Raw genomic sequence first — 72,089 nt, forward strand, 5'->3', positions numbered from 1 at the left:
AACCACAGAACTCTCCAATCACATAACTCTCCTACAAAACTAACCCACCACATAACTCTCCTGTAGAACTCTCCAATGACAGAACTCTCCTACATAACAAACCCATCACAGAACTCTCCTATAGAACTCTCCCACCACATAACTCTCCAATAGAACTCTCCCACCACAGAACTCTCCTATAGAACACCACCACCACATAACTCTCCTATTGAAATCTCCCACCACAGAACTCTCCTACCACAGAACTCTCCTATAGAAGTTTCCCACCGCAGAACTCTCCTATAGAACTATCCCACCACAGAAGTCTCCTGTAGAACTCTCCAACCACAGAACTCTCCTACATAACTAACCCACCACATAATTATCCTGTAGAACTCTCCAATGACAGAACTTTCCTACATAACAAACCCACCACATAACTCTCCTACATAACAAACCCACCACATAACTCTCCTGTAGAACTCTCCAACCACAGAACTCTCCTACATAACAAACCCACCACAAAACTCTCCTGTAGAACTCTCCAATGACAGAACTCTCCTATTGAACTCTCCAACCACAGAACTCTCCAACCACAGAACTCTTCTACATAACTAAACCACCACATAAATCTCCTGTAGAACTCTCCAATGACAGAACTTTCCTACATAACAAATCCACCACACGACTCTCCTACATAACAAACCCACAACATAACTCTCCTATAGAACTCTCCCACCACATAACTCTCCTATAGAACTCTCCAATGACAGAACTCTACTGCATAACTAACCCACCACATAACTCTCCTGTAAAACTCTCTAATGACAGAACTCTCCAATCACATAACTCTCTTACAAAACTAACCCACCACATAACTCTCCTGTAGAACTCTTCAATGACATAACTCTCCTACATAACAAACCCACCACATAACTCTCCTACATAACAAACCCACAACATAACTCTCCTTTGAACTCTCCAATGTCAGAACTCTCCTACATAACAAACCCACCACATAACTCTCTTATAAAACTCTCCAACCACAGAACTCTCCTACAAAACAAACCCACCACATAACTCTCCTATAGAACTCTCCAACCACAGAACTGTCCTACATAACCAACCCACCACATTACTCTCCTATAGAACTCTCCCACCACAGAACTCTCCTGTAGAACTCTCCCACCACAGAACTCTCCTATTGAACTCTCCCACCACAGAACTCTCCTACCACATAACTCTCCTATAGAACACCACAACCACATAACTCTCCTATAGAACTCTCCCACCACAGAACTCTCCTATAGAACACCACCACCACAGAACTCTCCTATAGAACACCACCACCACATAACTCTCCTATAGAACACCACCACCACATAACTCTCCTATAGAACACCACCACCACATAACTCTCCTATTGAACTCTCCCACCACATAACTCTCCTGTAGAACTCTCCAACTACAGAACTCTCCTACATAATTAACCCACCATATAACTCTCCTGTAGAACTCTCCAACCACAGAACTCTCCAATCACATAACTCTCCTACAAAACTAACCCACCACATAACTCTCCTGTAGAACTCTCCAATGACAGAACTCTCCTACATAACAAACCCATCACAGAACTCTCCTATAGAACTCTCCCACCACATAACTCTCCAATAGAACTCTCCCACCACAGAACTCTCCTATAGAACACCACCACCACATAACTCTCCTATTGAAATCTCCCACCACAGAACTCTCCCACCACAGAACTCTCCTATAGAAGTTTCCCACCGCAGAACTCTCCTATAGAACTATCCCACCACAGAAGTCTCCTGTAGAACTCTCCAACCACAGAACTCTCCTACATAACTAACCCACCACATAATTATCCTGTAGAACTCTCCAATGACAGAACTTTCCTACATAACAAACCCACCACATAACTCTCCTACATAACAAACCCACCACATAACTCTCCTGTAGAACTCTCCAACCACAGAACTCTCCTACATAACAAACCCACCACAAAACTCTCCTGTAGAACTCTCCAATGACAGAACTCTCCTATTGAACTCTCCAACCACAGAACTCTCCAACCACAGAACTCTTCTACATAACTAAACCACCACATAAATCTCCTGTAGAACTCTCCAATGACAGAACTTTCCTACATAACAAATCCACCACACGACTCTCCTACATAACAAACCCACAACATAACTCTCCTATAGAACTCTCACACCACATAACTCTCCAATAGAACTCTCCAATGACACAACTCTCCTACATAACAAACTCACCACACGACTCTCCTACATAACAAACCCACCACATAACTCTCCTATAGAACTCTCCCACCACATAACTCTCCTATAGAACTCTCCAATGACAGAACTCTCCTACATAACTAACCCACCACATAACTCTCCTGTAGAACTCTCTAATGACAGAACTCTCCAATCACATAACTCTCCTACAAAACTAACCCACCACATAACTCTCCTGTAGAACTCTTCAATGACATAACTCTCCTACATAACAAACCCACCACATAACTCTCCTACATAACAAACCCACAACATAACTCTCCTTTAAACTCTCCAATGTCAGAACTCTCCTACATAACAAACCCACCACATAACTCTCTTATAAAACTCTCCAACCACAGAACTCTCCTACAAAACAAACCCACCACATAACTCTCCTATAGAACTATCCCACCACAGAACTCCCCCACCACATAACTCTCCTGTAGAACTCTCCAACTACAGAACTCTCCTACATAATTAACCCACCACATAACTCTCCTGTAGAATGCTCCAACCACAAAACTCTCCTACAAAACTAACCCACCACATAACTCTCCTGTAGAACTCTCCAATGACAGAACTCTCCTACATAACAAACCCAGCACATAACTCTCCTATTGAACTCTCCCACCACAGAACTCTCCTGTAGAACTCTCCCACCACAGAACTCTCCTATTGAACTCTCCCACCACAGAACTCTCCTATAAAACTCTCCCACCACAAAACTCTCCTATAGAACACCAGCACCACATAACTCTCCTATAGAACTTTCCCACCATATAACTCACCTATAGAACACCACCACCACATAACTCTCCAAAAGAACTCTCCTGCCACAGAACTCTCCTATTGAACTCTCCCACCACAGAACTATCCTATTGAACTCTCCCACCACAGAACTCTCCTATAGAACTCTCCCACCACATAACTCTCCTATAGAACACAACCACCACAGAACTCTCCTATAGAACACCACCACCACATAACTCTCCTATTGAACTCTCCCACCACAGAACTCTCCCACCACAGAACTCTCCTATAAAAGTCTCCCACCACAGAACTCTCCTATAGAACTATCCCACCACAGAAGTCTCCTGTAGAACTCTCCAACCACAGAACTCTCCTACATAACTAACCCACCACATAATTATCCTGTAGAACTCTCCAATGACAGAACTTTCCTACATAACAAACCCACCACATAACTCTCCTACATAACAAACCCACAACATAACTCTCCTTTGAACTCTCCAATGTCAGAACTCTCCTACATAACAAACCCACCACATAACTCTCTTATAAAACTCTCCAACCACAGAACTCTCCTACAAAACAAACCCACCACATAACTCTCCTATAGAACTCTCCAACCACAGAACTGTCCTACATAACCAACCCACCACATTACTCTCCTATAGAACTCTCCCACCACAGAACTCTCCTGTAGAACTCTCCCACCACAGAACTCTCCTATTGAACTCTCCCACCACAGAACTCTCCTACCACATAACTCTCCTATAGAACACCACAACCACATAACTCTCCTATAGAACTCTCCCACCACAGAACTCTCCTATAGAACACCACCACCACAGAACTCTCCTATAGAACACCACCACCACATAACTCTCCTATAGAACACCACCACCACATAACTCTCCTATAGAACACCACCACCACATAACTCTCCTATTGAACTCTCCCACCACAGAACTCTCCTATAGAAGTCTCCCACCACAGAACTCTCCTATAGAACTATCCCACCACAGAAGTCTCCTGTAGAACTCTCCAACCACAGAACTCTCCTACATAACTAACCCACCACATAACTCTCCTATAGAACTCTCCAACCACAGAACTCTCCTACATAACAAACCCACCACAGAACTCTCCTATAGAACTCTCCCACCACATAACTCTCCTATAGAACTCTCCCACCACATAACTCTCCTATAGAACTCTCCCACCAACTAACTCTCCTGTAGAACTCTCCAACTACAAAACTCTCCTACATAGTTATCCCACCACAGAACTCCCCTGTAGAACTCTCCTATAGAACTCTCCAACCACAGAACTCTCCAATCACATAACTCTCCTACAAAACTAACCCACCACATAACTCTCCTGTAGAACTCTCCAATGACAGAACTCTCCTACATAACAAACCCATCACAGAACTCTCCTATAGAACTCTCCCACCACATAACTCTCCAATAGAACTCTCCCACCACAGAACTCTCCTATAGAACACCACCACCACATAACTCTCCTATTGAAATCTCCCACCACAGAACTCTCCCACCACAGAACTCTCCTATAGAAGTTTCCCACCGCAGAACTCTCCTATAGAACTATCCCACCACAGAAGTCTCCTGTAGAACTCTCCAACCACAGAACTCTCCTACATAACTAACCCACCACATAATTATCCTGTAGAACTCTCCAATGACAGAACTTTCCTACATAACAAACCCACCACATAACTCTCCTACATAACAAACCCACCACATAACTCTCCTGTAGAACTCTCCAACCACAGAACTCTCCTACATAACAAACCCACCACAAAACTCTCCTGTAGAACTCTCCAATGACAGAACTCTCCTATTGAACTCTCCAACCACAGAACTCTCCAACCACAGAACTCTTCTACATAACTAAACCACCACATAAATCTCCTGTAGAACTCTCCAATGACAGAACTTTCCTACATAACAAATCCACCACACGACTCTCCTACATAACAAACCCACAACATAACTCTCCTATAGAACTCTCACACCACATAACTCTCCAATAGAACTCTCCAATGACACAACTCTCCTACATAACAAACTCACCACACGACTCTCCTACATAACAAACCCACCACATAACTCTCCTATAGAACTCTCCCACCACATAACTCTCCTATAGAACTCTCCAATGACAGAACTCTCCAATCACATAACTCTCCTACAAAACTAACCCACCACATAACTCTCCTGTAGAACTCTTCAATGACATAACTCTCCTACATAACAAACCCACCACATAACTCTCCTACATAACAAACCCACAACATAACTCTCCTTTGAACTCTCCAATGTCAGAACTCTCCTACATAACAAACCCACCACATAACTCTCTTATAAAACTCTCCAACCACAGAACTCTCCTACAAAACAAACCCACCACATAACTCTCCTATAGAACTCTCCAACCACAGAACTGTCCTACATAACCAACCCACCACATTACTCTCCTATAGAACTCTCCCACCACAGAACTCTCCTGTAGAACTCTCCCACCACAGAACTCTCCTACCACATAACTCTCCTATAGAACACCACAACCACATAACTCTCCTATAGAACTCTCCCACCACAGATCTCTCCTATAGAACACCACCACCACAGAACTCTCCTATAGAACACCACCACCACATAACTCTCCTATAGAACACCACCACCACATAACTCTCCTATAGAACACCACCACCACATAACTCTCCTATTGAACTCTCACACCACAGAACTCTCCTATAGAAGTCTCCCACCACAGAACTCTCCTATAGAACTATCCCACCACAGAAGTCTCCTGTAGAACTCTCCAACCACAGAACTCTCCTACATAACTAACCCACCACATAACTCTCCTAGAGAACTCTCCAACCACAGAACTCTCCTACATAACAAACCCACCACATAACTCTCCTATAGAACACCACAACCACATAACTCTCCTATAGAACTCTCCCACCACAGAACTCTCCTATAGAACAACACCACCACAGAACTCTCCTATAGAACACCACCACCACATAACTCTCCTATAGAACACCACCACCACATAACTCTCCTATAGAACACCACCACCACATAACTCTCCTATTGAACTCTCCCACCACAGAACTCTCCTATAGAAGTCTCCCACCACAGAACTCTCCTATAGAACTATCCCATCACAGAAGTCTCCTGTAGAACTCTCCAACCACAGAACTCTCCTACATAACTAACCCACCACATAACTCTCCTATAGAACTCTCCAACCACAGAACTCTCCTACATAACAAACCCACCACAGAACTCTCCTATAGAACTCTCCCACCACATAACTCTCCTATAGAACTCTCCCACCACAAAACTCTCCTATAGAACTCTCCCACCACGTAACTCTCCTGTAGAACTCTCCAACTACAAAACTCTCCTACATAGTTATCCCACCACAGAACTCCCCTGTAGAACTCTCCAACCAAATAACTATCCTACATAACAAACCCACCACAGAACTCTCCTGTAGAACTCTCCAATGACAGAACTCTCCTACATAACAAAGCCACCACACAACTCTCCTATAGAACTCTCCAACCACAGAACTCTCCTACATAACAAACCCAGCACATAACTCTCCTATAGAACTCTCCCGCCACAGAACTCTCCTGTAGAACTCTCGCATCACAGTTCTCTCCTATAGAACTCTCCCACCACATAACTCTCCTATAGAACACCACCACCACATAACTCTCCTATAGAACTCTCCCACCACATAACTCTCCTATTGAACTCTCCCACCACATAACTCTCCTATAGAACACCACCACCACATAACTCTCCTATAGAACACCACCACCACCACATAACTCTCCTATAGATGACCACCACCACAGAACTCTCCTATTGAACTCTCCCACAACAGAACTCTCCTATAGAACTCTCCAAAAACAGATCTCTCCTATAGAACTGTCCCACCACATAACTCTCCTGTAGAACTCTACAATGACAGAACTCTCCTACATAACAAACCCACCACAAAACTCTCCTATAGAACTCTCCAATGACACAACTCTCCTACATAACAAACCCACCACAGAACTCTCCTGAAGTACTCTCCAATGACAGAACTCTCCTACATAACAAAACCCACAACATAACTCTCCTATTGAACTCTCCCACCACAGAACTCTCCTATCACATAACTCTCCTATAGAACACCAACACCACATAACTCTCCTATAGAACTCTCCCACCACATAACTCTCCTATAGAACACCACCACCAAATAACTCTCCTATAGAACACCACCACCACATAACTCTTGAATAGAACTCTCCTGCCACAGAACTCTCCTGTAGAACTCTCCCACCACAGAACTCTCCTATTGAACTCTCCCACCACAGAACTCTCCTACCACAGAACTCTCCTACCACAGAACTCTCCTATAGAACACCACAACCACATAACTCTCCTATAGAACTTTCCCACCACAGAAATCTCCTGTAGAACTCTCCCACCATATAACTCTCCTGTAGAACTCTCCAACTACAGAACTCTCCTACATAATTAACCCACAACATAACTCTCCTGTAGAATTCTCCAACCAAAGAACTCTCCTACATAACTAACCCACCACATTGCTCTCCTGTAGAACTCTCCAACGACAGAACTCTCCTATTGAACTCTCCAACCACAGAACTCTCCAACCACAGAACTCTTCTACATAACTAAACCACCACATAAATCTCCTGTAGAACTCTCCAATGACAGAACTTTCCTACATAACAAATCCACCACACGACTCTCCTACATAACAAACCCACAACATAACTCTCCTATAGAACTCTCACACCACATAACTCTCCAATAGAACTCTCCAATGACACAACTCTCCTACATAACAAACTCACCACACGACTCTCCTACATAACAAACCCACCACATAACTCTCCTATAGAACTCTCCCACCACATAACTCTCCTATAGAACTCTCCAATGACAGAACTCTCCTACATAACTAACCCACCACATAACTCTCCTGTAGAACTCTCTAATGACAGAACTCTCCAATCACATAACTCTCCTACAAAACTAACCCACCACATAACTCTCCTGTAGAACTCTTCAATGACATAACTCTCCTACATAACAAACCCACCACATAACTCTCCTACATAACAAACCCACAACATAACTCTCCTTTGAACTCTCCAATGTCAGAACTCTCCTACATAACAAACCCACCACATAACTCTCTTATAAAACTCTCCAACCACAGAACTCTCCTACAAAACAAACCCACCACATAACTCTCCTATAGAACTCTCCAACCACAGAACTGTCCTACATAACCAACCCACCACATTACTCTCCTATAGAACTCTCCCACCACAGAACTCTCCTGTAGAACTCTCCCACCACAGAACTCTCCTACCACATAACTCTCCTATAGAACACCACAACCACATAACTCTCCTATAGAACTCTCCCACCACAGATCTCTCCTATAGAACACCACCACCACAGAACTCTCCTATAGAACACCACCACCACATAACTCTCCTATAGAACACCACCACCACATAACTCTCCTATAGAACACCACCACCACATAACTCTCCTATTGAACTCTCCCACCACAGAACTCTCCTATAGAAGTCTCCCACCACAGAACTCTCCTATAGAACTATCCCACCACAGAAGTCTCCTGTAGAACTCTCCAACCACAGAACTCTCCTACATAACTAACCCACCACATAACTCTCCTAGAGAACTCTCCAACCACAGAACTCTCCTACATAACAAACCCACCACATAACTCTCCTATAGAACACCACAACCACATAACTCTCCTATAGAACTCTCCCACCACAGAACTCTCCTATAGAACACCACCACCACAGAACTCTCCTATAGAACACCACCACCACATAACTCTCCTATAGAACACCACCACCACATAACTCTCCTATAGAACACCACCACCACATAACTCTCCTATTGAACTCTCCCACCACAGAACTCTCCTATAGAAGTCTCCCACCACAGAACTCTCCTATAGAACTATCCCATCACAGAAGTCTCCTGTAGAACTCTCCAACCACAGAACTCTCCTACATAACTAACCCACCACATAACTCTCCTATAGAACTCTCCAACCACAGAACTCTCCTACATAACAAACCCACCACAGAACTCTACTATAGAACTCTCCCACCACATAACTCTCCTATAGAACTCTCCCACCACAAAACTCTCCTATAGAACTCTCCCACCACGTAACTCTCCTATTGAACTCTCCAACCACAGAACTCTCCAACCACAGAACTCTCCTACATAACTAACCCACCACATAACTCTCCTATAGAACTGTCCCACCACATAATTCTCCTATAGAACTCTCCAATGACAGAACTCTCCTACATAACAAACCCACCACATAACTCTCCTACATAACAAACCCACCACATAACTCTCCTGTAGAACTCTCCAACCACAGAACTCTCCTACATAACTAACCCACCATAAAACTCTCCTGTAGAACTCTCCAATGACAGAACTCTCCTATTGAACTCTCCAACCACAGAACTCTCCAACCACAGAACTCTTCTACATAACTAAACCACCACATAAATCTCCTGTAGAACTCTCCAACCACAGAACTCTCCTACATAACAAACCCAGCACATAACTCTCCTATAGAACTCTCCCGCCACAGAACTCTCCTGTAGAACTCTCGCACCACAGTTCTCTCCTATAGAACTCTCCCACCACATAACTCTCCTATAGAACACCACCACCACATAACTCTCATATAGAACTCTCCCACCACATAACTCTCCTATAGAACTCTCCCACCACATAACTCTCCTATAGAACACCACCACCACATAACTCTCCTATAGAACACCACCACCACCACATAACTCTCCTATAGAAGACCACCACCACAGAACTCTCCTATAGAACACCACCACCACAGAACTCTCCTATAGAACACCACCACCACATAACTCTCCTATAGAACACCACCACCACATAACTCTCCTATTGAACTCTCCCACCACAGAACTCTCCTATAGAAGTCTCCCACCACAGAACTCTCCTATAGAACTATCCCATCACAGAAGTCTCCTGTAGAACTCTCCAACCACAGAACTCTCCTACATAACTAACCCACCACATAACTCTCCTATAGAACTCTCCAACCACAGAACTCTCCTACATAACAAACCCACCACAGAACTCTCCTATAGAACTCTCCCACCACATAACTCTCCTATAGAACTCTCCCACCACAAAACTCTCCTATAGAACTCTCCCACCACGTAACTCTCCTGTAGAACTCTCCAACTACAAAACTCTCCTACATAGTTATCCCACCACAGAACTCCCCTGTAGAACTCTCCAACCAAATAACTATCCTACATAACAAACCCACCACAGAACTCTCCTGTAGAACTCTCCAATGACAGAACTCTCCTACATAACAAAGCCACCACATAACTCTCCTATAGAACTCTCCAACCACAGAACTCTCCTACATAACAAACCCAGCACATAACTCTCCTATAGAACTCTCCCGCCACAGAACTCTCCTGTAGAACTCTCGCATCACAGTTCTCTCCTATAGAACTCTCCCACCACATAACTCTCCTATAGAACACCACCACCACATAACTCTCCTATAGAACTCTCCCACCACATAACTCTCCTATAGAACTCTCCCACCACATAACTCTCCTATAGAACACCACCACCACATAACTCTCCTATAGAAGACCACCACCACAGAACTCTCCTATTGAACTCTCCCACAACAGAACTCTCCTAGAGAACTCTCCAAAAACAGATATCTCCTATAGAACTGTCCCACCACATAACTCTCCTGTAGAACTCTACAATGACAGAACTCTCCTACATAACAAACCCACCACAAAACTCTCCTATAGAGCTCTCCAATGACACAACTCTCCTACATAACAAACCCACCACAGAACTCTCCTGAAGTACTCTCCAATGACAGAACTCTCCTACATAACAAAACCCACAACATAACTCTCCTATTGAACTCTCCCACCACAGAACTCTCCTATCACATAACTCTCCTATAGAACACCAACACCACATAACTCTCCTATAGAACACCACCACCACATAACTCTTGAATAGAACTCTCCTGCCACAGAACTCTCCTGTAGAACTCTCCCACCACAGAACTCTCCTACCACAGAACTCTCCTACCACAGAACTCTCCTATAGAACACCACAACCACATAACTCTCCTATAGAACTTTCCCACCACAGAAATCTCCTGTAGAACTCTCCCACCATATAACTCTCCTGTAGAACTCTCCAACTACAGAACTCTCCTACATAATTAACCCACAACATAACTCTCCTGTAGAACTCTCCAACCAAAGAACTCTCCTACATAACTAACCCACCACATTGCTCTCCTGTAGAACTCTCCAACGACAGAACTCTCCTATTGAACTCTCCAACCACAGAACTCTCCAACCACAGAACTCTCCTACATAACTAACCCACCACATAACTCTCCTATAGAACTGTCCCACCACATAATTCTCCTATAGAACTCTCCAATGACACAACTCTCCTACATAACAAACCCACCACATAACTCTCCTACATAACAAACCCACCACATAACTCTCCTGTAGAACTCTCCAACCACAGAACTCTCCTACATAACTAACCCACCATAAAACTCTCCTGTAGAACTCTCCAACGACAGAACTCTCCTATTGAACTCTCCAACCACAGAACTCTCCAACCACAGACTCTTCTACATAACTAAACCACCACATAAATCTCCTGTAGAACTCTCCAACCACAGAACTCTCCTACATAACAAACCCAGCACATAACTCTCCTATAGAACTCTCCCGCCACAGAACTCTCCTGTAGAACTCTCGCACCACAGTTCTCTCCTATAGAACTCTCCCACCACATAACTCTCCTATAGAACACCACCACCACATAACTCTCCTATAGAACTCTCCCACCACATAACTCTCCTATAGAACTCTCCCACCACATAACTCTCCTATAGAACACCACCACCACATAACTCTCCTATAGAACACCACCACCACCACATAACTCTCCTATAGAAGACCACCACCACAGAACTCTCCTATTGAACTCTCCCACAACAGAACTCTCCTATAGAACTCTCCAAAAACAGATCTCTCTTATAGAACTGTCCCACCACATAACTCTCCTGTAGAACTCTACAATGACAGAACTCTCCTACATAACAAACCCACCACAAAACTCTCCTATAGAACTCTCCAATGACACAACTCTCCTACATAAAAACCCACCACAGAACTCTCCTGAAGTACTCTCCAATGACAGAACTCTCCTACATAACAAAACCCACAACATAACTCTCCTATTGAACTCTCCCACCACAGAACTCTCCTATCACATAACTCTCCTATAGAACACCAACACCACATAACTCTCCTATAGAACTCTCCCACCACATAACTCTCCTATAGAACACCACCACCACATAACTCTCCTATAGAACACCACCACCACATAACTCTCCTATAGAACACCACCACCACATAACTCTTGAATAGAACTCTCCTGCCACAGAACTCTCCTGTAGAACTCTCCCACCACAGAACTCTCCTATTGAACTCTCCCACCACAGAACTCTCCCACCACAGAACTCTCCTACCACAGAACTCTCCTATAGAACACCACAACCACATAACTCTCCTATAGAACTCTCCCACCACAGAAATCTCCTGTAGAACTCTCCCACCATATAACTCTCCTATAGAACTCTCCAACTACAGAACTCTCCTACATAATTAACCCACAACATAACTCTCCTGTAGAACTCTCCAACCAAAGAACTCTCCTACATAACTAACCCACCACATAGCTCTCCTGTAGAACTCTCCAACGACAGAACTCTCCTATTGAACTCTCCAACCACAGAACTCTCCAACCACAGAACTCTCCTACATAACTAACCCACCACATAACTCTCCTATAGAACTGTCCCACCACATAATTCTCCTATAGAATTCTCCAATGACAGAACTCTCCTACATAAGAAACCCACCACATAACTCTCCTACATAACAAACCCACCACATAACTCTCCTGTAGAACTCTCCAACCACAGAACCCTCCTACATAACTAACCCACCATAAAACTCTCCTGTAGAACTCTCCAACGACAGAACCCTCCTATTGAATTCTCCAACCACAGAACTCTCCAACCACAGAACTCTTCTACATAACTAAACCACCACATAAATCTCCTGTAGAATTCTCCAATGACAGAACTTTCCTACATAACAAATCCACCACATAACTCTCCTATAGAACTCTCCAACCACAGAACTCTTAAATAGAACTCTCCAATGACACAACTCTCCTACATAACAAACCCACCACACGACTCTCCTACATAACAAACCCACCACATAACTCTCCTATAGAACTCTCCCACCACATAACTATCCTATAGAACTCTCCCACCACATAACTCTCCTATAGAACTCTCCAATGACAGAACTCTCCTACATAACTTACCCACCACATAACTCTCCTGTAGAACTCTCTAATGACAGAACTCTCCAATCACATAACTCTCCTACAAAACTAACCCACCACATAACTCTCCTGTAGAACTCTTCAATGACATAACTCTCCAACATAACAAACCCACCACATAACTCTCCTCCATAACAAACCCACCACATAATTCTCCTATAGAACTCTCCCACCACATAACTCTCCTATAGAACTCTCAAATGACAGAACTCTCCTACATAACAAACCCACCACATAACTCTCCTACATAACAAACCCACAACATAACTCTCCTTTGAACTCTCCAATGTCAGAACTCTCCTACATAACAAACCCACCACATAACTCTCCTATAGAACTCTACAACCACAGAAATGTCCTACATAACCAACCCACCACATTACTCTCCTATAGATCTCTCCCGCCACAGAACTCTCCTGTAGAACTCTCCCACCACAGAACTCTCCGGTAGAACTCTCCCACCACAGAACTCTCCTATTGAACTCTCCCACCACAGAACTCTCCTACCACATAACTCTCCTATAGAACACCACAACCACATAACTCTCCTATAGAACTTTCCCACCACATAACTCTCCTATAGAACTCTCCAATGACAGAACTCTCCTACATAACAAACCCACCACATAACTCTCCTACATAACAAACCCACCACATAACTCTCCTATAGAACTCTCCAATGACAGAACTCTCCTACATAACAAACCCACCACATAACTCTCCTATAGAACTCTCCCACCACAGAACTCTCCTGTAGAACTCTCCCACCACAGAACTCTCCTATTGAACTCTCCCACCACAGAACTCTCCTACCACATAACTCTCCTATAGAACACCACAACCACATAACTCTCCTATAGAACTCTCCCACCACAGAACTCTCCTATAGAACACCACCACCACAGAACTCTCCTATAGAACACCACCACCACATAACTCTCCTATAGAACTCTGCCACCACAGAACTCTCCTATAGAACACCACCACCACATAAAGTTTACATATACCTTAGCCAAATACATTTAAACTCAGTTTTTTTTACTCAATTTTTCACAATTTAATCCTAGTAAAAATCCCTGTCTTAGGTCAGTTAGGATGACCACTTTATTTTAAGAATGTGAAATGTCAGAATAATAGTAGAGAGTGATTTATTTCAGCTTTTATTTCTTTCATCACATTCCCAGTGGGTCAGAAGTTTACATACACTCAATTAGTATTTGGTGGCATTGACTTCCACAAGCTTCCCACAAAAAGTTGGGTTAATTTTGGCCCATTCCTCCTGACAGAGCTGGTGTAACTGAGTCAGGTTTGTAGGCCTCCATGCTCGCACACACTTTTTCAGTTCTGCCCACAAATTATCTATAGGTTTGAGGTCAGGGCTTTGTGATGGCCACCCTAATACCTTGACGTTGTTGTCCTTAAAGTCAATTCAACACATCAGGTATCCACTTCCTGTCAGAATCTGTCTCAGGGTTTTGCCTGCCAAATGAGTTCTGTTATACTCACAGACACCATTCAAACAGTTTTAGAAACTTTAGGGTGTTTTCTATCCATATATAATAAGTATATGCATATTCTAGTTACTGGGTAGGATTAGTAACCAGATTAAATCGGGTACATTTTTTTATCCAGCCGTGAAAATACTGCCCCCTATACCCTAACAGGTTAAGCCATTTTGCCACAACTTTGGAAGTATGCTTGGGGTCATTGTCCATTTGGAAGACCCATTTGCGACCAAGCTTTAACTTCCTGACTGATGTCTTGAGATGTTGCTTCAATATATCCACATACAGTGAGGGAAAAAAGTATTTGATCCCTTGCTGATTTTGTACGTTTGCCCACTGTGGTGGCTAATTTCTGCAGTACCCAATGAGGAGAGCTACAAACTTCACACCAGTCAGAGTTATACTTAAACTACATCTTTAATAATTAAGAGCTTTTGCAAAAGCCCTTTGACTTTCAATGATGCACTATCTCTAATGAACCATTGAAAAGTGACTACACAAAATTACAAAGATCTTTTATTGCCAAGATACACCCCTCTCAACCTACATGACGAACCACAGATCTTAGAAACAGTTCACAAAGGGACTTTATATTTGAGAAAGGCGTATCCCTTAGCCAGATAACATTCGCTATAAATTATCGTTCAGTTTGGTCCCCAAGACGAGGTTCTAATCTCGTTCCTGGTACTTACTTCATAGTACAAAAACACCAACTCATCCAATGGCATATATCAATTGTCAACTCTAGATACTCCCATCTCAAGTAAACCCCCTCTTGATCCCACTCCTGGACAAGCTCACTGAGGGGAGTGACTTGCGCCCAGACATTGTGGAGACAAGTAATTGGTTCCCCATTAATCACGCCATCCCTTCACATGGTTTAAGAATAGGTAAAGACACATTCACATATGAAGACAATGTTCAATCCTGTCCTCTTCCCTTTCTGATATTCTGCATAGCACCAGGGACATGTAAAAGACAAGCCTGACCTCTCCCCTCTCTGGGCCCCAAGTGACTGAGGCCCAGCTAAGGGAAAAGTGCAACTGCCAACATTCATTATCCAAAGGGATACATTCTAATGACAAGTATCTCACATAAGCATATTATGCAAATAAAACATATTCATTATCTATGTTAGCGAACTAATTCTGATTCATCCGCCACACCACTGACAAAGAAATTATCAGTCTATCATTTTAATGGTAGGTTTATTTGAACAGTGAGAGACAGAATAACAACAAAAAAATCCAGAAAAACGCATGTCAAAAATGTTATAAAATGATTTTAATGAGGGAAATAAGTATTTGACCCCTCTGCAAAACATGACTTAGTACTTGGTGGCAAAACCCTTGTTGGCAATCTCAGAGGTCAGACGTTTCTTGTAGTTGGCCACCAGGTTTGCACACATCTCAGGAGGGATTTTGCCCCACTCCTCTTTGCAGATCTTCTCCAAGGCATTAAGGTGTCGAGGCTGACATTTGACAACTCGAACCTTCAGCTCCCTCCACAGATTTTCTATGGGATTAAGGTCTGGAGACTGGCTAGGCCACTCCAGGACCTTAATCTGCTTCTTCTTGAGCCACTCCTTTGTTGCCTTGGCCGTGTGTTTTGGGTCATTGTCATGCTGGAATACCCATCCACGACCCATTTTCAATGCCCTGGCTGAGGGAAGGAGGTTCTCACCCAAGATTTGATGGTACATGGCCCCGTCCATCGTCCCATTGATGCGGTGAAGTTGTCCTGTCCCCTTAGCAGAAAAACACCCTAAAGCATAATGTTTCCACCTCCATGTTTGACAGTGGGGATGGTGTTCTTGGGGTCATAGGCAGCATTCCTCCTCCTCCAAACACAGCGAATTAAGTTGATGTGTAGTTCTGGGCTGATTCCTCACCGTTCTCATGATCATTGCAACTCCACGAGGTGAGATCTTGCATGGAGCCCCAGGCCGAGGGAGATTGACAGTTCTTTTGTGTTTCTTCCATTTGCGAATAATCGCACCAACTGTTGTCACCTTCTCACCAAGCTGCTTGGCCATGGTCTTGTAGCCCATTCCAGCCTTGTGTAGGTCTACAATCTTGTCCCTGACATCCTTGGAGAGCTCTTTGGTCTTGGCCATGGTGGAGAGTTTGGAATCTGATTGATTGATTGCTTCTGTGGACAGGGGTCTTTTATACAGGTAACAAACTGAGATTAGGAGCACTCACTTTAAGAGTGTGCTCTAATCTCAGCTTGTTACCTGTATAAAAGACACCTGGGAGCCAGAAATCTTTCTGATTGAGAGGGGGTCAATTACTTATTTCCCTCATTAAAATGCTAATCAATTTATAACATTTTTGACATGCGTTTTTCTGTATTTTTGTTGTTGTTAATCTGTCTCTCACTGTTCAAATAAACCTACCATTAAAATAATAGACTGATAATTTCTTTGTCAGTGGGCAAACGTACAAAATCAGCAGGGGATCAAATACTTTTTCCCTCACTGTAATTTTCTTTCCTCATGATGTCATCTATGTTGTGAAGTGCACCAGTCCCTCTTGCAGCAAAGCACCCCCACAACATGATGCTGCCACCCCCGTGCTTCACAGTTGGGATGGTGTTCTTCGGTCATTATTGCCAAACAGTTCTATTTTTGTTACATCAGACCAGAGGACATATCTCCAAAAAGTACGATCTTTGTCGCAATGTGCAGTTGCAAACAGTAATCTGTCTTTTTTATGGCGGTTTTGGAGTAGTGGCTTCTTCCTTGCTGAGCGGCCTTTCAGGTTATGTCGATATAGGACTAGTTTTACTGTGGATATAGATACTTCTGTACCTGTTTCCTCCAGCATCTTCACAGGGTCCTTTGCTGTTGTTCTGGGATCGATTTGCACTTTTCGCACCAAAGTACGTTCATCTCTGGAAGACAGAACGCATCTCCTTCCTGAGCGGTATGACGGCTGTTGGTCCCATGGTGTTTATACATCCGTACTATTGTTTGTACAGATGAACGTGGTACCTTCAAACGTTTGGAAATTGCTCCCAAAGATGAACCAGACTTGTGGAGGTCTACAATTTTTTTTCTGAGGTCTTGGCTGATTTCTTTTGATTTCCCCATGATGTCAAGAAAAGAGGCACTGAGTTTGAAGGTAGGCTTTGAAATACATCCACAGGTACACCTCCAATTGACTCAAATGATGTCAATTAGCCTATCAGAAGCTTCTAAAGCCATGACATCATTTTCTGGAATTTTCCAAGCTGTTTAAAGGCACAGTCAACTTAGTGTATGTAAACTTCTGACCCACTGGAATTGTGATACATGTGAATTATAAGTGAAATAATCTGTCTGTAAACTATTTTAGGAAAAATTACTTGTGTCATGCACAAAGTAGATGTCCTAACCGACTTGCCAAAACTATAGTGTGTTAACAAGACATTTGTGGAGTGGTTGAAAAACGAGTTTTGATGACTCCAACCTAAGTGTATGTAAACTTCCGACTTCAACTGTAACTCTCCTATAGAACTCTACCTAATGCAAGCCATGAATATAACTCTGACAGAATTATTCAATAGAAGTCTCCTATAGAACTCTACCACCACAGGACTTTCCTACAGAACTCTCCTATAGAACTCTACCAAATCCAACCCATGAATATAACGCTCCTATAGAATTATCCAATAGAAGTATCCTATAGAACCCACCACAAAACTCCCATATAACTCTCCCACCACATAACTCTCCTATAGAACTCTCCCACCACATAACTGAAACAGACAGTAACAGACATTCTGGATGGTAACAGACAATCAACAGAGTTACAGACATTCTGAATGGTAACAGACAGTCAACAGACATTCTGGGATGGTAACAGACAGCCAACAGAGTAACAGACATTCTTGATGGTAACAGACAGTCACAAACATTTTGGATGTTAACAGTCAGACATTCCTTTGTTTTTACACTGCTGCTACTCGCTGTGTATTACCTATGCAGTCACTTTACCCCTACCTACATGTACAAATTATCTCGACTAACCTGTACCCCTGTATATTATCTCTGTACCCCCTGTATATAGCCTCGTTATTGTCATTTTATTGTGTTACTTTTTATTATTTTTTGGTAAATATTTTCTTAACTTTATTTCTTGAACTGTATTGTTTGTTAAGGGGTTGTAAGTAAGCATTTCACAGTAAGTTCTACACCTGTTGTAATCGGTGCATGTGACAAATACAATCTGCATGGTAACAGACAGTAACAAACATTCTGGGCAGAGAAACAACAGACAGAGTCGTCAGGTCAGTTATTATGGAGTCTGTTTATTGTTGTGTCTGAAACTAGACAAGGCGTAGTGATAAGTAATATAAAAGGCATTGTGAGCCCAGCAGTTAGTTTAGGATCCTTCCACAGGCACAGGGTGTGGAGTGTTTGTGTGTGTCAGTACAGTCACTCTGGTCCGGTCTCAGTCTCTAGTTCCTCTGATACAGACGACTCGTTGAGCTCAGCAATCAATGAACCGTCTTCGTTTATAGTGACCAATGGGAGGTCCTTGTTGGGGTTGACCAACGGTGTCTCGTCGTTGCTCTCAGCCAACGGGGACTCGTGATTGGATGCAGAGTGTGTTGTTAGGGAGATGGAGTTGGCCCCTCCCTCTGGACTCATGTCCCAGTCCTGATCTGCAGGCTGAGGTAGACTGGCTAGGAGCTCCTACACACACACACACACAGTCAGAAACACACTATTCTGTTTCGAAATGATTGTGTGTATAAGTGAGATTGTGTGTCTGTCCAGGTTGTTGGTCCGTACAGCAGTCAGAAGATGATTGTGTGTGTGTGTGTGTGTGTGTGTGTGTGTGTGTGTGTGTGTGTGTGTGTGTGTACCTGTTATCTGTCCAGGTTGTTGGTCCGTACAGCGGTCAGAAGATGATTGTGTGTGTGTGTGTGTGTGTGTGTGTGTGTGTGTACCTGTTGTCTGTCCAGGTTGTTGGTCCGTACAGCAGTCAGAAGACTCTTGGTGAAGGTCTCCAACTCATAATATCTCTGATTCTGATTCTCTAGTTGGCTCTCCAGATACTGCACCTCCTCAAGCTGAAACACACACACACACACACACACACACATGGCATACTGGCCTATACACATCATGGTATGGCTGTGCGTGTGGGTGTGTGTGTGTTCCATCACCTTAAACTCCAGGAGGTTCTGCATGTTTTCCATATCAGATCCGACCATCTCAACACCACCATCATCATCATCATCAACCACCTCTATCTTCTGTTAGGAAACACAACCCTATACAATCAGTGGCTAAATCTGTCAGGAAACGCAACCATATACAATCAGTGGCTAAATCTGTCAGGAAACACAATGTGTATCTCACTAGTGTGATAACAGTGTATCTCACTAGTGTGATAACAGTGTATCTCACTAGTGTAATAACAGTGTATCTCACTAGTGTGATAACAGTGTATCTCACTAGTGTGATAACAGTGTATCTCACTAGTGTAATAACAGTGTATCTAGTGTATCTCTAGTGCAGTGGTTCTTAACCTTGTTGGAGGTACTGACCCCCACCAGTTTCATATGCGCATTCACCGAACCCTTCTTAATTGGAAAAATAAAATTCAAAACATAGGTATATATTTTACTGGTGCACAAAATGAACCGTGCATCAACATCAGTGTTCAAAGAACAAAACCATTAAAACATGATTTTCACACAAAAACAAAAACATAATAATGAATATTTACTGCAAATCAGTGTGACTTCTGCTGTTGCCTTTCAGAGACCAGTTCAGAAATGCGCGGCTTCACCTTGGCAAGTGCCACTCTCATGTCATTTTCGCAACAAAGTCTGTTCCTTTTCTTCGTTTTTATGTCCAGCATCCTCGAAAACGATTGCTCGCAAAGATATGTTGTAACAAACGGTATGAAAATCTCCAGAGCTTTCTTAGCAATAACAGGGTACGTTACCATTTGTTGACACCAAAACGTTGAGAGCGTTGTTGTTCTGAAGAGTTGCTGTTGAACCTGGCTCTGCTGAATTTCAATGATTTCATTGAGGTATTCATCATTGACATCTGTTGTCTCAACACTAAACGTGAACGGCTGTCTCACCCATGCTGGATATGACTCTCTTGTAGGGAAGTATCCGTCGAGAGACTGCAAGCTCATCTAAGTGCGTGGCAATTGCTTGCTTCAGTTCCGCGGGTACAGAAATGTCTCCGATTCCAGATACATCTTCGATCTTACTTACACAGTCGTCCAGCAGGGGAAAGTTTGCGAAGTTATCGTTCTCTGTTCGTCGTTTCCATAACGGTAGCTTTTTTTGAAAAGCCTTCAGGTTTTCTTCCGCTTCGATGATGTTGACTCCACCGCCCTGCATCTGTTGATTGAGATGATTGAGAGCTGCGAAGATATCAGCCATGTACGCTAAAATGAGAATGAACTCAGAATTCTTTAAGCAATCTGCATGACGATGTTGGTGCTCTTGCAAAAACAGGGCTAATTCCACACGCACGGCAAAAACACGGTTCAGCACCTGTCCCCGGGATAACCACCGAACGTTAGAATGGTACAGAAGTACCTCGAATTCAGAGCCCATTTCTTTACACAGCTCACTGAAGATGCGGTGCCTCAGAGCACTATTTCGCACATAGTTCACGCATTCCACTACAATTTTTAATACTTCTGCCAGTTTTGGAGGCAAGGTTTTTGTTGCCAACGCATGCCTGTGCAGAATACAATGCGTAACAATGATGTGTGGTGCATCGGCTTTCACTAGCGCACCAAAACCAGACTTTCTTCCCAGCATGACTGGAGCTCCGTCCGAACAAACTGCAGAAACCATATCCCACGAAAGATTGTTGTCTTTGAAGAAGTCATCCACAAGTTTCTTCACATCGGCTGCCTTAATTGTTGTCGTAAGAGGCTTACAAAATAAAAAATCTTCCTTTATCACGTCGTCTTTCACATAGCGCACAAATACAGCAAGCTGGCTTAGATTGGAAACGTCTGTGGTCTCGTCGAGTTGAAGGCTGAATTTTGCCGGGCTTGAAATCAGATCTGCAACTACTTGAGCCAAGATGTCTTTGCTCATGTCCTCTATTCTGTCGCTAATGGTGTCATTTGAAAGAGGAATTTGGGATAACTTAACTTCAGCCGCTTTTCCCAGCATGATATTCGCCATCTTCAACACAGCTGGTTTTATGAGTGTTTCACCAATGGTGTGTGGTTTGCCCTGCTTTGCGATCAGGTAAGCAACTTCGTACGATGCTGTGTGGATCGGTTTGTTGATGGGTACAAAGCCGAGAACAGGCAGAGTAGCCTTTTCATCGAATCTGGCTCTCTTCACCTTGAATTCAGCGAGCGTTGTGTTCTTGTATTGTCCATCTCCATGCAGCTTAAGGAAGTGTTCTCTTAGTTTTGCCGGTGCTAGACTAGAATTGCTCAACTTGGCATTGCAAATCATGCAGTTAGGACGCTGACTCTCATCACGTTCCGTTATACATGTGAATCCATATTGTACATATTCGTCCGACCACTTTCTTTTTTTGCTCGACATAGTTAGTATGAAGAGATTAAAATATTAAGAAAGAAATCACACGACGTACCATCACGACAGTCACAATTCGACTACTGAGCGCGCCAAATTCCCTGCAGCACAGATAGGCCAAGCGATGTTGCGTGATCACCTGCAGCCAATGATGGCCAAGCGGGGCGTGTCATCACGAATCATATGAGTCGGGTGTGTGTCTTGACCTCCGCCGAACCCCTGAGACTGACTCACCGAACCCCTGGGGTTCGATCGAACCCAGGTTAAGAACCACTGCTCTAGTGTAATAAAAGTTTCTCTAGTGTAATAACAGTTTCTCTAGTGTAATAACAGTGTATTGTACTAGTGTATGTAGTGTAATAACTGTAATGCATCTCCAGTGTAATAACAGTGTATCTCTAGTGTAATAACAGTGTATATCTAGTGTAATACCTGTAGTGTACTAGCATATCTAGTGTAATAACTGTAGTGTACTAGCGTATCTAGTGTAATAACTGTAGTGTACTAGCGTATCTAGTGTAATAACAGCAAAGTGTACTAGCGTAATAACAGTTTATATCTAGTGTAATAACAGTGTATCTCTAGTGTAATAACAGTTTATATCTAGTGTAGTAACAGTGTAGTGTACTAGCGTATCTAGTGTAATAACAGTGTAGTGTACTAGCGTATCTAGTGTAATAACTGTAGTGTACTAGTGTAATAACAGTGTAGTGTACTAGCATATCTAGTGTAGTAACAGTGTAGTGTACTAGCGTATCTAGTGTAGTAACAGTGTAGTGTACTAGCGTATCTAGTGTAGTAACAGTGTAGTGTACAAGCGTATCTAGTGTAGTAACAGTGTAGTGTACTAGCGTATCTAGTGTAGTAACTGTAGTGTACTAGTGTAATAACAGTGTAGTGTACTAGCGTATCTTGTGTAATAACAGTGTCGTGCACTAGCGTCTAGTGTAATAACAGTGTAGTGTACTAGCGTATCTAGTGTAATAACAGTGTAGTGTACTAGCGTATCTAGTGTAGTAACAGTGTAGTGTACTAGCGTATCTAGTGTAATAACAGTGTAGTGTACTAGCATATCTAGTGTAGTAAATCTAGTGTAATAATAGTTTATAACTAGTGTAGTAACAGTGTAGCGTATCTAGTGTAGTAACAGTGTAGTGTACTAGCGTATCTAGTGTAGTAACAGTGTAGTGTACTAGCGTATCTAGTGTAGTAACAGTGCAGTGTACTAGTGTATCTAGTGTAGTAACAGTGTAGTGTACAAGCGTATCTAGTGTAGTAACAGTGTAGTGTACTAGAGTATCTAGTGTAGTAACAGTGAAGTGTACTAGCGTATCTAGTGTAGTAACAGTGTATCTAGTGTAGTAACAGTGTATCTAGTGTATCTACTGTAGTAACAGTGTAGTGTATCTAGTGTAATAACTGTAGTGTATCTAGTGTAGTAACAGTGTAGTGTACTAGCGTATCTAGTGTAGTAACAGTGTAGTGTACTAGTGTAATAACTGTAGTGTATCTAGTGTAGTAACAGTGTAGTGTATCTACTGTAGTAACAGTGTAGTGTACTAGCGTAGTAACAGTGTAGTGTACTAGCGTATCTAGTGTAATAACTGTAGTGTACTAGTGTAATAACTGTAGTGTACTAGTGTAATAACTGTAGTGTATCAAGTGTAGTAACTGCGTAGTGTACTAGCATAATAACAGTGTAGTGCACTAGTGCCTCTAGTGTAGTAAATCTAGTGCAGTAACAGTGTAGTGTACTAGCGTAATAACAGTGTATCTAGTGTAATAACAGTGTAGTGTACTAGCGTCTCTAGTATAATAACTAGTGTACTAGCGTCTCGTGTAATAACTAGTGTACTAGCGTAATAACTAGTGTACTAGCGTAAAAACTGTGTATCTAGTGTAATAACAGTGTAGTGTACTAGCGTCTCTAGTGTAATAACTAGTATACTAGCATCTCTAGTGTAATAACAGTTTCTGTAGTGTAAAAACTGCAGTGTACTAGCGTAATAACTGTAGTGTACTAGCGTAATAACTGTATCTAGTGTAATAACTGTATCTAGTGTAATAACTGTAGTGTACTAGCGTATACTGCAGTACCACGTTGTGAACCATGGGAGCGCTGCTGCTGTCCTCTACTCCATTCTCTTCTTCTCTCTGGTACGAATCACTGGTCCCATCTAAAACAACAACACTGTCACACTGGACACTGCTACTGGGGGAGGTTGTGTGTGTGTGTGTGTGTGTGTGTACGCGAGCGCGTCTCACCCTCGGACAGACAGAAGGACGCTCCATCGTTCAGGTTGTCTCCCAACTCTGGCGTTCCAAGCCCCTCCCCATCGGAACTCAGCGCAGAGGGGGACTCCTCCCCTTCTTGTGATGTCAGGAACACGGCCGGCCCACCTTTAGGGGACGGGATCTCAATGCCCATCAGACGGTACTTCCTCCTCCGGTTCCCGATCCACGTCTGTCAAAAAAACACACAGCACAACATATAATATACTGTTAAGATCCAGGTCTGTCAAACAATTAATCAATTAATTGCAAAGTCCCTCCTTGCCATGCAAATTAATTGAATCTCAAAAAAACATTTCCACTGCATTTCAGCCCTGCCATAAAAGGACCAGCTGACATGTCAGTGATTCTCTTGTTAACACAGGTGTGAGTGTTGACAAGGATCACTCTGTCATGCTGATTGAGTTCGAATAACAGACTGGAAGCTTCAAAAGGAGGGTGGTGCTTGGAATCATTGTTCTTCCTCTGTCAACCATGGTTACCTGCAAGGAAACACGTGCTGTCATCATTGCTTTGCACAAAAAGGGCTTCACAGGCAAGGATATTGCTGCCAGTAAGATTGCACCTACATCAACCATTTATCGGATCATCAAGAACTTCAAGGAGAGCGGTTCAATTGTTGTGAAGAAGTCTTCAGGGCACCCAAGAAAGTCCAGCAAGCGCCAGGACCATCTCCTAAAGTTGATTCAGCTGTGGGATCGGGGCACCACCAGTACAGAGCTTGCTCAGGAATTGCAGCAGGCAGATGTGAGTACATCTGCACGCACAGTGAGGCGAAGACTTTTGGAGGATGGCCTGGTGTCAAGAAGGGCAGCAAAGAAGCCACTTCTCTACAGGAAAAACATCAGGGACAGACTGATATTCTGCAAAAGGTACAGGGATTGGACTGCTGAGAACTGGGGTGAAGTCATTTTCTCTGATGAATCCCCTTTCCGATTGTTTGGGGCACCCGGAAAAAAGCTTGTCCGGAGAAGACAAGGTGAGCGCTACCATCAGTCCTGTGTCATGCCAACAGTAAAGCATCCTGAGACCATTCATGTGTGGGTTTGCTTCTCAGCCAAGGGAGTGGGCTCACTCACGATTTTGCCTAAGAACACAGCCATGAATAAAGAATGGTACCAACACATCCTCCAAGAGCAACTTCTCCCAACCATCCAGGAAGTTTGGTGACGAAAATGCTTTTTCCAGCATGATGGAGCACCTTGCCATAAGGCAAAAGTGATAACTAAGTGGCTCGGGGAACAAAACATTGATGTTTTGGGTCCATGGCCAGGAAACTCCCCAGACCTTAATCCCATTGAGAACTTGTGGTCAAATCCTCAAGAGGCCGGTGGACAAACAAAAACCTACAAATTCTGACAAACTCCCAAGCATTGATTATGCAAGAATGGGCTGCCATCAGTCAGGATGTGGCCCAGAAGTTAATTGACAGCATGCCAGGGCGGATTGCAGAGGTCTTGAAAAAGAAGGGTCAACACTGCAAATATTTACTCTTTGCATCAACTGTCAATAAAAGCCTTTGACACTTATGAAATGCTTGTAATTATACTTCGGTATTCCATAGTAACATCTGACAAAAATATCTAAAGACACTGAAGCAGCAAACTTTGTGGAAATTAATATTTGCGTCATTCTCAAAACTTTTGGCCAGGACTGAACACTCAATTAGTATTTAGTAGCATTGCCTTTAAATTGTTTAACTTGGGTCAAACGTTTCGGGTAGCCTTCCACAAGCTTCCCACAATAAGTTGGGTGAATTTTGGCCCATTCCTCCTGACAGAGCTGGTGTAACTGAGTCAGGTTTGTAGGCCTCAATGCTGGCACACACTTTTTCAGTTCTGCCCACAAATCTTCTATAGGATTGAGGTCAGGGCTTTGTGATGGCCACTCCAATACCTTGACTTTGTTGTCCTTAAGCCATTTTGCCACAACTTTGAAAGAATGCTTGGGGTCATTGTCCATTTGGAAGACCCGTTTGAGACCAAGCTTTAACTTCCTGACTGATGTCTTGAGATGTTGCTTCAATATATCCACTTAAATCTTCTTTCCTCATGATGCCATCTATTTTGTGAAGTGCACCAGTCCCTCCTGCAGCAAAGCACCCCCACAACATGATGCTGCCCCCCCGTGCTTCACGGTTGGGATGGTGTTCTTTGGCTTGCAAGCCTCCCCCTTTTTCCTCCAAAAATAACGATGGTCATTATTGCCAAACAATTCTATTTTTGTTTCATCAGACCAGAGGACATTTCTCCAAAAAGTAAGATTTTTGTCCCCATGTGCAGTTGCAAACCGTAGTCTGGCTTTTTTATGGCGGTTTTGGATCAATGGCTTCTTCCTTGCTGAGCGGCCTTTCAGGTTATGTTGATATATAGCACTCGTTTTACTGTGGATATAGATACCTTTGTACCTGTTTCTTCCAGCATCATCACAAGGTCTTTTGCCGTTGTTCTGGGATTGATTTGCACTTTTCACACCAAAGTACGTTCATCTCTAAGAGACAGAACGCGTCTCCTTCCTGAGCGGTATGACGGCTGCGTGGTCACATGGTGTTTATACTTGCATACTATTGTTTGTACAGATGAACGTGGTACCTTCAAACGTTTGGAAATTGCTCCCAAGGATAAACCAGACTTGTGGAGGTCTACAATTATTTTTCTGAGGTCTTGGCTGATTTCTTTTGATTTTCCCATGATGTCAACAAAAGAGGCACTGAGTTTGAAGGTAGGCTTTGAAATACATCCACAGGTACACCTCCAATTGACTCAAATGATGTCAATTAGCCTATCAGAAGCTTCTAAAGCCATGACATCATTTTATGGAATTTTCCAAGCTGTTTAAAGGCACAGTCAACTTAGTGTATGTAAACTTCTGTACCACTGGAATTGTGATATATGTGAACTATAAGTGAAATCTGTCTGTAAACAATTTTTGGAAAAATTACTTGTGTCATGCACAAAGTAGATGTCCTAACCGACTTGCCAAAACTATAGTTTGTTAACAAGAAATTTGTGGAGTGGTTGAAAAACGAGTTTTAATGAATCCAACCTAAGTGGATGTAAACTTCCGACTTCAACTGTATGTCCAACGCTTCATCAGGGTATAATGACAAACACTGCGGGATGACTCATTTATATAGTGTCAAAAGACACACACACAGGTGTCTGTAATCATGGCCGGGTGTGGCCTGATATCATTGGTTAATTCTCATATATTAAAATAGCATACAAAAAAACTAATGGATAGCGTATGATCATAGATACAATTTGGCTACATAAGCCTATAAACATTTAAAAAAAGCAAAATCACAATAATCACAAGAATGGCTTCAGATCAAAGTCTACGTTGAGACCGAAGGGAGCAAGGGTCTTTAAATTAAAGATCCAGGCAGCCTCTCGTTTTAACAATAAATTGTCGAGGTCACCCCCGTCTGTCGAAACGTTGGACATAAATATTTTTGCATCTGAGCTCCTAGAGTGTGCGACTCTCCTTAATTATTCTAAGTGTTCCACTCCGCTAGCCAGCACCTCGCCTAAAAAGGTGTGCGTTTCTTTCGCCTCTACATCAAACTCATCACAACATATAATATACTGTTAAGATCCACGTCTGTCAATCAAACACAACTACTGTTAATACTGAGGGAGTGTGTGATTGGCTGATACAGATGAGAGGAAGCCTCTAATTGGTTGCTACCTTGACTATCTCAGTGTCTACGTTGAGCTGATTGGCTGCTGCGTTGATCTTCTCTCTGCAGACAGAACCCAGACTGGTCATCCCTCGGTCCCAGTACCGCTTCAACTGGCTCAGGTCCACATCACTGAACTGGGTCCTGTCCTGTAGCTACACACACACTATACATTATAGACACATGAAAGATAATGGAACAGTATAGATGGTCTGATGGTGACAGTGCTCTAATCTCCAAAAGACTGCTAGATGAAGACTTACAGTTCTCTTCCTGGAGTTACTGATGAGCCACGGAGCAGAGGGACTGACTGGAACCTAGACAGGGGAGGAGAAGAGGAGGAGACGAGAGGAGGAAGGAGGAAAAGAGAGGAGGAAGGAGGAGAGGGGAGGAGACGAGAAGAGGAAAGAGGAGGAGGGGGGAGGAGACGAGAAGAGGAAAGATGAGAAGAGATGAGGAGATGAGAAGAGGTAAAGAGAGGAGGAAGGAGGAGAGGGGAGGAGACGAGAAGAGGAAAGCGGAGGAGGGGGAGGAGACAAGAAGAGGAGAAGAGAGGAGGAGAGTTACTGATGAGCAATGGAGCTGAAAGGCTGACTGGAACCTAGACAGATAACAGCAGAGGACTGCATGTACAGAATAGTAGTAAACTGTTTCAGTAAAGTTATTCCTATCCCCTACCTGTATGCTGGGTCCTACAATAGGTGAGATCTGTAGTGTTGTAGTAACTGGGTAGAATTAGTAGTAGTATTAACCCCTACCTGTATGCTGGGTCCTACAATAGCTAAGATCTGTAGTGTTGTATTAACTGGGTAGTAGTAGTAGTAGTAGTAGTATTAACCCCTACCTGTATACTAGGGGAGGTCTGTAGTGTTGTAGTAACTGGGTAGTAGTAGTATTAACCCCTACCTGTATACTAGCAGAGGTCTGTAGTGTTGTTGTACTAACTGGGTAGCTGTCCCGAGGGTATGGACCAGGCCTGGAGCTGCTCAGGACCAGGGAGGGGGATGGGAGGATTCTCTCCCCAGATCCCTCTCCCCTGCTGGGGCTGTCCCTCACCCCCTGGCCTCTCTGGAGGTCCCCATGGGCCGTGGCAGCCATGTTGGATAACTCTTCCTCCCTCCGCCACTCATCCTCTTCATCACCCGTCTCCATGGCAATAGAGAGGCAACCAATAGCGTCTGAGGGGTGGGGAGTCTGTCTGTGTTTCTCCAGCCTGCTCCTATCAGAAGGCTGTCCTTGTCCTATTTCCTCCCCTTCCCCCCTCTCTGATAGGCTGAAAACCTGATGAATGCGGGGGGAGTGGTCTGAAGGGGGAGGGATGGGGTGAGGAGGGGGGGAGGGACGGGGCCTGGGGGGATGAGGTGGGAGAGTCTGGTGGTTGGAGCGAGGCCTGGGCTGGGGCTGGGATGGAGAGGGCCAGGGGCCAGACTGGAGAGAACCATACTGTCTAGCCCAGCTACGAGGTACCCCCCCTCGTACCCCAGCCCCTCGTGCTGCCTCCCCGGCCCTGGCCCCACTTGTGGGGAAACCCACCCTCTTGGACAGGCTGTTGATAGGGGGGCCGGGGGGTGAGGAGGAGGGGGGTGAGGAGAGGGAGGGGGAAGAGGAGAGGGAGGGGGTTTTATAGCGAGGAAGTGACAAGGTACCTAATCTGGAGTGGAGCTGGAGAGGGGAGGAGACAGAACTGTTACTCCTGTGTTGTGATTGGTTAAGCAGAGTTTGATGGACATGTGCAGGCAGCTCAGCGTCAGAAGGGAGGGGCTTAACAGTGGCCCGGGAACTAGAGGCGGAGCCTAGAGAGTAAATCCCAGTCAGGATGACATCATTGTTGTTGTTGACAGAGCTAAGCGGAGAGGAGGAAGAAGAGGAGGAGGAGGAAGGGAGGAGATGGGAGGAGCCTCTCTGGATGTTCCGAGCCGCCGCCATCTCCGCTGTAAGCATGGCGCCCGCAACTAAAGCCCCGCCGGCTAGCGTGTGATTGGACAGAGCTACCCCAGCCCCGCCGTGATTGGACAGAACTCCCCCAACCATGCTGTGATTCGATAAGGATAAGGAGTGGGATACGCCCGCATTCTGGTCATTCCTCGAGGCCAGCTTCCGTCTCTTGTTCCCCACCCAGGTCTGGAGAGAGACAGAGACATATTTAACACTACCACTGCTACAACATCACCCAGGTCTGGAGAGACAGACAGACACATAGTAGTAGTGTTGTTAACTACTACAACATCACCCAGGTCTGGAGAGAGACAGACATAGTTAACACCACTACTACTACAACAGTAACCCTAACCCAGACAGACACATGGTTAACTACTACTACAACAGTAACCCTAACCCAGACAGACACATAGTTAACTACTACTACAACAGTAACCCTAACCCAGACAGACACATAGTTAACTATTACTACAACAGTAACCCTAACCCAGACACACACATAGTTAACACCACTACAATAGTAACCCTAACCCAGACAGACACATAGTTAACTATTACTACAACAGTAACCCTAACCCAGACAGACACATAGTTAACACCACTATTACTAGAACAGCAACCCTAACCCAGACAGACACATAGTTAACACCACTACAACAGTAACCCTAACCCAGACAGACACATAGTTAACACCACTACAACAGTAACCCTAACCCAGACAGACACATAGTTAACTACTACAACATCAACCAGGTCTGGAGAGACAGCACGACTCTGATTATTAATAACATAGCTACTCGAGTTGAGGTTACCAAATTAGGGTTCACCTGATATGAAAATTGGGTCGTGGGAGAATTTGCCCCCAAAAAATATTTAAAAAAGATACATATATAAAGTACCAGTCAAAAGTTTGGACACACCTACTCATTCCAGGGTTTTTCTTTGTTTTTACTATTTTCTACATTGTAGAATAATAGTGAAGAAATCAAAACTATGAAATAACACATATGGAATCATGTAGTAACCAAAAAAGTGTTAGCAGTGTCGTTAACTATGCGTCTGTCTGTCTGTCTGTCTCTCCAGACCTGGGTGATGCTGTAGTAATGTTAACTATCTATCTGTCTGTGTCTGTCTGTCTGTCTGTCTGTCTGTCTCTCCAGACCTGGGTGATGCTGTAGTAATGTTAACTATCTGTCTGTGTGTCTGTCTGTCTGTCTGGACCTGGGTGATGTTGTAGTAGTGTTATCTGTCTGTCTGTCTGGACCTGGGTGATGTTGTAGTAGTGTTATCTATGTGTCTCTCTCCAGACCTGGGTGATGCTGTAGTAGTGTTAACTATGTGTCTCTCTCCAGACCTGGGTGATGTTGTTGTAGTAGTAGTAGTAGTAGTAGTAGTAGTAGTAGTAGTAGTGTCGTTAACCATGTGTCTGTCTGTTTCTCTCTCCAGACCTGGGTGATGTTGTTGTAGTAGTAGTAGTGTAGTTAACTATGTGTCTGTCTGTCTGTCTGTCTCTCTCTCTCCAGACCTGGGTGATGTAGGAGTGTTAACTATGTCTCTCTCCAGACCTGGGTGTTGTTGTTGTGGTAGTAGTGTCGTTAACAATGTGTCTGTCTGTCTGTCTCTCATTAACTATGTGTCTCGCTCCAGACCTGGGTGATGTTGTAGTAGTAGTAGTAGTAGTAGTGTCGTTAACTATGTGTCTGTCTCTCTCCAGAGCTGGGCGATGTTGTTGTAGTGGTAACTAATGGGTCTCTCTCCAGACCTGGGTGATGTAGTAGTATTAACTATGTGTCTCTCTCCAGACCTGGGTGATGCTGTAGTAGTAGTAGTGTCGTTAACAATGTGTCTGTCTGTCTGTCTCTCATTAACTATGTGTCTCTCTCCAGACCTGGGTGATGCTGTAGTAGTAGTAGTGTCGTTAACAATGTGTCTGTCTGTCTGTCTGTCTCTCATTAACTATGTGTCTGTCTCCAGACCTGGGTGATGTTGTTGTTGTAGTAGTGTCGTTAACTATGTGTCTGTCTGTCTGTCTGTCTGTCTGTCTGTCTGTCTGTCTGTCTGTCTCTCTCTCTCCAGACCTGGGTGATGTAGTAGTGTTAACTATGCGTCTCTCCAGACCTGGGTGATGTAGTAGTGTTCACTATGTGTCTCTCTCCAGACCTGGGTGATGTTGTAGTAGTGTTAACTATGTGTCTGTCTGTCTCTCTCCAGACCTGGGTTTTGTTGTTGTAGTAGTAGTAGTGTTAACTATGTGTCTCTCTCCAGACCTGGGTGATGTAGTAGTGTTAACTATGTGTCTCTCTCCAGACCTGGGTGATGTAGTAGTGTTAACTATGTGTCTCTCTCCAGACCTGGGTGATGTTGTTGTAGTAGTGTCGTTAACTATGTGTCTGTCTGTCTCTCTCCAGACCTGGGTGTTGTTGTAGTAGTAGTAGTAGTGTCATTAACTATGTGTCTCTCTCCAGACCTGGGTGATGCTGTAGTAGTAGTAGTGTCGTTAACAATGTGTCTGTCTGTCTGTCTGTCTCTCATTAACTATGTGTCTGTCTCCAGACCTGGGTGATGTTGTTGTTGTAGTAGTGTCGTTAACTATGTGTCTGTCTGTCTGTCTGTCTGTCTGTCTGTCTGTCTGTCTGTCTGTCTCTCTCCAGACCTGGGTGATGTAGTAATGTTAACTATGCGTCTCTCCAGACCTGGGTGATGTTGTAGTAGTGTTAACTATGTGTCTGTCTGTCTCTCTCCAGACCTGGGTTTTGTTGTTGTTGTAGTAGTAGTAGTAGTGTTAACTATGTGTCTCTCTCCAGACCTGGGTGATGTAGTAGTGTTAACTATGTGTCTCTCTCCAGACCTGGGTGATGTAGTAGTGTTAACTATGTGTCTCTCTCCAGACCTGGGTGATGTTGTTGTAGTAGTGTCGTTAACTATGTGTCTGTCTGTCTCTCTCCAGACCTGGGTGTTGTTGTTGTAGTAGTAGTAGTGTCATTAACTATGTGTCTGTCTCTCCAGACTGAGTGAGGGTAAATGGTAGGCATGTTCTCTGCTATCTACCCACTGGCCACACACTGGTTGAATCAACATCGTTTCCATGTCATTTCAACGAAATAAGGTTGAACCAACGTGGATTAGACGTTGAATTGAGGTGTGTGCCCAGTGGGTACTTTATGATTCATCTGGGTAGAGGGAGGGTCATGTGAAAATATATTTTGCTTGAGGAAAGTTATTTGGTATTTTATTAGGATCCCCATTAGCTGTTGCAAAAGCAGCAGGTACTCTTCCTGGGGTCCACACAAAACAAGAAACATGACATAATACAGAATATAAATAGACAAGAACAGCTCAAGGACAGAACTACATTCTTTTTTTAAAAGGCATACGTAGCCTACATATTAATAATACACGTAGCCTACATATCAATGCATACACACAAACTATCTAGGTCAAATAGGGGAGAGGCGTTGTGCCGCGAGGTGTTGCTTTATCTGTTTTTTGAAACCAGGTTTCCTGTTTATTTGAGCAATATGGGATGGAAGGAAGTTCCATGCAATAAGGGCTCTATATAATACTGTACATTTTCTTGAATTTGTTCTGGATTTGGGGACTATGAAAAGACCCTTGGTGACATGTCTGGAGGGATAAGTGTGTATGTCAGAGCGGTGTGTAAGTTGACTATGCAAACAAGTTGGGATTTCCAACACATTAATGTTTCTTATAAAAAGAAAAAGTGATGCAGTCAGTCTCTCCTCAACTCTTAGCCAAGAGAGACTGGCATACATAATATTTATATCAGCCCTCTGATTACAATGAAGAGCAGAACGTGCCGCTCTGTTCTGGGCCAGCTGCAGCTTAACTAGGTCTTTCCTTGCAGCACTGGACCACACGACTGGACAATAATCAAGATTAGACAAAACTAGAGCCTACAGAACTTGCTTTTTGGAGTGTGGTGTCAAAAAAGAAAAGCAACGCATCTCTTTATTACGGACAGACCTCTCCCCATCTTTACAACCATTAAATCTATATGTTTTGACCATGACAGTTTACAATCTAAGGTAACGCCAAGCAATTTAGTCTCCTCAACTTGTTCATGTTCAACAGCCACAACATTCATTACCAGATTCAGCTGAGGTCTAGAACTTAAGGAACGATTTGTACCAAATACAATGCTCTTAGTTTTAGATGTGTTCAGGACCAGTTTATTACTGGCCACCCATTCAAAAAAAGACTAAAATTAAGGGTTTCAGTGACTTCATTAGCTGTGGTTGCTGATGCGTATATGGTTGAATAATCAGCATACATGCTTTGTTTAATGCCAGTGGCAGGTCAGTGGTAAAAATAGAAAAGAGTAGAGGGCCTAGAGAGCTGCCCTGCGGTACACCAAACTTTACATGTTTGACATTAGAGAAGCATCCATTAATGAAAACCCTCTAAGCTCTATTAGATAGATAGCTCTGAATCAACGATATGGCAGAGGTTGAAAAGCCATAAGACATACGTTTTTTCAACAACAGGTTATGGTCAATAATATCAAAGGCTGCACTGAAATCTAACAGTACAGCTCCCACAATCTTATTATTATCAATTCCTTTCAACCAATCATCAGCCATTTGTGTCAGTGAAGTACATGTTGAGTGCACTTCTCTATAAGCATGCTGAAAGTCTGTTGTTCATTTGTTTACAGAGAAATAGCATTGTATTTGGTCCCAAAAAAATTCCAACAGTTTGCTAAGAGCTGGTAGCAAGCTTATAGGTCTGCTGTTAGAACCAGTAAAGGCCGGTTTATCACTCTTGGGCAGCGGAATTACTTTGGCTTCCATCCAGGCCTGAGGACAAAGACTTTCCTCTAGGCTCAGATGAAAAATATGACAGATAGGAGTGGCTATAGATTCAGCTACCATCCTTAGTAGCTTTCCATCTAAATTGACAATGCCAGGAGGTTTGTCATTATTGATCGATAACAATTTTTCCACCTCTCACACACTAACTTTACAAAATTCAAACTTGACCTGCTTTTCTTTCATTATTAGTTTTTTTTATGCATGAATACAATTGCTCACTGTTCGTTGTTGGCATTTCCTGCCTAAGTTTGCCCACTTTGCCAATGAAGTAATCATTCAAATAATTGGCAAATTCAAATGGTTTTGTGATGAATAAGCCATCTGATTGGATGAAAGATGGAGTGGAATTTGTCTTTCTGCCCATAATTTCATTTAAAGTATTCTAAAGTTTTTTCCCATCATTCTTTATATCATTGATCTTGGCTTCATAATACAGTCTCTTCTTTTTGTTGAGTTCAGTCACATCATTTCTCAATTTGCAGTAAGTCAGCCAGTCAGATGTGCAGCCAGACTTATTAGCCACTCCTTTTGCCCCATCTCTTTCCTCATCAATGGAGCCATAACAATTCTAACAGTCAGTTTCTTAACCTGTTTGGGCTAGGGGGCAGTATTGAGAATTTTGGAAAAAATATGTGCCCATTTTTAACTGCCTCCTACACCAACTCAGAAGCTAGAATATGCATATTATTGTTCAGGTTTGGATAGAAAACACTCAGAATTTTCTAAAACTGTTTGAATGGTGTCTGTGAGTATAACAGAACTCCTATGGCAGGCAAAAACCTGACAAGGTTTCAAGCAGGAAGTACCCTGTCTGACAAGGAGTCGTGCGTCTTGCATCTGTTTATTGAAAAGTAAGGATCTTAGCTGTAACGTGACAATTCCCAGGGCTCCGATAGGCTCTCAGAACCCGGGAAATACCTGAAGGTTGACGAGGGAGCCTCAGGCTGAAACACATTATCGGCTTTGGTAAGTGGCGGCTCAGAGGACCTTTGAATGAGGCGCGTGCACAATTCGCTCCTGAGGAGAAATTTAATTCGGCTGTTTAGGCTCAATGCATATTCCCGGTCGGAATATTATCGCTTTTCTACGAGATAAATGGCATAAAAATTGGTTTTAAACAGCGGTTGACATGCTTCGAAGTACGGTAATGGAATATTTAGACATTTTTTGTCACGCCAATGCGCCATGCGCGAGACCGTGATGAAGCATTCTGATAGTGTCTAGAACTCACGAACAAAACGTCGCTGTTTGGATATAACGATGGATTATTTGGGACCAAACCAAGATTTGTTATTGAAGTAGAAGTCCTGGCAGTGTATTCTGACGAAGAACAAGCAAGGTAAGAACATTTTTCTTATAGGAAATGTGATTTTGGTGGAGGCTGACCTAGGTGGGTGTCTAAATAGCTAGCCCTGTGATGCCGGGCTATGTACTTAGATTATTGCAAAATGTGCTTCATCCGAAAAGCTATTTTAAAATCGGACATATCGAGTGCATAGAGGAGTAATGCATCTATAATTCTTAAAATAATTGTTATGCTTTTTGTGAACGTTTATCGTGAGTAATTTAGCAAACTGTTAGTAAATTCCCCGGAAGTTTGCGGGGGTTATGCTAGTTCTGAACGTCACATGCTAATGTAAAAAGCTTTTTTTTATATATAAATATGAACTTGATTGAACATACATGCATGTATTGTATAACACAATGTCCTAGGTGTGTCATCTGATGAAGATCATAAAAGGTTAGTGCTGCATTTAGCTGTGGTTTGGGTTTATGTGACATGATATGCTAGCTTGAAAAATGGGTGTCTGATTATTTCTGGCTGGGCACTCTGCTGACATAATCTAATGTTTTGCTTTCGTTGTAAAGCCTTTTTGAAATCGGACAGTGGGGTTAGATTAACGAGATTCTTGTCTTTAAATAGCTGTAAAATAGTCATATGTTTAAGAAATTGAAGTAATAGTATTTCTAACGATTCAAAAATCGCGCCACTGGATTTCAGTGGCTGTTACGTAGGTGGGACGAGTTCGTCCCACATGCGCCAGAGAGGTTAACCTGTTAGGGCTAGGGGGCAGTATTTACACGGCCGGATAAAAAAACGTACCCGATTTAATCTGGTTACTACTCCTGCCCAGTAACTAGAATATGCATATAATTATTGGCTTTGGATAGAAAATACCCTAAAGTTTCTAAAACTGTTTGAATGGTGTCTGTGAGTATAACAGAACTCATATGGCAGGCAAAAACCTGAGAAGATTTCATGCAGGAAGTGGCCTGTCTGACAAGGAGTCGTTCTTCTTGTCTCTGTTTATTGAAGAGTGGGGATCTTAGCTGTAACGTGACACTTCCTACGGCTTCCATAGGCTCTCAGAGCCCGGGAAAAAGCTGAACGATGACGAGGCAGCCCCAGGCTGAAACACATTATCGCCTTTTCCAAGTGGCCGATAAGAGGACAAAGGAATTAGGCGCGTGCCCGAGTCGACCCCGTGCTGTATTTTCTTTCGGCTGTTTACCTAATTGCAGATTCCCGGTCGGAATATTATCGCTTTTTTACGAGAAAAATGGCATAAAAATTGATTTTAAACAGCGGTTGACATGCTTCGAAGTACGGTAATGAAATATTTAGAAATCTTTTGTCACGAAATGCGCCATGCGCGTGACCCTTATTTACCATTGGGATAGTGTCTTGAACGCACGAACAAAACGCTGCTGATGGAACATAACTATGGATTATTTGGGACCAAACCTACATTTGTTATTGAAGTAGAAGTCCTGGGAGTGCATTCTGACGAAGAACAGGAAAGGTAATCAAACTTTTCTAATAGTAAATCTGATTTTGGTGAGTGCTAAACTTGGTGGGTGTCTAAATAGCTATCCCTGTGATGCCGGGCTATCTACTTAGAATATTGCAAAATGTGCTTTCACCGAAAAGCTATTTTAAAATCGGACATATCGAGTGCAGAGGAGTTCTGTATCTATAATTCTTAAAATAATTGTTATGCTTTTTGTGAACGTTTATCGTGAGTAATTTAGTAAATTGTTAGTAAATTCATCGGAAGTTTGCGGGGGGTATGCTAGTTCTGAACGTCACATGCTAATGTAAAAAGCTGGTTTTTGATATAAATATTAACTTGATTGAACAAAACATGCATGTATTGTATAACATAATGTCCTAGGTGTGTCATCTGATGAAGATCATCAAAGGTTAGTGCTGCATTTAGCTGTCTTCTGGGTTTTTGTGACAATATATGCTAGCTTGAAAAATGGGTGTCTGATTATTTCTGGCTGGGTACTCTGCTGACATAATCTAATGTTTTGCTTTCGTTGTAAAGCCTTTTTGAAATCGGACAGTGTGGTTAGATTAACAAGAGTCTTGTCTTTAAATAGCTGTAAAATAGTCATATGTTTGAGAAATTGAAGTAATAGCATTTCTAAGGTATTTGAAAATCGCGCCACAGGATTCAACTGGCTGTTACGTAGGTGGGACGATTTGGTGCCACCTGCCCTAGAGAGGTTAACAGGTGAATGTTTATCAATAATCGAACAAAGCAATTTCATAAATTCATCAAGTGCAGGGTCCGGATGCTCCTCATTAATCACATCAGAGAAACACATATTTGAAACATCATCCACATAAGAGTGACAGCAAAATATTTTGTTTTATACACTATTTTAGGCCCAGCTGTTGGAACTTTAGCTTTCCTGGATATAGCCACTATATTGTGATCACAGCATCTAATGGGTACTACAGTATGTAGTGATCGATACATGTCGATGATCTCGTTCCTGTAGTGTTTGTAAACACCCTGGTAGGTTGATTAATAACCTGAACCAGATTACAGGCACTGGTTACAAGGAGAAGCTTCCTCTTGAGCAGCCAGCTTGATGAAAATCAGTCAATATTCAGTAGTGATAACTATGTGATGAATGGGTCTGTCTACAGACCCCCCCACCCCCATTTGTTTTTACACTGCTGCAACTCGCTGTTTATTATCTATGCATAGTCACTTTACCCCTACCTACATGTACAAATTACCTTGAATAACCTGTACCCCCGCACATTGACTCGGTACACCCTGTATATAGCCTCATTATTGTTATTTTATTGTTACTTTTTATTATTTGGTAAATATTTTCTTAACTATTTCTTGAACTGCATTGATGGTTAACCTCCCTGGGCAAGGTGGGATGCTTGCGAAATACAAATACCTCAAAAATGCTATAACTTCAATTTCTCAAACATATGACTATTTTAAAGACCAGACTCTCGATAATCTAACCACATTGTCTGATTTCAAAAAGGCTTTACAGCGAAAGCAAAACATTAGATTATGTCAGGAGAGTACCCTGCCAAAAATAATCACACACCATTTTCAAAGCAAGCATATATGTCACAAAAGCCAAAACCACAGCTAAATGCAGCACTAACCTTTGATGATCTTCATCAGATGACACTCCTGGGACATTATGTTATACAATACATGCATGTTTTGTTCAATCAAGTTCATATTTATATCAAAAAACAGCTTTTTACATTAGCATGTGATGTTCAGAACTAGCATACCCACCGAAAACTTCCAGTGAATTTACTTAATTTACTCACGATTAACGTTCACAAAATACATAACAATTATTTTAAGAATTATAGATACAGAACTCCTTTATGCAAACGCGGTGTCAGATTTTAAAATAGCTTTTCAGCAAAAGCACATTTTGCAATATTCTGAGTAGATAGCCCGGCCATCACGGCTAGCTAATTTGACACCCACCAAGTTTGGCCCTCACCAAACTCAGATTTACTATAAGAAAAATTGGATTACCTTTGCTGTTCTTTGTCAGAATGCACTCCCAGGACTTTTACTTCAACAACAAATGTTGTTTTGGTTCGAAATAATACATAGTTATATCTAAATACCTCCGTTTTGTTCATGCGTTCAGGTCAGTATCCGAAGGGTGACGCGCGAGCGCATTTCGTGACAAAAAATTTCAAAATATTCCATTACCGTACTTTGAAGCATGTCAAACGCTGTTTAAAATCAATTTTTATGCGATTTTTCTCGTAAAATAGCGCTAATATTCCAACCGGGCGACGTTGTATTCATCCAAAGAGAGAAAGAAAATATGGAGAATTCACATGAACGCGCATCTCCAGTGTCACTGTTCTCAGCCTGACCACTCACAAAATCTCCTGCTGTTTTTCGCCCAGAGACTGGAGAGACGTCATTCCACTTTCTGGCGCCTTCTGAGAGCCAATGGAAGCCTTAGAAAATGTCACGTTACAGCAGAGATGCTGTATTTTCAATAGAGATGCCACAGAAGGAGAACAAATTGTCAGACAGGGCACTTCCTGTATAGAATCTTCTCAGGTTTTGGCCTGCCATATGAGTTCTGTTATACTCACAGACACCATTCAAACAGTTTTAGAAACTTTAGAGTGTTTTCTATCCAAATCTACTAATAATATGCATATTCTCGTTTCTGGGCAAGAGTAGTAACCAGTTTAAATCGGGTACGTTTTTTATCCGGCCGTGCAAATACTGCCCCCTAGCCCCAACAGGTTAAAGGCTAAGTAAGCATTTCACGGTAAGGTCTACACCTGATGTATTCAGCATTTCACGGTAAGGTCTACACCTGATGTATTCAGCGAATGTGACAAATAAAGTTTGATTTGATGTTAGTTGTAGTAGTAGTGTTAACTATGTTTGTCTCTGCAGACCTGGGTGATGTTGTAGTAGTGTTAACTATGTTTCTGTCTGTCTCTGCAGCCAATTGACTGCCATAGCAAGATTTTTCAGATATCAAAATTGGGTTTTGGGCTGAAAAAGGTGTGGGAAACCTGCACTAGAGGATAACAGCTGATGGATAAATACCCTGCATTAGAGGATAACAGCTGACGGATAAATACCCTGCATTAGAAGATAACAGCTGATGGATAAATAATAATAGGAGTGAATAGATATAGAGAATAGATCGTACCTGCATCATGCTGAATGTATAGATAGAGAATAGATCGTACCTAGGGCCCTATAAAATCCACGATGCAGAGAACACAGAAAAAAAGTGGACTCGAAGTGGTTTAAGCATGGTTGTGGACTTAGAAAAATAACTACATTGGATGTTCTAAGTGTGATTGAGAGCAAAAACCTGAAAAAACTGGAGTAAACGGAATTTGTGAGAACAAAAAAACAACAACAGAACCAGGCAAAACATTTACCGATTTTCTATGTCCCTACATACCCGCACCACACTGAAGTCCAGCTTGGTCTCCTGAGCACACTGAAGGATCAGCTGGAAGCAGCTCTTGCTCTGATTGGTCATCCCGTTGTCATAGTAGCTCTCCAGGACTCGCTGCTGCTCCAGTGTGAACACAGACCGCAGGTTCATCTGACGGAGACACGGCATTGGTCAATAAACTAGCCAATAAAAACAACAGACAACATTGAGTTCACTAGCTCTTCCCTTCAATCACAAACGTGCTTCTAGTCTATACCCAGTCTGTATGTAGACCTATATAAACAGTGGGAAAAACATGCCTCTAGTCTATACCCAGTCTGTATGTAGACCTATATAAACCATGTACAAAACATGCATGTAGTCTATACTCAGTCTGTATGTAGACCTATATACATTGTGGACAAAACATTGACATAGACTGACCAGGTGAAAGCTATGATCCCTTATTGATGTCACTTCTTAAATCCACTTTAAATCAGTGTAGGAGAGGAGACAGGTTAAAGAAGGATTTTTAAGACTTGAGACATAGAACACCTTCCTAATACTGAGACACACACCGTTTGCCCTCAGAACTAGAGGTCGACCGATTATTCGGAATGGCCGATTTCAAGTTTTCATAACAATCGGTAATCGGTATTTTTGGCCACCGATTTGCAGAATTATTATTTATTTTTTTACACCTTTATTTAACTAGGAAAGTCAGATTAAGAACACATTCTTATTTTCAATGATGGCCTAGGAACGGGGTTAACTGCCTTGTTCAGGGGGGATTCGGGGATTTGTTTTTGCAACCTTCTGGTTACTAGTCCAACACTCTAACCACCTGCCTTACATTGCACTCCACGAGGAGCCTGCATGGCAGGCTGACTACCTGTTACGCGAGGGCAGCAAGAAGCCAAGGTAAGTTGCTAGCTAGCATTAAACTTATCTTATAAAAAACTATCAATCTTAAAATAATCACTAGTTTATCTAACGTGTCCTGCGTTGCATATAATCCATGCGGTGCCTGTTAATTTCTCATCGAATCACAGCCTACTTCGACAAACGGGTGATGATTTAACAAGCGCATTTGCGAAAAAAAGCACTGACGTTGCACCAATGTACCTAACCAAAAACATCAATGCCTTTCTTTAAAATCAATACACAAGTATATATTTTTAAACCTGCATATTTAGTTAATATTGCCTGCTAACATGAAATTGTGTCACTGCTCTTGCGTTCATTGCCTGGCTCGTTGCGAACTAATTTGCCAGAATTTTACCTAATTATGACATACCATTGAAGGTTGTGCAATGTAACAAGTATATTTAGACTTAGGGATGCCACCCGTTAGATAAAATACGGAACGGTTCCGTATTTCACTGAAAGAAAAAAACATTTTGTTTTCGAGATGATAGTTTCCGGATTCGACCATATTAATGACCTAAGGCTCGAATTTCTGTGTGTTTATTATATTATAATTAAGTCTATGATTTGATAGAGCAGTCTGACTGAGCGATGGTAGGCACCAGCAGGCTCGTAAGCATTCATTCAAACAGCACTTTCGTGCGTTGTGCCAGCAGCTCTTCGCAATGCATTGCACTGTTTATGACTTCAAGCCTGTCAACTCCCAAGATTAGGCTGGTGTAACCGATGTGAAATGGCTAGCTAGTTAGCGGGTGCGCGCTAATAGCGTTTCAAACGTCACTCGCTCTGAGACTTGGAGTAGTTGTTCCTCTTCCTCTACATGGGTAACGCTGCTTCGAGGGTGGCTGTTGTCGATGTGTTCCTGGTTCGAGCCCAGGTAGGAGCGAGGAGAGGACGGAAGCTATACTGTTACACTGGCAATACTAAAGTGCCTATAAGAACATCCAATAGTCAAAGGTATATGAAATACAAATCGTATAGAGAGAAATAGTCCTATAATTCCTATAATAACTACAACCTAAAACTTCTTACCTGGGAACATTGAAGACTCATGTTAAAAGGAACCACCAGCTTTCATATGTTCCCATGTTCTGAGCAAGGAACTTAAACGTTAGCTTTCTTACATGGCACATATTGCACTTTTACTTTCTTCTCCAACACTTTGTTTTTGCATTATTTAAACCAAATTGAACATGTTTCATTATTTTTCAAAAAGAAAGGAGGACCAAGGCACTCTTCATATAATTGATTAAAATGCCTTTATTAGTATGGCATGTTCAATAGAAACAATGTTTTTAAAAAACCGACGCGTTTCGGCTGCATGGCCTTCATCAGGGTGTACAAAGAAATAATACAATGTTCTCTGTTTAACAGCTTTTCCAATTAACCCTAATTAGAAGGGGGAGTGGTTAAAATTGATTGGACACACCTAGTAAGCAATAGTATACACACTTTAAAGTGAAATGCTGTAGCTATGTTATCATAAAAATGTAACTCCAAACTAGAAGTATCAGAACACTTAGAAAGGTAGTTCTAACCTTAAATATGTCTGGGCGAAGTGTCAAGAATAAGAAAGCAATACATTCCATAGTACACTAGAACACAGCAAAACATGAACAACAAGAATCTAAACATAGCTGAGGGCAATTGAGCAAAGATATCCACTAGATGACAGCAAATGTACCCATCACAACCCTACAGGAAGGGTGAGAAATCCATATCTTCATTCAAACCCGGGTATTTAGTGGCCTGTAGTTTGTAAATCCAAAAACTTTCCATTTGGTTTAACTGTTTAAGGCGGTCCCCTTTTCTAATAGAGGCCGGGATAGGTCCTGAAAGATGCAGGTATAAGGGCTGGATTACTTGACAGGGAGAACTTGTTGCGAAGGGGAGTGCCTCGTGATGCATCAGAGAGAGTGTATTTTGTTACAAAATACAGCACTGAAGCAGAGAACATTAAAAGAATCATTAAAAATAATTGGGGAATCATCCAAAGTGATACGCTACTAAGCCAAGTCTTTCCTGAGCCACCAGTCATAAGCTTTAAGAGATGTCCTACCCTAAAGGACAAATTAGTCCACAGTTATCTTCCAGGTGACTCTCAAAAAACTTGGCTTGGCCACAAACCCAAGGGCTCTTTTAAATGTAACCAGTGCAACCATTGCAGAAATATTGCACAGAAAAAGTATTTCGTTGATACAGCTTCCAAAATGGAGTATTACGTCAAGCATTTCATTAACTGCAAAACCACTCATGTCATCTATAGATTGGAATGTCCACAGTGCAAGGTGTTCTATATTGGACGGACAAAGAGACGCCTTCAAGATCGCCTAGCGGAACACAAGTACGCCATACGGGTAGGCAATGAAGACTACCCCATGGCAAGGCACTACAAGTCCTTACACCATGGCAACCCTGCCTCCCTACTAGCTATGGGTATTGATCATATCCCGGCCTCTATTACAAAAGGGGACCGCCTTAAACAGTTAAACCAAATGGAAAGTTTTTGGATTTACAAACTACAGGCCACTAAATACCCGGGTTTGAATGAAGATATGGATTTCTCACCCTTCCTGTAGGGTTGTGATGGGTACATTTGCTGTCATCTAGTGGATATCTTTGCTCAATTGCCCTCAGCTATGTTTAGACTCTTGTTGTTCATGTTTTGCTGTGTTCTAATGTACTATGGAATGTATTGCTTTCTTATTCTTGACACTTCGCCCAGACATATTTAAGGTTAGAACTACCTTTAAGTGTTCTGATACTTCTAGTTTGGAGTTACATTTTTATGATAACATAACTACAGCATTTCACTTTAAAGTGTGTATACTATTGCTTACTAGGTGTGTCCAATCAATTTTAACCACTCCCCCTTCTAATTAGGGTTAATTGGAAAAGCTGTTAAACAGAGAACATTGTATTATTTCTTTGTACACCCTGATGAAGGCCATGCAGCCGAAACGCGTCGGTTTTTTAAAAACATTGTTTCTATTGAACATGCCATACTAATAAAGGCATTTTAATCAATTATATGAAGAGTGCCTTGGTCCTCCTTTCTTTTTGAAGACCAACTCAACCCTTTTACCAAAGAGCACCTTCTGTCTACCAACATTTACTATTGTGTACCTTAGTAGCGCTTCCCTTCCTCCTCTTTCTACTATGTTTCATTATTTATTTGAGGTTAAATTGATTTTATTGATGTATTATATTAAGTTAAAATAAGTGTTCATTCAGTATTGTTGTAATTGTCATTATTACAAATAAAAATAATAAATAAAATCGGCCGATTAATCAGTAGCGGCTTTTTTGGTCCTCCAATAATCGGTATCGGCGTTGAAAAATCATAATCGGTCGACCTCTACTCAGAACAGCCTCAATTCATCTGGGTTTGGACTCTACAAGGTGTCGAAAGCATTCCACAGGGATGCTGGCCCATGTTGACTACAATCCTACCCACAGTTGTCAAGTTGGCTGGATGTCTTTTGGTTGGTGGACCATTCTTGATACACCCGGGAAACTGTTTAGCATGAAAAACCCAGCAGCGTTGCAGTTCTTGACTCAAACCGATGTGACTGGCACCTACTACCATACCCAGTTCAAAGGCACTTAAATATCTTGTCTTGTCCATTCCCCCTCTGAATGACACACATACACAATCCATGTCTCAATTGTCTCAAGACTTAAAAGTCCTTCTTTAACCCGTCTCCACCCCTTCATCTACACAGATATAAGTGAAAATAACAAGTGACATCAAAAAGGGATCATAGCTTTCACCTGGATTCACCTTGTCGGTCTCATGGAAGGAGCAGTTTTGTACACTCAGTGTGTATATAATAGGTATATTAGAATATAAAGGCTAACTCATAGTCCAGCTGGTCTGATTTCTCTAGCCACAGTCTGTATGTATCCAAACAGTATATAATAGATATATTAGGCAACGCAGAGTCCAGCTGGTCTGGTAGTGGTTTCTCTACTTACCGTCTGCAGGCCTCGTTTCTCCTGCCATTCCTCCATACTGCTGCTACTGCAGGGGGGCAGATCAGCCATTCAGCAGAACCACGAGCAGGGCCAGGCCGGGGTGAGGTCTAGGCAGCAGGGCCAGACAGCAGATACCCTCTGTCCGTCCGTCTGTCTGGGGGTTATGGTGGTCTGGCTGCAGTACTGGTCATGCTAGCTCAGTCTCCTGGGCTGCAGGGGCTGAGACATGGTGCGGCGTCTTTGTCTCTCTGAGGTTCTACAAGACACGAGAGTGTCATCAGTTAGAGTGGAATCAATGGAAACTTTATTAACCAGAACATCTCTGTTCAGCTTTTCCATCTTAGACTGCTTTATATGTTTATATTTAGAGTTGTCATATTTTTATAACATCTTCTTCTATGGTGGTGTGTTTCAATCAGAGAATGATAGAGGACTCCTCTTTTATCTGTCCCATTATGGTGTCTGTGTGGGCATGGGCAGCACCATTAAGGCCATCTCCATTTTGAAGTGGTACATTTTCTGCTTCTACTACTTCTATGACTTGGTAAACAAACTGAAAGGGTGCATACTGCCAGCTGGCTGAGTGGGACCTGGATCGGAGCTAGCTGGCTGAGTGGGACCTGGATCGGAGCTAGCTGGCTGAGTGGGACCTGGATCTGAGCTAGCTGGCTGAGTGGGACCTGGATCGGAGCTAGCTGGCTGAGTGGGACCTGGATCGGAGCTAGCTGGCTGAGTGGGACCTGGATCAGAGCTAGCTGGCTGAGTGGGACCTGGATCAGAGCTTGCTAGCAAGCTGATTGGGACCTGGATCGGAGCTAGCTAGCAAGCTGAGTGGGACCTGGATCGGAGCTAGCTGGCTGAGTGGGACCTGGATCAGAGCTAGCTGGCTGAGTGGGACCTGGATCAGAGCTAGCTGGCTGAGTGAGACCTGGATCGGAGCTTGCTAGCAAGCTGATTGGGACCTGGATCAGAGCTAGCTGGCTGAGTGGAACCCGTTCAAACCTTCCTTGGTAGCATATGAGATGTGACGGATGTGTCTGGCCTCTACTACCAATACAGCATATCGATTATGTGGAGCCATGTAACTACTGTTACGCATTATAACTTGGGAGGTTGCAATAACTCAACTTGCTAGATTGCTAGTTAGCAATATTTGCGCTATCAAGTCAGTAGCTAGCTATAGCTAACGTTAGCCCACCTCAATCAACACAAGCTAATGCTAGCTAAGTGTCAGCATCCCAAATATATCTAGCTACTAGTTAGCTAGCTAGCTAAGCAGTACCAAAGTTAGAGAAAATAGTCTGACGCGTTGTTGAAAATCTATTTGTTTTGATGATGACTAGCTAGCCAGGCAGCCTCTTCTAACCCAACAGCAGCGGGGCTAGTGGCTTTCCATCTTCACCCTCCCGTTTCAGCATTTTGGCAAGCTCACTGCGCATGGCCACTGAATGAAAAAATGGAAACATTGCAAAGCGAATTGATGTAGAAAACGCACATCCACCCATTCCGCCACAAGGGAAGAGAGAGGAGCAGATTAAGAATTCCCACACAGGAAGCGGAATGATCTAACTTTCCGACAGCTAGCTTTCAGACCATCAACAACCCGTTGAAAGCGCCACAACACAACAATAACGCGGAGAACACGTCATACCAGCAAGACAGGCCGTGGCAGCCATAGCCAGGCCACTAGAGCCGAATAAACTTTTCCTTTAAATCCCGTCCTAACATGGTCACTCTCTCTGACCCCTGCCTACAGCGAACTGAAGCCGGAACTCGTCGAAATCTGGCAGTGAAGTGTGAAATCATTTTGGCATGTACCTGTTTTTGTCGTCAAATCAAACGACCGCACGAATTCATCAGATTTCTTCAGCAGTCCCCTAGCCAGACAATGAAATCAAAACGTCCGATCATCAATTCTAATCATGATCGTGACGTATACGCAGACAGGAGCCAATTAGATCTCGAAATCAGGGCTGTGACATTCAACCCAGTGATGTCCCGCCCAGCGATGACTTTGTGGGGAGGAGAGAGAAAACATTTATACTGAACAAAAATATAAATGCAACATGCAAAGTGTTGATCCCATGTTTCATGAACTGAAATAAAAGATCCCAGAAGTGTTCCATACCCACAAAAAAGCATATTTATCTTATTTTTTACCAAATTTGTTTACATCCCTGTTAGTGAGCAAATCCACCTTTGCCAAAATAATCCATCCACTTGACATGTGTGGCATATCAAGAAGCTGATTAAAGAGCATGATAATTACACAGGTGCACCTTGTGCTGGGGACAATAAAAGGCCACTCTAAAATTAGACTTGTTTCAGGAAACTAGGCGTATGTCACACTTCACTACTTCACAGGAGGCATTTGAACGTAAACATTATTTTTTTTCTTCAAATGCGTTGTTTGACAGAAATGCCTTCTGGAACATTTGAACTTGAAAAACCATAACCCACTGCTCTTGATCGTATCACTGATCTTTAATAAGCTTACGCATCGGCCTCACAGCCTTCGTCAGAGCTTGTGTGCCTTAATAACAAAGTTACATGCCATCTGTAAATCCGAATACAATTGTTAAATTACATGCCTAGTTGGTTTGCCACGGGGGAAAAAAGACAGGAACCTTCCCGCTAGCCATGATTGGCTGAGTTAATGGATGGGCTAGACATGTCAAGAGATGAGTTCAGATTAGTCTGATAGGCTAGACATGCAGAGAGATGAGTTCGGATCGGTCTACAATGTATCATGCTTTTGTCTATTACATGATTTGCTCAGTATGTGTCGGTAATCCTTTCTAACGCTGCTTTTTTTAAAGATATCACGAAGAACTACAACATGGAAGTTGACTGAGTTATAAAATTTGTGGAATGCCCGGTGAAAGCACAGTATGATAGCTAAGGAGATGGAGAAATTCTGCCATTTGATTGCAAATGTTATGCGCAGGAAGTCGAAAAGAGAACACCTCTCTCCGGATTACATCTTCAAACTATGGGTAACCATGGCATCCGTGACAGAGAAGCATTCATCCATGTATAAGGGTAAGAGAGTCTAGCTAGCGACATTTTCAGATATTATATGTTTCTAATTTTGTCACAGTCATTGTCATTGCAAGTTAAAGCATACTGTTAGCTAGCTAGCTAACGTTAGCTGACAGGCTTGCTAGCTAATGTTACATGTATGATCTGTGTAGTAATAGTATTCAAATCTCAGAAAGTGATTTGCATTGCTAGTTATTGCCTAATGTTAGCTAGATAGCTACCATTGAACCTGGTTGGTTAAATTCAGTTACCTGCAGATACATGCATGGTAGTAACATTATGAATTGGGATGATGGTTCATTGTTTAGCTAGATAGCTAGCTACATGTATAAACAAAAGACTCTACTATGCAAGTAACCATTTCCCTGTACCATTTACACCTTCTGTATCCTGTGCATGTGACAAATAAACATTGATTTTATTTGATATAGTGTGTGCTTACCATAGACGGTAATGCGAAGAACAACATGACCTGCACCAAAGTCAAATTAGGATATAACATTAGGCCAACGGGACAGTGCCCATGTTCTACATTTTTTCCTGTAGAATGCCCTGCTTTTATTTCGTCACACTCACAACCGTAAGCTATTTTCTGTAATTAGCTCGCCATTAACTTGGAAATAATTGTCTTTTTGTGAGTTTATTTTCCTGTAATAATTAATTAAATTTAGCTAAAGTTAAGATGCTGTCAGCTATGATATGGTCATTATTTGAACTGGCTAGCCAGCTAACTTAACGTTAGCTAGCTAACAAGCTAGAAACAAACCAAAACATTGTTTAGAAAGTTGCTTTTAGGTGCCTGGTTTGCTAGATTGACAAATCCTAAATTCATTTTTAACAGATGGGTTACTTGGTGTTAAAATACACCAGTTATGCTATTTTGAATGACCAGGCTGATGATGTCATACAGCCTGTCGTTTTTGTGTTTATATTTTTTCAGAGCAACAAGTTTGATGTCGAACGACAATAGAATGTTCATGATGTCACTCTGACAACTGTCTATGTCGATAGAAGTAGTATAAACCAGCCTTTAGTCTTGAAATCTTTGGTTGTTTAGCACATGGCCTCACATGGGTGGGGCTAAGTCTTAAGAGGGTGTGAACAATGCTGAATGGGTGTGGACAAAGAAGAGCTCTCCATTAGGTGTACGAAAACATTCAAGAGACATTTTCTCAAAAGTGGGGTTACAAATGTATTAGCCCTGCACCCCCCACAGCAACTCGCCCAAGCCTCCCCCATTTCTCCTTCACCCAAATCCAGATAGCTGATGTTCTGAAAGACCTGCAAAATCTCGATCCCTACCAATCAGCTGGGCTAGACAATCTGGACCCTCTCTTTCTAAAACGATCTGCCGAAATTGTTGCAACCCCTATTACTAGCCTGTTCAAACTCTCTTTTGTATCGTCTGAGATTCCCAAAGATTGGAAAGATGTCGCGGTCATCCCCCTCTTCAAAGGGGGAGACACTCTAGACCCAAACTGCTACAGACCGATATCTTCCTTTCTAAGGTCTTCAAAAGCCAAGTTAACAAACAGATTACGGACCATTTCGAATCCCACCATACCTTCTCCGCTATGCAATCTGGTTTCAGAGCTGGTCATGGGTACACCTCAGCCACACTCAAGGTCCTAAACGATATCATAACCACCATCGATAAGAGACATTACTGTGCAGCCGTATTCATCGACCTGGCCAAGGCTTTCGACTCTGCCAATCACCACATTCTTATCGGAAGACTCAACAGCCTCGGTTTCTCAAATGATTGGCTCGCCTGGTTCACCAACTACTTCTCTGATAGAGTCTGGCCGTCTCTATGGGGGTGCCACAGGGTTCAATTCTCGGGCCGACTCTTTTTTTCTGTATACATCAATGATGTCGCTCTTGCTGCTGGTGATTCTCTGATCCACCTCTACGCAGACGACACCATTCTGTATACCTCTGGCCCTTCTTTGGACACTGTGTTAACCTCTACGGGCTAGGGGGCAGTATTGAGAATTTTGGAAAAAATATGTGCCCATTTTTAACTGCCTCCTACACCAACTCAGAAGCTAGAATATGCATATTATTGTTCAGGTTTGGATAGAAAACACCCTAAAGTTTCTAAAACTGTTTGAATGGTGTCTGTGAGTATAACAGAACTCCTATGGCAGGCAAAAACCTGAGAAGGTTTCATGCAGGAAGTACCCTGTCTGACAAGGTGTTGTTGTTCTTGCTTCTGTTTATTGAAGAGTCAGGATCTTAGCTGTAACGTGACAATTCCTAGGGCTCCAATAGGCTCTCGGAACCCGGGAAAAACCTGAACGATGACGAGGCAGCCTCAGGCTGAAACACAGAATCCCCTTTTCCAAGTGGCCCATCAGAGGACAATGGAATTAGGCGCGTGCCCGATTCGACCCCGTACAGTATTTTCCTTCGGCTGTTTAGCTAATTGCAGATTCCCGGTCGGAATATTATCGCTTTTCTATGAGATAAATTGCATAAAAATTGATTTTAAACAGCGGTTGACATGCTTCGAAGTACGGTAATGGAATATTTAGAAATTTTTTGTCACGTTCTGCTCCATGCGCACGACCGTGATTTACCATTCTGATAGTGTCTAGAACGCACAAACAAAACGTCGCTGATGGAACATAACGATGGATTATTTGGGACCAAACCTACATTTGTTATTGAAATAGAAGTCCTGGGAGTGCATTCTGACGAAGAACAGGAAAGGTAAGACCATTTTTCTTATAGGAAATGTGATTTTGGTGAAGGCTAAACTGGGTGGGTGTCTAAATAGCTAGCCCGTGATGGCTGGGCTATGTACTTAGAATATTGCAAAATGTGCTTCATCCGAAAAGCTATTTTAAAATCGGACATATCGAGTGCATAGAGGAGTAATGTATCTATAATTCTTAAAATAATTGTTATGCTTTTTGTGAACGTTTATCGTGAGTAATTTAGTAAATTGTTAGTAAATTCCCCGGAAGTTTGCGGGGGGTATGCTTTTTCTGAACGTCACATGCTAATGTAAAAAGCTGTTTTTTGATATAAATATGAACTTTATTGAACGAACATGCATGTATTGTATAACATCATTTCCTAGGTGTGTCATCTGATGAAGATCATAAAAGGTTAGTGCTGCATTTAGCTGTGGTTTGGGTTTTTGTGACATTATATGCTAGCTTGAAAAATGGGTGTCTGATTATTTCTGGCTGGGTACTCTGCTGACATAATCAAATGTTTTGCTTTCGTTGTAAAGCCTTTTTGAAATCGGACAGTGTGGTTAGATTAACGAGAGTCTTGTCTTTAAATAGCTGTAAAATAGTCATATGTTTGAGAAATTGAAGTAATAGCATTTCAAACGTTTTAAAAATCGCGCCACAGGATTCAACTGGCTGTTACGTAGGTGGGCCGAATTCGTCCCGCCGGTCCCATAGAGGTTAACTAACTTCCAGATGAGCTTCAATGCCATGCAACTCTCCTTCCGTGGCCTCCAACTGCTCTGAAATGCATGCTCTTCAACCGATCACTGCCCGCACCCGCCCGCCCGTCCAGCATCACTACTCAGGACGGCTCTGACTTAGAATATGTGGACAACTACAAATACCTAGGTGTCTGGTTAGACTGTAAACTCTCCTTCCAGACTCACATTAAGCATCTCCAATCCAAAATTAAATCTAGAATCAGCTTTCTATTTCGCAACAAAGCAACCTTCACTCATGCTGCCAAACATACCCTCATAAAACTGACATCCTACCGATCCTCGACTTCAGCGATGTCATTTACAAAATAGCCTCCAACACTCTACTCAACAAATTGGATGCAGTCTATCACAGTGCAATCCGTTTTGTTACCAAAGCCCCATATACTACACACCATTGCGACCTGTACACTCTCGTTGGCTGGCCCTCGCTTCATACTCGTCGCCAAACCCACTGGCTCCAGGTCATCTACAAGTCTCTGCTACGTAAAGCCCCGCCTTATCTCAGCTCACTGGTCACCATAGCAGCACCCACCCGTAGCACACACCCCAGCAGGTATATCTCACTGGTCACCCCCAAAGCCAATTCTTCCTTTGGCCGTCTTTCCTACCAGTTCTCTGGTGCCAATGACTGGAATGAACTGCAAAAATCACTGAAGCTGGAGACTCATATCTCCCTCACTAGCTTTAAGCACCAGCTGTCAGAGCAGCTCACAGATCACTGCACCTGTACATAGCCCATCTGTAAATAGCCCATCCAACTACCTCATCCCCATACTGTATTCATTTATTTATTTATCTTGCTCCTTTGCACCCCAGTATCTCTACTTGCACATTCATCTTCTGTACATCTACCATTCCAGTGTTTAATTGCTATATTGTAATTGCTTCGCCACCATGGCCTATTTATTGCCTTACCTCCCTTATCCTACCTCATTTGCACACACTGTATATAGACTTTTCTACTGTATTATTGACTGTATGTTTGTTTATTCCATGTGTAACTCTGTGTTGTTGTATGTGTCAAACTGCTTTGCTTTATCTTGGCCAGGTCGCAGTTGTAAATGAGAACTTGTTCTTAACTAGCCTACCTGGTTAAATAAAGGTGAAATAAAAAAGTATTTATGTCTATAATAAAGCCCTGTTGTGTGGAAAAACTCAGTTTGATTGGCTGGCCCTGGCTCCCCAGTGGGTGAGCCTATGCCCTCCCAGGTCCACCCATGGCTGCGCCCCTGCCCAGTCATGTGAAATCCATAGATTAGGGCCTAATTTATTTATTTCAATTGACTGATTTCCTTATATGAACTGTAACTCCGTAAAATCGTTGAAATTGTTGCATGTTGTGTTTATTTCTGTTCAGTATAGTTGCCAGGATCCTAAATACAAATTCCACCTCGACACTGCTGCCCTGTATCAGGGATGGAGTGGTATAGGACCTTAATAACATGTATCAGGGATAGAGTGGTATTGGGCCATAATAACATGTATCAGGGATGGAGTGGTTTAGGGCCATAATAACATGTTGTATCAGGGATGGAGTGGTATAGGGCCATAATAACATGTATCAGGGATGGAGTGGTATAGGACCATAATAACATGTATCAGGGATGGAGTGGTATAGGTCCATAATAACATATATCAGGAATGGAGTGTTAACCCTACCTCACCTGAACCCTACCTCACCTGAACCCTACCTCACCTGAAACTACACACAGCAATCCTAGCACCCTATAATCATTTACCTGCATATGCTACAATGTGCAAATCTCATTATGAAATGCGTTGATAATACAATGATCTACTATGAACTCTTAGAAAAAAAGGTGCTATCTAGAGCCTAAATGATTCTTTGCCTGTTCCCATAGGAGAACCTTTGAAGAACCCTTTTTGGTTCCAGGTAGAATCTTTTTGGGTTCCATGTAAAACCCTTTCAATAGATGGTTCTACTTGGAACCCAAAAGGATTCTACCTGGAACCAAAAAGGGTTCTCCTATATGGACCGATGAAGAAACCTTTTGGAACCCTTTTTTCTAAGAATGTAGACATATCCGTACCTCCTATTCCTCAAAGTGGACTTGAACACATCAAAATGAGACACTCAACCGCAATTACGGGAACCCTAATGCAGCTGAACACGACTCAAACACAGCATCTTCACAGGGGGGGATCTAATAACCTTGTACACATCACAGGAACTTCACGAATGGCTCATTCTAACCCTTGGGACTTCTAGTCTTATCTGCAATTCACCCGGAACCCCTCGGACACCCACAACGCAAATGGTACCTCAAAATACAAGGGGCTACCACCCTATGTAATTACCCATAGGAATCAGCGGAGGAGGCCTCTACCAACACAAACGGGTTAAAGACCCTGCATCTAAAGCAACAGAGCTATCCCATTGGATGATCACGGCCATGCTCCTCACATGTACACTGCATGCATGCCTCCTGCACCAATAGGATTCTACTCACCTGGAGAGCACGCCCCCTTCCTTTCCTATAAAAGAAGAGCATCCCTCAGTCTCAGCACCATTGGGTCGAAAAACTTTTTGAAGACACTTTCACCTGGACAACATGCAATTTCGATCTCTCAACTTGCAGCGAATACATTTCACTTTGGACTATTACTTTTTACCAAACCACCAGGCCCCAGCCTTATGTTACACCCCGAATTTTGATATCTTCAACCGGTTTTAATCCTTGCGACCACCATTTTTTGGGGATTCCTACATCACAGTGCTTATATTCCAACGAATCTACGCCCCTTTTGGCATTCATTACGGAACTTCATCGAACTTTCAGACTATAGAGTCTCAACCTCCACGACACTCACCCACATATACCCACACACACAAACTATTTTTCCGGTCAAAAAAACGCCCTTTTCCCGTACTATGACCGAGTGCACATTTTGGCACATTTTTACTTTTTATCTCCCTGCTGCCTGATGAAGCCGAATAAGGCAGAAACGAGTTGTGGCTGGGATACCTCTAGATCCGCTGTGTAGCTGTAAGGAAGGCAGGATCCACACGGACGTTTGAGGTATCTCCTTTTGGCTACCTATTTACTTTGTACATTTCTCTCCCCTTACTTTGAGTTTTACACAGGGACACATAACATGGAAGACTCATGACATAGCCGGGACTCTAGGCACTCTAAGGTCCACCTTTGACCCCAAACGGCACCACGAAACAGGCCCGAAAATTTCGACGGGGCAGAAAGATTCATTTAAGCACTCTACATATTTTAAGAGGAGACGCATAGAGGGGCCACCTTTGACCCCAAACGGCACCACGAAACAGGCCTGAAAATTTTGACGGGGCAGAAAGATTCATTTAAGCCCTCTACATATTTTAAGAGGAGACGCATAGAGGGGCCGGCAACCGAGTCTGACTGTGGATACGTCGTCTCCGTTACGTACAGAGCCACATTTTCGGGCTACAACACACCAAGAAACTCATCCCACACCGGATGAATCTTACCCCTACCAGGACCAATATTTTTACCAACTTACAGAGACTGATGAGCCTGAGCAACCCGATTACAACACCCCAACATCATCTAACATTGGATGGACGAAGGAACCACTGGATGACCTCCCCAGTTGGCAACGGGACCCCATAGAAAATCCCACACCATGAGACTCCAGGACCTTACAGACACCTAGCTCCTCGAAAGGAAACGTCTCAAAACCTGCCAAACATGTTCACTCTTCTACAACAAAACATAGTGGAAAAACGAAACCTTTCCAAGAAAGCGGCCAACCCCCACCATACCCGGGGACCCAGAGACCCGGCCATACCCCGACCAGAGTGGCACAGGGAGGGCTCCTTTTAGGGAACACAAACCCTCCTAACCTACCCCCACATCATACCCTGACAAGGGTGATTGAGGGAGAGGAGCAGAGGCAGAGTGTTAAGGTGGCCTCTGAACTTTCATTTCCGTCCCATACCCAGACCAGGGTGGTATGGAATGAAAATCAGCAGGAGCAGGTTACAACTCCGCAACCATCCACCTCCATATCCTCTTCAAAGTCAACAAAATTATAACAATCATCATTACCTACAACTCATCAAGCTGCCGGGTGGAGACCCAAATTAAGAAGAGGCTACTCTCAAAGCAACTACTTCCTCTCCACACACCCATCCAGACCTTCAAAAGAAATACCAACCTGAGGGATACCTGGGTACGCAGCCATCTCCAAAGCTCTCATAAAGAACCAAATAATCTCACCAGGACCTTCAGTCTTAGGATGGCCCTCCACATCCCTATGGATATTAATACCACTACCACAAGCTGAATCATCACCGAAACTTCAAACAACAAGGCACTCCTGGACACACACTACACCTAAACAACACAAACCCCACATCCCTTAAAAAAGAAAGGGGGTCATTAGGACCGTAAAAACAGATCTTTAATAGCATTTCAGAGGTTACCGTGACCACGGACTCTTAAAAATCTATTTGTAATGTATCCTAAATGATCCCTTGGATCCTTTAAAAATAACCATTAGGTAACTAATATATATTTAACAAAATTCAATTTTCTCCTCTTGGGGTTACCATGACCATGGACACTAGGATAATAGGATAATATAATATTAACCCAAAACATCCTCTAACCAACCTACCATCTACCATCTTCCAATATTTCAAGGTCTGTTTGTCAACGGAAGTGGAAAGTATAGTTCAACCTAGGAGTTACTCCCCATCGGATCCTTCTTTTTATCTCCATGTTGTCTATGTATTCACTCTGTGTTCGTCTTGTCTGTAGTCCTGGATGTTTTCAATCATAAGTAGAATTGAGAGTTATTCACTTCCAGGATCCTAACTCCCAATTATCCCATGTCTAGTCAAATCCAGCTAGTCTGTATGGGTAAACTCGACGTAGGATCAGGCAAAATCCCTTGAGTTGCGTACCTTGTGCAGGTCCGGCCCTCAGTTGGTTGCCATGTGTCCCTGTCGAGTGGTAGTCATTGGTGTCTAGGTACGCTTGTCAACGGATGTGGAAAGCATAGTTCAACCTAGGAGTTACTCCCCATCTGATCCTTCTTTTTTTCTCCACGTTGTCTATGTATTTACTTCCGTGTCCGTCTGTCTTTTTGTCCTGGATGTTTTCAATCATTTGTATAATTAAGATTTATTCCCTTCCAGGATTCTAACTCCCAATCAACCCATGTCTAGTCAAATCCAGCTGGTCTGTTTGGGTATACTCGGCGTAGGATCAGGGAAAGGCCCTCGAGTTGGTTGCCATGTGTCCCTGTCGAGTGGTAAGTCATTGAACTTCCAATGGTTTGAGCAGACAAAAACCCAAAGGGCAAGCCCTCTCTATGGTTGTCATGCATCTGCCCTTGGAGTTCCGTCCAGCGTCCTTGTAGATACATGGTAGGTTTAGGATCAGGCAAAGCCCTTGAGTCGCGTACCGTATGAGGGTCCGTTTTCTCGGTTGGTTGCCATGTGTCCATACCAGCCATGTCAGTCTGTCATACTTGTGAGTTTCAGTAGACAAAAAAAGCCTCAAGGAGGAAACCTCCCAGTTGTCGTGCATCCGCCCCAAGTGTAGTCCTAGGTCATCCGGTGGTTCGGGTGGCAGTGACCAATTGGACTACTCCCTTCCAGGATCGTAGTGTTCCAGTGGTATGTCATCCCTAGACAGTGAATTTTATCGTAGTCAGAAAGGTCAAAAAGTGGTTCGGTTGTCCAGGCTGAGTACGGCGGGGCGAGGTCTCCCCCAGTGAAAAATTGCTCTGTGGGATCAAACGCTCTGCCAGACATCATCTGGGCACCCCAGGGATCTCCCGGCTCGGGGATAATTCCACCATTTTACCTTAACTTAAAAGAACTCTACCCACACAAAGTAAACACGCGCTACTGGATATACTACCAATCCAATTCTAAACTGGGGTAGGTAGTCATCCAGCGCGGTACGTGAGCCCTCATATGGCGGGGTTGAGATTGTTGGCCTGTCGGTCTGCACAACGGGTCTCGGAGAGGTCCAGAAGGAGTCCAGTCTATCCACTTTACCCTGCAATTTCCTTCGGGGAGTGGAAGGGCCTATTTTGCTTAGGAGAGCAATCGCTGCATGGGAGTCCCCAAGGTCGGGGTCCCCAGAGTTGTTGGAGAAAAAATACTTCTCGTCCGTTGGGGGTGTAGGTGGGTATATCCAAAAATAAGTTTAAAAAATGTTTTCTGAAGATGGTAGGTTGGTGAGAGGATGTTTTAGGTTAATATTTATATTATCCTATTTATCCAAGGGTCCACGGTCATGGTAACCCCAAGTAGAGAAACAGAAAAAAATATTTTTATATATATATATATATATATATATACATATTTTATAAAGATCCAAGTGATCAATAAGAACTATACTTTTTGAGAGTCGGTGGTCACGGTAACTCTGGCTATTTACAGATCTGTTGTTATGGTCCTAATGACCCCCTTTCTTTTTTATGAGGTGTGGAGTATGCGTTGTGTAGGTGTAGTGTGTTTCCAGGAGGCTTTGTTGTTTAGGAGTTTTAGGAGGACCCTCCTAGGCCTGTAGGTCCCGGTGAGATTCTTTGGTTTTTTGTTGGAGCTTTAGAGGTGGCTGCGTACATTTGCTGTGGGGTCCTGTTGCCAACTGCGGAGGTCTTTCAGTTTTTCTTTCTTCCATCCAATTGTTAGATGATGTTGGGGTGTTGTAATCGGATTGCTCAGTCTCATCTGTCTCTGTAAGTTGGTGAAACATTTGTCCTCCCGGTGAGATTCTTTGGTTCTTTGTGAGAGCTTTGGAGATGGCTGCGTACCAAGGAATCCCTCAGGTTGGTATTTCTAATGGAGGTCATGATGGGTGTGTGGAGAGGAAGTAGTTACTTTGAGAGTAGCCTCTTCTTAATTCGGGTCGCCACCCAGCAGCTTGGTGAGTTGTAGGTCAGTTAGTTCGTGGAGTGGATGTGGTGATGTTGTCTCAATGTTGGTTGCTGGTTTCTCCTCATCCTCCTCCTCTTTGCTACCCATTGGGCTACGGGTGAGTGGTGGTTTAAATTTACTCAGGTCTCTGGTCAACCCGGTCCCATAAGGATTTGGGGAGTGAGTCTCTGATATCCTAATTCTGTTAGAAGAGTGAACATGTTTAGCATGTTTTGAGACTTATTCTTTCGAGGAGCTAGGTGTTTGTAAGGTCCAGGAGTCCCATGGTGTGGGATTTGCTGTGGGGTCCTGTTGCCAACTAGGGAGGTCTTTCAGTTTTACTTTCTTCCATCCAATTTTTAGATGATGTTGGGGTGTTGTAATCGGATTGCTCAGTCTCATGAGTCTCTGTAAGTTGGTGAAGTATTTGTCCTCCCGGTGAGATTCTTTGGTTCTTTGTGAGAGCTTTGGAGACGGCTGCGTACCTAGGTATCCCTCAGGTTGGTATTTCTTTTGAAGGTCAGGATGGGTGTGTGGAGAGGAAGTAGTTGCTATGAGAGTAGCCTCTTCTTAATTCTGGTCGCCACCCGGCAGCTTGATGAGTTGTAGGTCATGATGATTGTTATAATTTTGTTGACTTTGAAGAGTATATGGAAGTAGATAGTTGGGGAGTTGTAACCTGCTCCTGCTGATTTTCATTCCATACCACCCTGGTCTGGGTATGGGATGGAAATGAAAGTTCAGAGGCCACCTTAACACTCTACCTCTGCTCCCCTCCCTCAATCGCCCTTGTCAGGGTATGATGTGGGGGTAGGTTAGGAGGGTTTGTTTTCCCCAAAAGGAGCCCTCCCTGTGCCACCCTGGTCGGGGTATGGCCGGGTTAGGGTTAGAGTTAGGGTTAGAGGTTAGGGTTAGGGGTTAGGGTTAGGGGTAGTGTTAAAGGAATTTTATATCTTGATGATAACAATCTTTAATCAATTCTCCTTGACTAATGCCCAAGGTTTGTAAGACAATGGGTTAAAATAATTAGGCAAGGACTCAGCTTTCTGCAAAAGGTTTCTGTAGCTTTATTCAGAGAACGTTCTGGCGTTAGGATAACAAAACAGTAATTTTATAGTTCTTGCTTACTTACGCACATGCATTTACACACAAACTGTTGGTGACCTGCAACCCCCTTGACTTCTCACGCTGTTTATCACATTCTAGCTCAGCCTGTTCCTTTCCCTCAAGGTTAGGAACCCTTTGAAGTTTTACTCCCTTTACCATCTGTCCAATGCTCTATATACAAATTGCATACACACATTTCTTTCCCTCTCCAGTGGTTCCTGGACTTTCTGGAACTAATCAGACCAATTGATCACTACATTGATCATTATATTGATTATTCATTAACCATGCTGTATGACTAATAATTCATCATGGTTTATTGATTCATTTACCTTTATTAGATCATTCTCTTATCAATTCCACCCTTAAATGATTAAATAATTCACCATGATGATCAGATGCTATATGAGAACCCTACTAATCACATGCTTTATGTAAACACAAATAATCACACGCTATATGGAAATACAAATAATCACACGCTATATGGAAACACAAATAATCACACGCTATATGGAAACACAAATTATCACACACTATGAGTATACACAATTGTGATAAAAGGATTAAACAAAACCAATACATGAATATTCCTCCTATACCCATCAATGACAGTCCTAGGCCTATTTCCAATTATGACACTTCGATTCAGGATTTTCATCATAATTTTCATTAAAGGAACAGTCTATCAAAACGTTGAAAATTCAATCAAAACGTTGAAAATTGTTTCATCAAACATTGGCATCTCATGATCAAAATAAACGGAGCCATCTTCCTGGCCTGGAGGCCCGCTTTCGTCCTCCCACTGATCGGAGCTCGGAATTGGTCCATATCTCACCATCTCCTCAATCTCTCTAGAGTCCTGGTGATTAAACCTCTCACACATGGGAGGAGACAACGTCCACACAACACAAACACACTCATACAGGTGAAAGCAGCCCATAATACAGTTCTTACAACACTTTTCCATTTTCCCAAACATGAGATGTGTTATCAGGAATGTACGTACAGCAATGAACCTAATCATTCTGCCTACACCATCCTCTTCAGCTAGTAACATATCGAGAGTCAGTCTATTTTACCAGGTCATGAGGGAGGTGGCGGATAATTGGTCAGAGAACCTCTTTACTGCATCCCCGTTTTCATTCATGAATCTCTGTTGATTATAAAAGATGTCATTAATCCAATCCACATTTCTATTTATTGTCAACCACCAAAATATAGTAGTTTTAAAGCCTTCACATATTTGATTCATAGCTTTGTATTCATCTGGAACTTCCCTGAGGATGCCAATAGCATCCATGTAGACAAAGCTACTCCCATCCTGGTAAAAACTCCTCCTGTGCCTACTTTAGCCTCCTATAACTGGCCTCTGATAACTAACTCGAACTGGTTGGACCAATAATCCCAGGGCGCAAGTTCCTAACCACACTTTGTGGTAATTTCTGTCGTATGCGTCCTTTGCTGGTACTAGCCCACCCTTCATCAGTTAAAGGTGCTGTGAGGTTAAACATTTTCTATTCATCTTTCAAATCTAAGTCAGTCACATTAATGATTACTTTCAGCCATTAAAATCATCTAAGTTCTCGGTGCCATTCTTGTATCTATAACACTGGTACTCATCAGGAGTTAAGGTGAACCGAGGTGGGTTGGCTGAGTACTTCAATCTGGCCAACCCCAATTCCTGTACAGTTGTCTGCTTCCCCAGGAAATTGTTTAATGTTTACCCTAAATTCTACATCTTGATCTTCTTTGATTCCTTATTCTGTATGTCACTCATCAGTGTATTATATAGTTTATCTTCCACTTCTTCTCAATGACAAAGGTATCGTATGATTAGTACCGGAAGGTGGTGGATCTGAATGCATCAGAAAGGTTACCAAAACTATGATGCAGCTCAGAGTTTCTACTCTTCCCAAAAACCGCCAACCCTCTCCTGCCCTTAGTTGATCTGCTAGGTACCACCTCATACTCACACCTCTAGGAGCACACACAGTGATGAACGGTCGGGATAGGGAATCTTCGTTAAGGAGGTAACCCCCGGACCCTGTTGGTACTCGGTTCTTCTCCTAACTCTGTGTGTGATCAGCAGTGCTCATATGTGTACATACCTTCTTGCAGTGGGTAACGTGGACCCAAATGACCCTCTCAGTTTTTCTAATGGCAAAGGCAGTGGTTTAACAGAACCTGGTATGGGCCTTCCCCACGGGACTGCTTCCAGTCTTTTCTCCTCAGGGACTGGATCCACCCCCAGTCTCCTGGTTGGATTGAGTGAATCACCTTCTCCTGTAATTCACCTGTTGGACACAAAATCTTGGACATATGGGTTTGGTTAACAAACAGTCTTCTCATGTGTTCTGCTAGTATTTCTTCAACTTCTATGTCTACCTGTTCTGGTATCTCTAACTCTGGCATTCTATTTATTCAACCCGATTAGCTAAACTGTCATCCATCATTTAAAGAGATGGCTCCTAGTAAACCAACTCTAGGGATAATATCTTGACTTAATATTTTATCTACCATGTTCATGTCCACCAAGTAAGTTGGGAACGCTTCTACCCATTTGCTATACTTATCTATTCTTGTTAAACACCCCTTTTTCCCCTTAATTCGGAATAGTTCAATAAGTCCATTTCCAAATGTTGGAATGGATGTTCTTACAAAAAAAAATTGTTTAAGTAATTATCCTCTAGGCCATCACTCTTTCCTGACTACTCTACTATACTTCCCTCCCCTTGATATATTGCTAAGCCTATGTATCAATATTGCTGCATATCCATACAATGTCTTCGGTAGGATAAGTAAATTATCTTTATGTCAGACCTTCTCTTTCATTTTCCACATGTCCAATTCTCCCTGGGGCCTTCATCCTCGGCTATTCTGTAACAATTCTCTGTCAAATGTTTTACCTTCTTTAAGATTTATCTGTGCTGTTTGTATGGTTTTAAATGTCTATGTGCTTGTCTGTGTAAATAGTAACTTTTCTCTCCTTTCTTATTTCACCGAATCTAGTCAATGCTACTATTTCGGCCTACTGTGCAGAATAGTGTCTGGGCAATGGTTCAGTTTCTAACACCTGCAACTAACTAAGCTTTCATTGCCCTTTTAGTTAGGGTAACAATTACTTTCAACAAAATGATCATATCTCCTCCTAGCGAATTTACCAGACATTAACTTAAAATCAAAACTAAAATACATGCCTATGGAGCCGATAGTCTCTCCATGAATTAATATCCTAAAGTTAAGCGAACCAAAACTTAACCTGTTTGTGATAGGGGGCAGTATTGAGAATTTTGGAAAAAATATGTGCCCATTTTTAACTGCCTCCTACACCAACTCAGAAGCTAGAATATGCATATTATTGTTCAGGTTTGGATAGAAAACACCCTAAAGTTTCTAAAACTGTTTGAATGGTGTCTGTGAGTATAACATAACTCCTATGTCAGGCAAAAACCTGACAAGGTTTCATGCAGGAAGTGGCCTGTCTGACAAGGAGTCGTGCGTCTTGCATCTGTTTATTGAAAAGTAAGGATCTTAGCTGTAACGTGACAATTCCTAGGGCTCCAATAGGCTCTCAGAACCCGGGAAAAACCTGAAAGATGACGAGGCGGCCTCTGGCTGAAACAGATTATTGCCTTTGGTAAGTGGCCGATCAGAGGACCATTGAATGAGGCGCATGCACGATTCGCACCCGTGGAGAAATTTCATTCGGCTGTTTAGGCTCATTGCAGATTCCCGGTCGGAATATTATCGCTTTTCTACGAGATAAATGGCATAAAAATTGGTTTTAAACAGCGGTTGACATGCTTCGAAGTACGGTAATGGAATATTTAGACATTTTTTGTCACGCCATGCGCCATGCGCACGACCGTGATGTAGCATTCTGATAGTGTCTAGAACTCACGAACAAAACGTCGCTGTTTGGATATAACGATGGATTATTTGGGACCAAACCTACATTTGTTATTGAAGTAGAAGTCCTGGGAGTGTATTCTGACGAAGAACAGGAAAGGTAATAACATTTTTGTTATAGTAAATGTGATTTTGGTGAAGGCTGAACTGGGTGGGTGTCTAAATAGCTAGCCCGTGATGGCTGGGCTATGTACTTAGAATATTGCAAAATGTGCTTCATCCGAAAAGCTATTTTAAAATCGGACATATTGAGTGCATAGAGGAGTAATGTATCTATAATTCTTAAAATAATTGTTATGCTTTTTGTGAACGTTTATCGTGAGTAATTTAGCAAACTGTTAGTAAATTCCCCGGAAGTTTGCGGGGGGTATGCTTTTTCTGAACGTCACAGGCTAATGTAAAAAGCTGTTTTTTGATATAAATTTAAACTTGATTGAACAGACATGCATGTATTGTATAACATAATGTCCTAGGTGTGTCATCTGATGAAGATCATAAAAGGTTAGTGCTGCATTTAGCTGTGGTTTGGGTTTTTGTGACATCATATGCTAGCTTGAAAAATGGGTGTCTGATTATTTCTGGCTGGGCACTCTCCTGACATAATCTAATGTTTTGCTTTCGTTGTAAAGCCTTTTTGAAATCGGACAGTGTGGTTAGATTAAGGAGAGTCTTGTCTTTAAATAGCTGTAAAATAGTCATATGTTTGAGAAATTGAAGTAATAGTATTTCAAACGATTCAAAAATCGCGCCACTGAATTCAGGTGGCTGTTACGTAGGTGGGACGAATTCGTCCCACATGCGCCAGAGAGGTTAAAATCAAAACTAAAATACATGCCTATGGAGCCGATAGTCTCTCCATGAATTAATATCCTAAAGCTAAGTGAACCAAATTCTCTTCCTATCTACTCCTGCTGGCCCCCCTCCTTTCTTCCTGCTACTCCCCAACCCTCAAGGTTTCAGCAGTGCAGGGGAGGATCTCTCCCTCTGCCCTTCTATCTGTCTCCAGCTTTTTGTCATAACAGAAAGTATGAAATCTGGGTTGTTTCCAAATATTGACTAAATGTCTCATTGTCTCCTTGGTTGCACTCCTGAACTTTTAGAAAAATCAACCTGTCTAGATATTGCATATCTACTTAAATTTATCTCGATACCCTCAATTATCCTAGATCATCTACAGATGTCATATATCCCTGTCCTGTTGACCTAAGTCTACCATTATTAAACTTATTCACAACAAAATATAGTAATACTATTATATCAATTCCACAGCCTTGTTGTGTTAAATCTCTTACACTGCTTTCAACCACAGCTGACTTCCTAAGGGAAAATAAACTTATCTAGATCATGTAAAAAAAAACCCTGCTACTGGTCAAAATATTTTCAAATAACATAATCAGATCAAAATGACTAATCTGATTTATTCCACCAAGAAAAATTATTTTAGCCTTATTGTTCTAGGAAAATAGACTTAACTTCTTGGGGCTATGTGGGACGTTAGCGTGCCACCCGTGGTGCACCCTATCAACAGCAGGTGCATTTCAAGAGCGGCAAATTTGAAACCAAATAAATGTCAAAATTCAAATTTCTCAAACATACAACTAACTTACAGCCTTTGAAAGATAAACATCTCCTTAATCTAACCACGTTTTCCGATTTCAAAAAGGTTTTACGGGGAAAGCATAAAGTTAGGTTATGTTAGGAGAGTACATTGACAATAGCTGTGTGTAGTGTATTGTCGATTCAAAGACAGGCGTCACCAAAACCATAAAATCAGCTAAAATTATGCACTAACCTTTTACAATCTCCATCAGATGACACTCCTAGGACATTATGTTAGACAATGCATGATGCATTTTTAGTTTTATCAAGTTCATATTTATATCTAAAAACAGCGTTTTACTATGGCGTTGATGTTCAGGAAATCGTTTCCCTCCAATACCGGCAGTCAAGTCATGACAACAAAATAATTAATTAATATTAGAAAACATTGGTAAAATATTATATTGTCATTCAAAGAATTATAGATTTACATCTCTTGAACGCAATGGACTTGCCAGATTTAAAATTAACCTTACTGGGAAATCACACTTTGCAATAATCTGAGCACTGCGCCAGAAAAATACGCATTGCGATACAGACTAACCGCCATGTTGGAGAGATCTAAAATCAAAAATACTATGTAAATAATCCATTACCTTTGATTCTCTTCATCAGATGTCACTTCCAAAGAATCCCAGGTCCATAACGAATGTAGTTTTGTTCAAAAAAGCTCATCATTTATGTCCAAAAACCTCCGTGTTGTAGCACATGATCTAAGCCAGCCGGACTTCACTTCACATCACGAACGGAAAAAATATATTTACATTCGTTCAAACATGTCAAACGTTGTATCGCATAAATCATTAGGGCCTTTTTTAACCAGAACATGAATAAAATTCAAGGCGGACCATTGGGTTCTCTTTTAAAACGTTTCAGAATGAGAGTACCCACCATCAACTCGCGCGCCAGGTGTCTAATGGGCCATCGCCGTTCCAAAGCTCTTCTTCAGTCAGATCTCACTGTAGAAGACTCAAAACACTTTGTAAAGGCTGGGGACATCTTGTGGAAGCAATAGGAAGTGCCAAAACATTCCTCACCCCCTTTGTTTTTCAATGGTATAGGCTTAAAGTCAATTCAACACATCAGGTATCCACTTCCTGTCAGAATCTGTCTCAGGGTTTTGCCTGCCAAATGAGTTCTGTTATACTCACAGACACCATTCAAACAGTTTTTGAAACTTTAGGGTGTTTTATATCCATATATAATAAGTATATGCATATTGTAGTTACTGGGTAGGATTAGTAACCAGATTAAATCGGGTACATTTTTTTATCCAGCCGTGAAAATACTGCCCCCTATACCCTAACAGGTTAACCTGTTAGGGCTAGGGGGCAGTATTTACACGGCTGGATAAAAAACGTACCCGATTTAATCTGGTTATTATATGCATATAATTATTGGCTTTGGATAGAAAACACCCTAAAGTTTCTAAAACTGTTTGAATGGTGTCTGTGAGTATAACAGAACTCATATGGCAGGCAAAAACCTGAGAAGATTCCAAACAGGAAGTACCCTCTCTGACCATTCCTTGGGCTTCTTGGCTCTGTTTAAAGAAAATGTAGGATCTTTGCTGTAACGTGACACTTCCTACGGCTCCCATAGGCTCTCAGAACCCGGGAAAAAGCTGAATGATGTAATTCCAGCCGCTGGCTGAAAAAATTTAGCGCATTTGGATGGTGGTCGATCAGAGGGCCATCAGACTGAGGCTCGTGCACGAGGGGATCCCATGTTTTTACTTTCTCTCTCTTTGAACGTAAACACGCTTTCCCGGTCAGAATATTATCGCTCTTTTCGAGAAAAATTGATTTTAAACCGGTTGACATGCTTTGAAGTACGGTAATGGAATATTTAGACATTTTTTGTCACGAAACGCGTCGCGTAACCCTTATTTACCCTTTCAGATTGTGTCTTGAACGCATGAACAAAACGCCGCTATTTGGATATAACTATGGATTATTTGGGACCAAACCAACATTTGTTATTGAAGTAGAAGTCCTGGGAGTGCATTCTGATGAAGAACAGCAAAGGTAATAACATTTTTCTTATAGTAAATCTGACTTTGGTGAAGGCTAAACTTGGTGGGTGTCTAAATAGCTAGCCCTGTGATGCCGGGCTATCTACTCAGAATATTGCAAAATGTGCTTTCACCGAAAAGCTATTTTAAAATCGGACATGGCGAGTGCATAAAGGAGTTCTGTATTTATAATTCTTAAAATAATTGTTATGTTTTTTGTGAACGTTTATCATGAGTAATTTAGTAAATTCACCGGAAGTTTGCGGGGGGTATGCTAGTTCTGAACGTCACATGCTAATGTAAAAAGCTGGTTTTTGATATAAATATGAACTTGATTGAACAAAACATGCATGTATTGTATAACATAATGTCCTAGGGGTGTCATCTGATGAAGATCATCAAAGGTTAGTGCTGCATTTAGCTGTGGTTTGGATTTATGTGACAATATATGCTAGCTTGAAAAATGGGTATCTGAATATTACTGGCTGGGTACTCTGCTGACATAATCTAATCTTTTGCTTTCGTTGTAAAGCCTTTTTGAAATCGGACAGTGTGGTTAGATTAACGAGAGACTTGTCTTTAAAATGGTGTATAATAGTCATATGTTTGAGAAATTGATGTAATAGCATTTCTAAGGTATTTGAATAACGTGCCGCAGGATTCCACTGGCTGTTACGTAGTTGGGACGATTTCGTCCCACCTACCCTAGAGAGGTTAAGGAAGACTACCCTTATTCTAAGGCTTTGCCCTTTTAGTCCTCTCATTGGTTCAAATGATCAATTGTGTCTAAGAACTTTAACTCCATCATAATTATCAGTTCTACAAATTCCCTTACAATCAATATCACCAATGACCTTAAATTCCCCATCCAAATGGCTTTTCAATGTGGCTGATCAGACCACACAGGAAAAGTCACCAGAGGGGTCAAAAGTCATACCACCCTTTCAGAACCGTGTTTCTTACTACATTAGACAAATGAAAGCTAAGAACTTTATCTACATTTTGTATCGCAGGTTCCCAGAACATTCCCTATCAAAAGAATTTCATGTGTTTATTAAAACTCAGAAAACAAGACACGCCCCAGTATCACACAGAAATGTGATTCTCTCTCCAATTACTGTTAGTGTCAAATAGGGTTTCTACTAAATACTGCTTCTCTCCGTCTCTGTCAGCGTGTCTCCCTGTTTTTCCCCTTCTGTCTATAGAGTCTGCTCCTCCCCACTATTTCTCCTAGGGTTGCTATCAGGTACTCTGTTACCCCGACAGTTACTGTTAGATGCTCTATCTCGACCGATTCACTCTTTTTACAGTTTCGACCTATTTTATTGCAGTGTTTACACAGAACCTCACATTCTCTAGCAAAATGACCCGGTTTGTTACAGTTAAAGCATCAATCTCCCCCTTTCTATTGTCTATTCCTATCCGGACTTTGGTTATGGTAAACGAGTCTACTGAGGGCTCTGGGTTGTGCAGCACCACCAACACGCTCTCTACCCCTAGTTCTCATCTTTCTCTCTCCCTCTTTTTCTATCCACTTTTTCAATAAAGTGGCTAAATCCTGTCCTCCTCCCTGTGTCTCTTCCTCTCTACCTCCCTCGGCTCCCTGAGGACCAGCATATGGGGGAGGGGTAACGGTACGGGCGGCACTTGATGTGGTTGCCTCCGTCTCACTACCACCACCTCTCCATCCGGGTTCTCCCGCCACCCCTGGTCAGCCAGGGAGGGGTATAATTTGGGTTTAGATGGTGTCTCTGTGGGAGCCGTGGGAGTCCTCTCTGTCTGCTCCTGGCTGCCCAAACATTCATTCTTAGTAACTCCCTTACTCTTGGCCCCCTCCGCTCTCTTTCTAGCTTCTGCCAGCCATACCCGAGCAGTTTCAAGGCCCTCTGTGCGCTGCTTCTCTATCTTATCCCCACAGACCCTATGAATTTGTTTTATCCTTAATTCCAATCTTTCAACATTTAAACATCCATCCTCCATTTCGGGCCAAAATAAAATGTTCCTCTTATCTTTTCCCAGCATAAAACGTTCATCTCCCGTCAATACCGGGATCTCCTTAGAGGATTTACTACCCATGTTGTTAAAGTACACTCGTATTTATTCTGCTTCTTCTCCCAATCTAGAATTTTAGAAGGATTATTCGTAAGAATTTACAAAATTCTGGATCAACTACAATCTGTGTCTACTCATTGTTAATCTTTATGTGTATGCTTTTTACCGTTGTTAAGCTAGAATTGAAGAATAATTATTCGCATGCTATGTGACACATTGCTTCTATCTCAAGCTTAAAAGAACAAACCAGCTTTTTTCACGACTGTTGATTCTAACAATATGTTTTCGTTATTAATACCCTGTTGGGGCTAGGGGGCAGTATTGAGAATTTTGAAAAAAATATGTGCCCATTTTTAACTGCCTCCTACACCAACTCAGAAGCTAGGATATGCATATTATTAACAGATTTGGATTGAAAACACTCTGAATTTTCTAAAACTGTTTGAATGGTGTCTGTAAGTACAACAAAACTCATATGGCAGGCAAAAACCTAAAAAAATACAAGCAGGAAATTAGAATTTTGTGGCTGTACTATTTTTCGAGTCATTGCTAATAGATCACACAGTGACAAAGGATTCATTTCGCACTTCCTACGGCTTCCACTAGATGTCAACGATCTTTATAAAGTTGTTTGAAGTGTCTATGAGGAACAGAGAATGAATGACAAGGAAGAGAAGTTGACGTCCCTGGGATGTCGTCACTTCATTATTGCGCGCACCTATGCGTTCATGTGAGGCGAGACATTTTTCAAAACGTTTTTCAAGACACAGGAGAGGTCGGGTTGAAATATTACTGATGTTTCATGTTAAAAATGGCCCTAAAGATTGATGCTAAACAACGTTTGACATGTTTGAACGAACGTAAATAGATTTGTTTTTTTACTTTTCGTCGTGACTCCCCCCCCGCCCTACATTTTGAGGAGTCTACTGAACGCGCTAACAACATGGAACAACTTGGAGTTATTTGGACATAAATTATGAACTTTGTCGAAAGAAACCACATTTGTTGTGGACCTGGGAGACCTGGAAGTGCCTTCTGATGAAGATAATCAAAGGTAAGGTTTTATTTACAATAGTATTATTGATATTAGATGGTTCCAAGATGGTGCTAACCTGAATATCCTAGCCTATTGTTCTTAGCATAGCACCCCGTTTATTGCAAAGTGTGATTTCCCAGTAAAGTTATTTTGAAATCTGGCAATGCGGTAGCATTTACGAGATGTTAATCTATAATTCTTTGAATGACAATAATATAATTTACCAATGTTTTCGAATAGTAATTTTGTAAATTGTAACGCTAATTCACCGGAAGCATTTGAGTGAAAAACATTTCTGAATTTCACCGCCACTGTAAAATGCTGTTTTTGGATATAAATATGAACTTGATGGAACAAAAAATGCATGTATTGTATAAAATAATGTCCTAGGAGTGTCATCTGATGAAGATTGTCAAAGGTTAGTGCA

General features: G+C 42.3%; 1 protein-coding gene and 2 long non-coding RNA genes across 8 annotated transcripts; all 3 read right to left on the reverse strand.

The window, feature by feature from the left end:
- Positions 1-19,426: 19,426 nt before the first annotated feature.
- LOC115205806 (highly divergent homeobox) lies at positions 19,427-48,486 on the reverse strand. Of its 6 annotated transcripts, none has more exons than XM_029772128.1 (11): positions 48,361-48,486; positions 46,543-46,798; positions 41,662-41,808; positions 29,600-30,775; positions 28,918-28,971; positions 28,663-28,809; positions 24,946-25,144; positions 24,778-24,857; positions 20,311-20,400; positions 20,092-20,214; positions 19,427-19,834 (listed from the first exon to the last, which is right to left on the reverse strand). In XM_029772128.1, the coding sequence occupies exons 2-11, from the start codon at positions 46,609-46,611 to the stop codon at positions 19,574-19,576; spliced, it is 2,346 nt and encodes a 781-aa protein (XP_029627988.1). In that variant the 5' UTR covers positions 46,612-46,798; positions 48,361-48,486; the 3' UTR covers positions 19,427-19,573. The 6 variants fall into 6 exon arrangements, with proteins under 6 accessions (XP_029627988.1, XP_029627987.1, XP_029627984.1 ...); XM_029772127.1 differs by having other exon boundaries at positions 20,311-20,397; positions 29,561-30,775; positions 48,361-48,485; XM_029772124.1 differs by having other exon boundaries at positions 29,561-30,775; positions 48,361-48,484.
- Positions 32,608-32,992, reverse strand: LOC115205808 (uncharacterized). The gene is made up of 2 exons (XR_003880683.1): positions 32,944-32,992; positions 32,608-32,901 (listed from the first exon to the last, which is right to left on the reverse strand). It is a non-coding gene; the product is annotated as an uncharacterized LOC115205808 (long non-coding RNA).
- On the reverse strand, positions 33,211-33,531 carry LOC115205807 (uncharacterized). Its single transcript, XR_003880682.1, has 2 exons — positions 33,483-33,531; positions 33,211-33,440 (listed from the first exon to the last, which is right to left on the reverse strand). It is a non-coding gene; the product is annotated as an uncharacterized LOC115205807 (long non-coding RNA).
- Positions 48,487-72,089: the final 23,603 nt, after the last annotated feature.

The sequence above is a fragment of the Salmo trutta genome, chromosome 13 (genome assembly GCF_901001165.1).
Source record: "Salmo trutta chromosome 13, fSalTru1.1, whole genome shotgun sequence".
Classification (NCBI taxonomy): Eukaryota; Metazoa; Chordata; class Actinopteri; order Salmoniformes; family Salmonidae; genus Salmo; species Salmo trutta.

What these genes read in the sequence shown, in the direction of transcription:
- LOC115205806 (XM_029772124.1), bottom strand. Translation starts at nt 46,611, where the DNA reads ATGGCTGATCTGCCCCCCTGCAGTAGCAGCAGTATGGAGGAATGGCAG. An exon ending in TGGACTTCAGTGTGGTGCGG is followed by an intron (nt 30,776 to 41,661) that starts GTATGTAGGGAC and finishes GTCTCTCTCCAG; the next exon opens with ACCTGGGTGGGGAACAAGAG. An exon ending in ACAACCTGGACAGACAACAG is followed by an intron (nt 19,835 to 20,091) that starts GTACACACACAC and finishes GTGTGTGTGTAG; the next exon opens with GAGCTCCTAGCCAGTCTACC.